The following is a 60,715-nucleotide window of genomic DNA, read 5'->3' as shown; positions in this document are numbered from 1 at the left end:
TTCCGCAAATAAACTTCAAGAATAATGTTTACCGAGTGTTCCCACTCGGTAAAAAGTAGTCAAATATTTCCGAGTGGGGACGCGGCACTCGGTAAAAAATGGCACACTCGGCAAAATTCACAGAATCAGAACCAATTTGGTTCTGTTCGCTGTTTTACCGAGTGCTACACTCGGTAAAAACTGACAGAATCTCTGTTTTACCGAGTGCTACACTCGGTAAATATGTCCACATAATTTTTTTTTTGTTTCAGTGCATATCCAGTCACAATAAGCAACAAAATCACAGGAAATTATAATAACATGACAGATAGGCAATATATATCACATATATGTCCACAAATGTCACATCCACTCACAATAACCAACATATGTCGACAAGCACCATGCAAAGTTCACAAACACCATCAACATATGTCCAAAGTCCACAAAGTTCAACCAAGTCCACAGTTCAACTTACAAAACTATCAAACAAGGTCGGATGGCCTGAAACGGAGTCAAGTCCAGGTCTTGATCACCCTGCATATCGTTGTTCGATCTAGCTGTAGAAGATCCCTAGAATGAGACATTTGTGAGAGCCAACTTATGAGAAGCTTGATCAATATCTTTATGCCTGCTTTGCTAGTATTAAATTTTTTTGAGAGCCAACTTATGAGAAGAACTGCAGTTACTTAGTGGAGAAAAATGTTAGGCCAATCCATTGCAGGAGTACTAGCAAAAGTACCTAATGTGGTTAAACTCTGTACATTCACTGTCATATACTTATAATCATGTTGTATAATTTATCATTCAGATATGAGGGTTCAATAAGATGGCACAATTACTCTGCACATAAACTCCGTTCTTATTGTGGTATTGCAATGTTTAAGAGTGCCAGTTTTTGCTTGGCAACTTAACTTGATGGCCTTTAGGAAGCAACTGTTTAAATTGGCCAGGTTGAGTGGTATGTGCTTGGTATTTGGTAACTCCACTTTTTGTGTGATATTTGCTGGAACTATGCATTTTGTGACACTCTAATAAATGAAAGGCTATTGCTAGATAAACAATGAAGTCAAATCATGTTTGAATGACAACCTAATTTACTTAAATGTATAGGCAACCATGGCATGGTATGTAGTGTATGTTGGTCACGTGCCTGGGATTTATCGAACCTGGGAAGATTGCTATGCTCAAGACAATCGCTACCCAGGTAATTTGCATAAAAAATACAACACAGAAGCTAAAGCTTTGAGGGCCTACTATAGTCATCCGACCTACCTTGCAAACCATGGGCAACCGGCCTACTATGGTCTAATGAATGCAAACCATGGCCATCCGTCGGCACCGGAGATTGAAGAGAAGCCATCCGCCGGAGATGTGAATATTAGGAGAACTGCTCCTTGGTCTTGAAAAGATGTCATGCTTTATTTATGGCTATGGTCATTGCTTTTCTTATTTGGAAGTTGATGTAAGCTTGGTCATTCAAACAATGAATTTATTCTAGGTGAACATATGCTATTATTAGACTTTGCATTAAACATATTATATATATATAATATGAACATATGCTATTAGTAGTTGTTCGCAGCCAAAACTAACCATGATCGTGTCACAGCCATGACTCGTCATCGCCTGTTACCCCATCGCCGAAGAACAGATCGGCAACAAGAAGTGGCTGATATCGCTGGGACAGGAGAGCCACATGATCTGACAAACGGTGATGGTGTCAATCAGGATGGTGAGAACGAGCAGCCATAGACCCCATCCAGCCTGCTCGAGCTGGGTCAAAATGACCAAGATGGACAGGTAACTTTGGTATCATGTGACTATGTAGCCACACACGCTAATCAATTGAGAGGGTCATAGCTTACCTAAAACAGGCGGCGGGAAACAATGAATGCGGATTTTATGTAATGTGGGCAATGCTTCGCTACATCGGCGGAAAATCGGAAGAAGCAGATAAGTTGGTGTGTACAATCCCCATTTCATTTATGTCTGTTAATAATTCCATAAAATGATTTACTGATTCCTCTTTGGATATCATCTTTTTTGAACGACAGCACAAGAAATATAACCACAAAAGACTGTTAGACATGTAGATCATCGCACTGCAATCGGAGCTAGCAAAATTCATCTTAGCCGAGGTATTAGAAAAAGATAGAATATTTTCCATTGCACAATCCGTGAAGTTCAAGAACCAGTATGGCCCAGAGCGGCTCGCTAGATTATTGTAAGAAGTCCGAGAAACATGCTTCATCTTATTGAATAATTTCTTTTTTAGTTTGAGGGATCGAAATCTTGATAAGAACATTTAAACTGTAACATTTGTAATGTTTAATATTGATGGACCTGTCGTCTACGTAGCGTATATAAAGCGAAACCCGATTTCACAAAAAAATATAAATTAAAATAAATTATAAAATAATAAAATATGAACGGGCCATTAATGCCGGTTAGCAACAAACCGGCAGTGATGGCTAAGATGGCACTGCCGGCTTGAGCCACAAACTGGTAGCATTGGCTTAGACATCACTGCCGGATCTTGTCCCAAACCGGCAGTGCTGGTTACGACAACACTACCGGCTAAAGACACAAACCGACAGTGATGTTAGATGTTACACTGCCGGGTGGTCTCATGAACCGGCAGTGTTTGTTGAACTGAACTCTGCGGGGTTGTGTAAATGACCGACAATTAAGTTAAAGAACACTGCCGGTTCAACTGCCGGTTTGTAGGAACCGGCAGTGATAGATAACCATTATCACTGCCGGTATGGTTGTGCCGGTTCAAAATCTGGCAGTGATGGGGTGTTTTGAACCGGCAGTGATGTCAAGATCTGGGGTAGTACCTAGAAGATGATTTCTTTGTTTAAATACTTGTTTTTTGTTCAACTGTGATGCGTACTTTAGTTGATTCTCTCTGTATTCTTGCTGATTATTGATATGTCCAGACCCCAGAATTAAAATAAAATACAATGCACTATTCAGAGGTGCGATTTGCAAGCTTGAATTTTTTTGCTTTCTTCTGAATAATTTTTGGATAAACAAGAGCACACATTCAGCATCTGAAAATAAAAATAGCATTATGCTTCTATTTGGTATGCAAATGCAACTGTGCAAGTGCGCGGCAAACGTGAATGTGTGCGTTTGAAGCTTTCAAATAACTCTTGTTTTCCAGGAAAGGCCATGGCTGGACTCTTTCAGTGTTTGCAAAAGGTAACTGCAGGCTGATTGGTTCCTGTCGTAAGCACAAATATCAGCAAGTTGGAATTTTTTGTTGTTTTCTGAAATGCTTACAGCATGTCTTTTATATTGCTCCGTCCAGACATATCTACTCCAATTCCCTTCTTATCATCTTCTCAAATTTCTCACTGAGTTTCGTGTTTTTTTAAGTAAAATACCAGGAGCTTTCTCTTTCAATTAAGACAGGAAAGAGAGCTTTCAGAGAAAATACAATTTACAGCCCAGGCTGCAGCAGCACAGCAAACCAGAGGACGAAGATAAGGCTTAGACAGGCCTCAAACACAACCAAAGCAAACAAAGTAGTGTTATCATCTTCATCCTAGATAACCTTGTATACAAGTTTCAGATCAAAAATTACAATGTGCATACAACATCTTATAGCATATCTATGATCAACTCTTACAGATCAATTTGAGAACAAAAGCCATTGTCTCAAGTAGGCTAAAAAAATTGTACGATAGTCTATTTGGGTCCTTTGCAACCTCTGTGAGGTATCCATCAACTAAGTTCAGAACAGGCTGATGCTTCTTCCAAATGGCATGCGAAGCTCACTCGTGCACATCTGTCCACACTTCAGCAAATTATTGTTGCCTTCAGTACCTCTGCTGGTGTTCAGTTTTTCTATCGATCTTACATCTCTGAACTGACTGCAACATAAAAGAAAAAATAAACAGTTGCATACCTAAGAACTTTCGCCGGCGTTGGTGGTGGAGGGAAGGGCGCCGGCGGAGGTTGCGGATCTGAGAGGGTCGAACCGCCCGGGCCGCGGTCGTAGTTCTTGGGGCCGGCTTCCTCGACTCCGGTGTGGAGTCCTGCTCCTCGAGGCCTTGGACGACGGTCGCCTCCGCGCCTTGGACGAGTAACAGATGCAGACTAGATGGAAGCCCAAGCCCGTGAAAGCCCGGAGCCAAGCGCTAGCGGACTCACCTGCGAGTGAGCCGAGCAAATATGAGAGTCGCCCGCCGCAGCCGATCCACTTAAGAAAATCAGCACCGCATCTGTACAAGTAAAATAAACGCCGCCTAGTATCAGACAACCCAGTGGTAGATGAGCCTTTGTGTGAACTCTATCTCCTGGGTTCGAAGCGCGCGTTTTGTTAATTTTTAATCTACTACTTTTCCAAAATCCTTTCTAACATTGTTGCTTTTTGCTACTTTGACTTTGATTGATGAAAAATATTTTTTTTTGCGGTTTTCTTACTGTTTTTTCTTCCTTATGAAACTTATGTTAAGAAACCTTTCACTATTACCTCTACTACATGTAGAATTTATTCACCATGGAACTATCTCCACTCACATGAAACATGTATCACTACTACTACTACCGGAGCTGCTGCGATTGCAAAGGCGCGTGTCCTCCCCCTCTCGCCCTCACCATCCTTCTCGCTGGAGCGGCCGCGATTCGCTGGTTGGTGGTCGGTGGTCGGTGGTCGGCACCGATTCCCTCGGGGAGGGCGTCGAGGACGACGGCGAGCTCGGCAATAGGTGTAGAGAAGAGGAATCACCGAAGTCGATGTACTGGGCGGCGTCCCACGAGAGGCAGAGCGAGGCGGGTACTAGGCGGCGTCCCATGAGAGGCAGAGCGAGGCGACGGGGAGGACGTCGAGGACAACGGCGAGCTCGGCGATAGGTGTAGAGAAGAGGAATCACCATCGGGTGTCACGAGCGGGTACTCATCAGCGCCGAGGTGCACAAACCAGTCTCAGCCCTGGTCGACCCTCAGCAGCAATGAGGCGCCGTGCCGCGGACGAGGCCGCGCGGGAGAGCGTCGCCATGGCGGAATGAGACAAGCAGGAGCTACCTTCTTGTGCGTCGGCGCCACGCTGTACTACTGCTGCTGGTGCTACTACTAAAATCTTGAAATACAAATTTTAGTATAAAGTTTGTGAATTTTTTAAAAAAGTTTGAAATTACAAAGTTTTAAATCTTATAAAGTATAAAGTTTTAAAGGTGCTAGTATAAGTTTTTTTAATTTAAAATGTGTACCAAGTTTTTTTAAATTACCAAGTTTTTTAAAAATTACCAAGTTTTTTGAAATTACCAAGTTTTTATTTAAAATTCATCTGTTGTCCGGTAACAGCATAAAAAATAGATATGTCGTAGGGTTCTTCGCGCACCTTTTTTTTTGGAACCGAGCTAACTCTTTGTTTATTGGAATCTTAGTAAAACTTGTTCAGATATCATCAAATCGTTAGTGGACCTGGACCATCAACGTGGTGAGACAACAACCAGCTTAAAAGTTTGAAAATTTGGGAAACATGGACCGCTGTCACAGATCCCACCAAATTTTCCAAATGAAACGCAGTGGCGCCATTCTTTGCAGCGAAATTTCTAGTGCCAAAACACCCGCGCCCACGACTGGTCCCACGTTTTTCCCTCCCCACATTACGTGACGTGACTATTCATCTCCATTCCTAATACACTACGGGAATCAGGATATTTGCCGAGTGCCAGGCGCACTCGGCAAAGTCTAAAAAATACTCGGCAAAGGGTTTGCCGAGTGTCGACACTCGGCAAACGACACTCGGCGAATTTTAGTCGGCAAACAGACTTTGCCGAATGTTTTTTGTCGGACACTTGGGCAAAGCCTTTGACGAGTGCCGGAAAAGCACTCGGCAAAATAAAAATGCGAAAAACCCAAAAATAATAGCAAATTTTTTTGGGAGGCCGCCACCGGCCAGCGCCCGCCCGTCTCCATCGAAGTCGCTGCAATTTTTGCGCTAAATTCGCGGCTAACGCGGTCGGCGGGATTCGAACTCACGACATCTCCCTTGCGTGTCTGCTGCTCTACCAGAGCACTACACTATCACTGGTGTCTAGATTCCATTATCTATCCTCATATATTATACTAAACCGAGAGTAAATTGCTTGTTTGAGGCCCTAAACGAATTAAAATCAAAAAGTGGTCAACTACAAAGTTTCATAACTTTTCGAGATCTACAATTTTCATTTAGGAAGTTTTTCCATCTGAGGTCGTTTGAAAAATTCTAATTTCAAATTTGAGAGATTCAAACGTAGTTTTGCATGATAAAATGATTTCAAATCAAAAAGTTGTCAACTACATAGTTTCATAACTTTTGGAGATCTACAATTTTCATTTAGGAAGTTTTTCCATCCGAGGTCTTTTGAAAAATTCAAATTTTAAAATTTTCAAATTCAAACGTCGTTTTTGCATGACAAGATGATTTCAAATCAAAATGTTGCCAACTACAAAATTTCATAACTTCTCAAGATCTACAAAGTTTATTTTAGTCATTTATTCATCTGACATAGTGATAGTAACATTGTTCACAAATCTTATATATCTCTCTTCTACTTTCATGAAACTAATGAGAGATATGAGAGATGTAGATTTTATGAACAATGTTATTGTCGCTTTGTCAAATGAAGAAATGACCAAAATAAACTTTGTAGATCTTGAGAAGTTATACAACTTTGTACTTGAAAAGTTTTTCATTTGAATTCATTTAGGGCCTCAAAAATGGCTTTGAAAAACTGATTTGGCAAGGGCAAAATGCCTCTTTGCCGAGTGCCAAAACAAAGGCACTCGGTAAAATACATCTTTGCCGAGTGCTAGAAAAAAGGCACTCGGCAAAGACGGATTTTGCAGTGTGCCGAAAAATAGCACTCGGTAAAATACATCTTTGCCGAGTGCCAGAAAAAAGGCACTTGGCAAAGACGCATTTTGTCGATTGTTTTTTTTTTGCCGAGTGTATTTTATTTGGCACTCGGCAAAGACCATCTTTGCCGAGTGCCCGATAAAATACACTCGGCAAAGCCTCCGGTACTCGGTAAAGTGCCGGTTTCCGGTAGTGATACTCACTAATCTAATCGGGTGGGAGAGCAGATAGCCGCAGCCGCCAGGCGCCAGTTAGGGTTTTGGGCCTCGACCAGGCAACAGGGACACCTTCGTCGTCGTCGATGCCCACACCTGCAGCGACGACGGCCCCTGCGTGCAACACGCCAACAGCTGCTTCGGCGGCGCACCTGCCTCCACGATGTCCAGACCCAAGGCGACGATGTCGCTTTTTCGGACACCTTCGTCCAGGACGGCGACACCTTCTGTCGATGAAGATGGAGGTGACGGCAGCCAAGGACGAGAAAGCCGCCGGCGTTCCTCTCAGACCGACGACGGGTAAGGGCACAAAATATCCCCTCCCCTCCATAAGCTCACCTGGCCGGGCGGCCACTGCGCCCCGCTCACCTGGCTAGGCAGTCGTCGCGCGCCCCTGGCCGGACGGCCGCTGCGCCGCGCGTGCCCCCTGGGCCTGCAACTGTGCGTGCCGCTGGCCGCAGGCTGCTGGCGGAGTACACCGTGGTCATCCCGGACGGCCGCTGCGCCACCCGTGCCGCCGCTGTCGATGGCTAGTAGAGGAACATCGTCCTGGAAAGCCGACTCCATCTTCCACACAGAATATTGAGATGGAATTTTCAATTTTATATGTTGCATATGACTTGACTTCAGCCAGGCTCCGTGTATCTCAGGTGAAATTAACTCTGGATATATTCATGACAAACCTCCAATACTGCTGGCTTTTCGTATTCTCTTGCTTTCAGTTGACTGTTGATTGGCAGAATATTCTTCTTTGATCTAGCAACCAGTTTAAGTTCTGAAAAATACTGATTACCTTTATGTAGCAACCAGTTTAGGAAAGGACTAGAAACCCAGGCGTGGCTTTGCCGCGCCCTACTAGATCGTCCAGTTATTGGAGTCCATCGTAATAACTTTAAGCAAAAGGTTGGGAGGTCATCACTGATAAGCTATGTTCTGCTTTGGGTGCTACATCCCGTGCTGATAGTTCGCCTTTGCTCTTCATTGTCAATAATAATAAACAACAGATATCAAATGGAAAATGCGCTCCAAATAAATACAAAATAAAAATAATTTTTATCATAAAAAATCATGGATTTAACAATAAATTGCACGATGGTGCGAAATAGCACACTGCATAAAGGTTATATATTATAATTACCAAAGTAGCTAAACAGAGCAAGATGAAGGATTAAATTTTCCAAAGCAATTCCACTGTTTTTCTAGAATTACCCACTTGACAATCAAAATGGTGGAATTGCCATACTCATTTTGGGATTACTTATGATTTTCCTGGCACTACTATATGACATTTTGCTGTACTATAGTCAGAAATTTAGACTACCACTAAGCCAGGCTTCAATCTGAATGAGAAATTAGGAAGATAGAAAAAGAACATTCCAGGCTCCTAGTACATGTACCTTCATTGGCTTCTTGGAGGCACCTACAAATTCTATTATATACAGAAACATATGTAGGTGAAACCATGAAACTCAATGGAAATTTTGTGATTTACTTTTGTCGTCGTTTCTAGCAGGGTAGTGTAGGAAGTCAATAACTCTCAATTCATTGTAAATACTACCTTTGCTTTCAACTTAATAAAACGACAGAACACCTGCCATATTCGCTCAAAAAATTGGATAGAAGTAATGCCCTTCTCAGATAAAGAGTGCTGCATAGAAGAGCACAGTACAAGTGTTTTGAGCACTATATTTTACCCATACACAGGTTTGTTCAGTTTGGATAGTACCTGCGACACCTTCTTGGAGCTAACCTGTTATCTTATGTAAGCCATGGCCTTTGCAGGTTTCCGAACCTCTATGAGATCTCCTGAGTTCAGACCACTAAACAATCTAATTGTTGGGTCTGCATGAAACATTTATTTATCAAGATTTACTTATCCAAGCAACTGAAATGACAATGGCTAGAGAACGTTTACATCAATATTTGGCCTGGGAAGTGATGCTTGTGTGCACTGTAACAACATTTCCCGATGGGAGCGTGGTACGGGACTGATCGAGGGGAGGATGAAGCCCCCCGACCCGCTCTCTCCCCTCGGCGGCGACGGTGGCGCCGCCCCCTCCCCACCGCCGATCTGCCACCACCACCCACGTCTCACCCTCCTAAGCCCAGATCCAGGATCCTTGGAGCCTGATCTACTTGCCTACGGGCTCATCGGAGGGGCCCTGCCGTGCTCTGCTGAGTCCTCAACCACCAAAGATTCAAACTCCCCCAACCATGGCTCCCACCAACGTAGCCTGCCGGCCACCACTCCGGCTCCAGCAGCCACTTCCCAGATGCCCGCCTCCTTCGACTCTAGCAAGTCTCCCTCCGCCCTCTCTCCTAAAGCGGCCCCGTTTTTCCCCTGCTCCACCGACAGATCAAAGTTGATGCGTTGGGACGAGATTTCACTCCCCCGATGACTCGGAAGAAGAACGCTCTCCTGCGCCGTACCTCGAAGCCGCTCGCCGAGCGCTGGTTGCTCCCACTGCCCCGGCCAGTCAACCCAAGGTTGCCGTGACCGAGGGGGCGGTCGATGCCGCCGCCAAATCAGTCGGTCCTGTGGGAGCGCCGAGGGACACCGCCCGCCACGTCGTCGTTCTCGTCGCAAGCGGCCAAACCCGGTAGGTGGCCGAGCACAGGCGGACTCATCGGCCGTGGCCACTGCAACGACGGCTACAACAGGCCAGCGCATCCCCACGCACGAGCGGTTGGGCCCACGTCGACGTAGCCCGCCACGTCGTCGTTCGCGGCGTAGGTTGCCGAACCCGGCGGGTGCCAGAGCACTGCTGGACCCGCCGCCCATGGCCGCTGCATCGTCGGCAACAGCAGGCCAGCGCATCCCCGCACACCAGCGGTTGGGCCTGCATCGCCGGGTCTCAGCCCCGGACGCTGAGGGTTGGCAGCCCCGGCGCATGGGACAGACCTACGGCGTCATGGACGTGGCGGGCGCGCCCCGTCGCGAGTCCGAGCGAACTGCTTCTGGCAAGCACTTGGCCTCCGTGGTGGTGCATCTAGCCCACCTGTCGACGATTCCCGATGCGGAGGGATATCATCATGTCCATGGCCGTCGCACCGCAGGATGGAGCCTCGGCTGGCTAAGCCGGTGCTGCCGGAGCTCGTCGGATTATGCTTCAACTGTCTAGCTGATGACCACGTCAAGGCTGACTATCGCTACGCTTCACGCTGCTTCGACTGTAGGCGCGAGTGGCATCGAGCTCGGAACTATCCCCTGGGGCACCTCGCCGGCACTCCTCGGGTGGTTGTCGCGCCCACGCCTCTGCTGACTCTGAGCGCTCCATCGCGCCGTGCACATTCGGCCACGGTGGGGGACCGTCGCTGGGCCCGGCAAGTTCCAGTCGGCAATCCATTCTCATTGGGGCGGTCCGTTGCTCGCTGTTCGTGGGAAACGCTGGGCCCACTGGGGTGAGCGTCGCGATTGGTGGGCCGCGCGAGATCTTGGATATCGCATCGCCGTGGCCTCGGGAGCGTGCGCCTAGAGCTCTGTCACCTGCAGACACTGTTGCTCCATGCTTTGCTGATGTCCGCCAGCTTTGCTATAGGGAGGCCACGTCTGGTGTAGTACAGCAGGTGGGAGAGGCCCCATGCTACTTGAGGCTACGGTGCTGAGTTTGGCCGGCTCGGGGATCAAGGTCGCCAAGCCACGGTTGATTCTGCTGAGCCCCTCGCCCCACTTGCTCAGGGCGGTCTCGCCTGGGAGCAGCACGTGTGGACTGGTGGGCCAGATACTTGCGTTTGACCCGAAACTTCATTGCGGTGGCCCAGGGGGACCCAAGCTTGGGGAAGCATCTGGGTGGGCACATCTGGAGGCTGTTTCCTTCGATTGGTGGGCCGACTGCGTCGAAGTGGAGCTCGCTGGCCCATCTCGCTCGGCCCCTTCTTCGGACGAGGAGCACTCGGACCACGTGAGGACGCCGTCCAAAGTTCCTTCCCCGCCTGTGGCCTTGTCGACCATGGGCGCGGCGGCGGCTGTGGCGCCAGCTCCGGTTCTACCAAGTGGCATCTCGCAGTGTCTACAGTCGCAGCTTTGCTCTACCATCACGGAGCCGATCTTGGTCAAACCTCCACGTCTTCGTGTTCCTAGGAGGCGTGGTGCGGTTGAATGCACATTCGCACCACCACATCGTAGCGGGAGGCTGGCGGCCAAGAGCAGATGCAGAGCCTCCAACCCGACCGTGCAAGCCGAGAACGTGATGATGGCACAATGGGGGGTCCGCCAGCAGGATCAGGCGCCTTAGGCCGATGCAGAGGGCGATTTCGATGAGTACATGGCCCTATTCGGCGGGCCTCTCTTGGAGTCCAAGCGCGAGGCAATCAGGACGCTCTTCCCGGCAAGCTGCGCGATTGCGGGCATCTAGCTGGTGGAGGGGGTTGACCTCGAGGTTTAGCCTACCTCTGGGTACCCGTTCTACGTCGTCCAATCGTTGCCCATGGCCTAGTTTACTAGCTCGCTGTCGCTCAGCCCGTTGTTGCTTTTAGTCCCTCTTGTGGGCTTCGTCGTAGTTTTCTTTAGTTTTTTCACTTCTGTTTTTCTTCCTTCTCCTCGCCTAGGCAACATTTGGTTATCTAGTGTTGAGCCGTTTGTTGTTTGGTTCGGTGTTATCTACTTTCTCTTAATGAAATACGTGCTACATGGCATGTTCGCGAAAAAAATATTTGGCCTGGTTCTAGAAACGAACAACCCAGTATGCAGATTAAAAATAACAAAAAAATGGTAATGAAGTACAATATGATTGAAATGCAATCAAATTATTTTCTTTAAAAAAATATAAATGAGATACAGCAGGTTAGGAGGTAATTATACATACAAAGAACTAATTTGTTTAATATACAGCAAGCAGGTGCATAACGAATTGCCTGATGCTCTGACATTTCAGTTTGAATAGTAGGGTCCTAAGAACTTGACTGAATATGAATATATGAATAGTATAGTAACAAGCAATGCTTTTTTAACACATGATGACATGTAAAGCACAAAGGGCATTAGTACCACAATAATAAGAAAATGAATTTTTTTTATTTTGCATATGGAAACTAATCTGCACCAGGTTTCTAGCCATTTGTACAACAAACTGAACTGGTGAAGGGATAATTAGCTCACTGATCTAACTGATATAACTAAATACCTAAGCTGTGTACTTAACTGTTAATGGAAATGCAGATCAAGGAACTATAAAAGGTTTTGGAAAATAGATTATTGCAGGACTCTCCAAGGAGAGGAAGCGAGAACTCTGAGGTGAAGATAACGGCACCACAGCGGGCAGCCGACGGGAGCGAGTCCGGGGACCGAGCTAGGCGGAACGTACTGGTGCCGGTCGGCAAGCGCCTGCTACCATGGTTGCCACATACCTGTTCTCGCTGGGGCTAACAGGCAGGGTGTGTCTTTGCGGCCGTAGCTGCGTACAAAGCAGAGCACGCGGAGGGTGGAGGCCGGCGAGCGAGGTCGCCGTGTCTCGCGCCGCCATTTCGCCGGCGCTGGCGCCGCTGCCCCACGCTCCATTCTGTCCGCCCGTGCCCCACTCGATTTGCCCGCTCCAAGTGCTGCCGGCGTTGCCTGCTCAACCCGTGCCTCAGTGCCTACGGGGGAGAAGGGAGGAGGTGCAGGAGACAATGGAGCAGCGGGAGGAGGGAGACGCGCCGGCGCCGTGCTCAATCCGTGCCTCAGTGCCTGCGGGGGAGAAGGGAGGAGGGGCAGGGGACGATGGAGCAGCAGGAGGAGGGAGACGCGCCGGCGCCGGGGAGGGGACGGGTCGTCCGCAGAGCGGGTTCGCGAACAATCGCGACCTTCTGGGTTCGTGACTTAATGGGTTGAAGACCCGCGACGAGCCTGATCCAACGGTCCATATCGTGTTTCCGCCGGATCCAACGGTTTATGGGTTAACGGGTGACGTGTCCCTAGCGGGTGCCCGCGGTTTGGTGCAGGATTCGTATTAAGAGATTAACTTTAGCTGCATATGTTTGCATCCATTAAACATGATATTTGGATTGGAAGCTGGGACACGTGTCTATCAACTGGGCAGTGTCACACCAGGCGCAGGTACGACACCGTCCCAGAATTTGTTTCCCATGTAGTTGAGCCGAGGGTGTTGGATTTCTAGAAATTTATGATAGTTATTTCTGAATTAAATTTCTTTTTTGCAGTGAGGCTGCATGGGTGCATGTGCACCAACTATCATATACTAAATCCGTCCCAAATTATAAGACGTCCTGAAACGGAGGGATGAATAGGTAGCTTCACCCATGACACTCCTGGTTCACAGCACCTTCGTGCAGCACGGCTCTGTTGCCGTACGTTCATTCATCCTCGTATCCTTGCATCCAACATGTTTCACGGCACACAGCATAGCCCATCAACATATCGACGGCTCCTGAGTGGTGCTGCACAGGATAGAGGTGGTGTGCGTTACGGGCGCATAGAATCCCCCCCCCCCCCCCCCCCCCCCCCCCGTTGTACCTGTTTATAATTTTATTAAGACATCAACATAGTTATGGTACAGTGGTACTAAATCCGTTCCAAATTATAGTTCGTTTGACTTTTTTTACCCTAAGTTTGACCACTCGTCTTATTCAAAATTTTGTGCTAAATATCACTTCTTTTGTTGTGGATTGCTTTATTAACAAAAGTTCTTTAAGAATGACTTAAATTTGATTATGTTTGTACAAATTTTTTAAATAAGACGAGCGGTCAAACTTGAGGTTAAAAAAAACAAACGAATTATAATTTAGAATGGAAGGAGTACTAGATATGTGTCGGAGTAGTCCCTTTGGAAAACCTCTGCCCTTTTTTGTTTATGGGCATAATTTCACAGCGATACATTTGGAAACGGGAGTTACTTTTTATCGTCAAACGAATGAACGATAGTGCCATTTGCCCCAGCCGGCCAGCCGGCAAATTGGCCATACGATCAATCTAACATTGTGCTGCACGCCGCTTGTACGAACCAAATAAAGGGGACGTACGTACAATGCCAAAAGCACGGGTTTAATTAGCAGGGTAGTTAACTCACAGCGACGCTGACAGGCTTTGTAGACATCGTTTTGGAATTAAGAAACGGATTTCATCGAGATGTAGCAAAAATTCCTTTTACTGCTGGCTAGCTATATATTTAAACGAGGGATATATACCCATGGCATTGGTGGTTCGTGCAAACTACAGCCAAATCTCATCAGCTCATTGAGCACTGAACAAGCCAAGTAATTAACCAATGTTGCCGCCGGCGAAGTCGTCGTCCCTGCTGCCTGCTCTGGTAATTCTGGCGGCAATAGCAGCCACGCCCGAGCCCGAATGCCCTACCAAATGCGGCGACGTCGACATCCCCTACCCGTTCGGCATCGGCGGCGTCTGCTCCCACGGGAAGGACTTTGAGATCTCCTGCATCAACAACGGCACCACGGCGGTGCTCCAGTCGGACTTCCATACGATGCAGGTGCTGAGCCTGTCCGTGGAGCCACCGTTGGCCAAGGTGATGCTGCCCGTGGCTTACAAGTGCTACAACCCGGAGAACGGCTACCCCGTCAGAAAGTCTGACGGGCACGTGGACCTGTGGTCACACGGCATCTTCCTCATCTCCGACACCCGGAACATGTTCGTGGTGCTCGGGTGCAACACCGGCGCCTTCACCATGAGCTTCGGCGAGAAGCGCGGCGGCCGCTACAAGCACCAGTACTACGCGGGCTGCTTCACCTACTGCAGCGAGCCCGGGAGCCCCAAGGACGGCAGGTGCGCCAGCGTCGGCTGCTGCCACGTCGACATCCCGCCCGGCCTCACCGACAACGCCGTCCACTTCGAGAGCTGGCCGCACGACGGCATGGAGCACAGCCCCTGCGACATCGCCTTCCTCGTCGGCAAGGACAGCTACGAGTTCCGGGCGTCCGACCTGCGCATGGACGTCAGCCGGAGAAGCATGCCCGTGTGGCTGGACTGGGCCATGGGCCGACGGGGAGACGCGTCGTGCGACTGGGAGTACGCCTGCGAGAATCCCAACACCGAGTGCGTCGACTCCCTCAACGGGCCTGGTTACCTCTGCAGATGCAAGCAAGGCTTCGAGGGCAATCCCTACGATGATGACATCGGATGCACCAGTAAGTAGCTTTTCCATTTAGGGCCAGTTTGGCACCGCTCCTGCGTGCTCCGGCTCCAGCACTGTTCACGCACTGTAGCCGGGAGCCGCAGGAGCTGCAAAAACGAGCTCCGCCGGCTTCGTGAACAGCGCCAGCGAACAGTGAGACGAAAAAGCAGGAGAGAGAAAAACAGCTTCAATGAACAGTGTTGCTACAGTATAGGAGAGAGAAAAACGGCTTCATGAACAGTGCCGATGTCGATGGAAGCCGGAGCCGTCGGAGCTGAAACAAACGAGTCCTTATTCTTGTGTCTGTTTAGATTTATTAGCACTAAAAATTAGCTAGCTAATAATTGCTAATTTTAGAGCTAGCTATTTTTTAGATAGGCTGATTGGACCCACGTGCTAACAGGTGGTTGGATAATGAGTTGAAGGCGCATATAAACTGGCTATTAGCATCTATTAATGACTCCAAAGCTACTAATGAAACTAATAGTTATCAGCCTAATATTTAACAGTTCTATTTAAATTTTCGGCCTGTTCGCTGGTTGGTTTCTGGGCTGGTTTAGGCTGGCTGATGCTGATTTATTGTGAGAGGAAAACGCTGTTGATTGACTGGTTTGGGCTGGCTGAAACCAATAAGCGAACAGGCTGTTTAGCTGCTAATTTTTAATGCTAATAGATCAAATAGGCCCTTTAATTTTAGGCCTGTTTCTACCCCTCAATCTTCCGCTAGGCCGACAAGCACGGTGAGATATAGCTGTTTTTTAAGCAGCCCGTTAGAGCAAGCATAATAGCAGGCTGTAAGCCGACTAAATGTTGAGGTGGAGGAGAGAGGGGAGGAGAGAGAGGAGAAGCGGACTGTAAGCTTATAGCCGGCTTGGGCACAAGAACCAAGAAAGTCTGTAAGAGAGACAAGTGAGCCATATATTAACTGTAAAGAGCCAACTACTATATGATTGGGCTGAGAAAAGGCTGCAAGGAACCTTACAGCCAATAAGCCAACTGTATTATTAGCCTTGCTCTTATAGTGCGCATAGATAGGTGGTAGCCTCATGAGAACCCAGCCGTGAAATATCTATAGCCGTCTATTTATTACTCTGTCAACGAGCAATCATACCGAATAGGCGAATAGCTCATATACCACTACCACAGAGATCAACTCTAGAGACGGGTGAAACATATGAACTGAGGCAGTTAAGCAGCCCGCCTGTTTGGATCGTTAGCAGCTAAAATTAATATTAATGGATCTAAATAAACCTGTTAATTATTAGTTCGAGGGTCGCGCCGCACACAAGGACGACGCCATGCGGACCCGGCATACACTGAGCACAGAAGATGATGATATGCGAAGATAATGGGCTTTTATTCTGGCACTCGCCTCGTCAGACCAGAGGAAGCCACTGACACCACGCCGGCGAGAGACCCGCCCGCCGCCAGCAAGACAAGGGAGGGGAGGATGACCATCCTCGACAAGTCCATCCGGACAGACTAAGAAAGCAAACTAGATCTTAACTACTAGTCGCCCTGTTCAACGGTTTAACAAAACCGAGTGTCGGCCCGTAACCAATCCCACGAAAACCACCGTCGCGGTTACAGAGCGGTCTGGTTGCAACCCGTGTACCCAGCGTTGGGATTTCTCAGCGTCTTGTTTAGATGCGCATGTATTTGTCTCGATCCACATGTATTAAAGTAGATTAGAGTAAAATTAAACTAAATTTTACTCTAATCCACTCCAACACATTTGAGTTGGAGTAAATACACATACATTCAACAGGCCTTATCCGGTCACGGTTACAGCACACCGAAACCCATCGAAACCCAGGGAAAAAAACGCGCTGGCGATGCAGCGCGAGCGTGACGGCAGCGGGCGCGAGCGCGGCTGCGGCGAGCCCGGCAGCGGTGGGCGTGAGCGCTGCACTGGTGGACGACCGGGACCGCGAGCAGGCTGAACATCTGAACATCTGGTCTGATGGAAGGACGAGCAAGAACTTGATGCAGACGTTTTCTTCCTACTAAAATCTTCATGTTGAGTTCTTGTTCTTGACGACCTGTGCTGACGTTTCTAGAGGTGACGCTCGATGTCCGGGACGACGCCGTCCCGGCCATCAAGGACGTCCTTGGCGGCCACGGCGGCGGCGCGGGCGACACCGCAGGACGCCGCGGCGCTCCTGGACCGCCCAGCCACCGCCTCGGCCTCGGGGGGCCTGTCGTCCAAGCTCAGGGCCGCGCGGGCGCACCTTGGCCGCATCGCCTCGGGGAAGCGCGCCACGGTGCCGCTCTAGGCGCTGCTCCGTCGCGACCGCGACCGGGACCGGGACCGCCCCAGGCTGGACAGGAGCGTCCCCGGCACAGCCAGCGCGCTCAGGGGCCTCCAATTCCTCAACCAGGCCGCCGTCAGCGACGGCGCCGGCCGGCGCGAGCTCGAGCGCGGCGACGGTGGGCGCGGCACCGGCTACCGCGGCAGCAGCGGCAGTGGGCGCGAGCTTGGCGCTGGCGGGGGCGGCACAGGCGACCACGGCGGGTGCGAGCTGGAGCGCGGCGACGGCGGGCGCGGCGCCGGCGAGCACGAGCTCGAGCGCGGCAGCGGCGGGCGCGAGCTCGAGCGCGGTATCCGTGGACCAGCCCAGTAATGACATCGAACCCGTTCTGTAACCGCGTAAATCAGACCAACCCACTCCGTGTGCGAAAAAATGGATTGGGTTGCAAACCCGTTCAAAGCCGCAAAAACCAAACCACGCACAGGGTTAACTACTAGAGGAAGCTAGGGGCCGGCCCACCTCCCTCGCCCGCCGGCGAGCTTACCACCGGAGGTAAGGGAGGGGGCCCAAAACTTGAGAGGCTGGAGAGCTTCAGGAGAAAGGGAAAACCGGCAGAACGTCTGCTACTCACAATGGAGACTCTCGGCGTACAAAGATCGCCATCGAATCGAATTCCAACTAGCGCTGCTAACTATTAGTTCCATTAGCAGGTTTAGAGTACTTGCTAAAAGTTGCTATAGTTCATATGCATCTTCAAATCACTATCTAACCATTTATTAGCAAGTGGATCCAAACAGCACCCCTATCAAGGGGTCTGTATTACAAAACGCTAGATACAATCCAAATGTCTGTCTCTATTAATTAATTAAGTAGCCACCGTGGAGCTCTAGACCACCGCTACCACTAGTCCTCCTCACCTTGCTTCTGCTCTTTATCATGCAGCACACCATCGGGTGGTGGGCTCACGACCAGCGGGTCCTTAGAGAGCAAGAGGATCTACTCTGGATCGAGCACCTCCAAAAAAAACCCATAGCTAAATTTGTATGAGTGAGATAGGGACAGGGAGGGGAGAGATATCGATAGGAAGCACATTCGCTTTGACTCAAACCATCTCTAGAACCTTGTGCTCATCAGCAACATCAGCGATGAACCCATGGAAGTTGTTAACAAGCACCTAGTCGACCGGGTCACACCCATCGACGCATAGGTGGTACTGAGGAAGGCGGAGAAAGATCTGATTATCCATTCAATGAACTCTAATAATTATTTATAATAATAGTCATTGCATCTATTCTATGATATATTATGAAAAACAACATAACGTAATAACCCTACCATTATGAAATACAAACTAAAGTAGCTCCTAAAATTTGCATAAATCACTGGCATTGTCATTGTGATAAATAATTTAAGTAACCCTATAAATTTGCATAAAAACCTTAGTGCTTCTACCATTACAAAAAATAAACCAAAATATCCACTCAAATCTACATATAAATTACCAACATGTACTATTATGAAAAAAGTTAAAATTGCCATATATTAGGCCTTTTGTGTTCCTGGATTATCTTGTATACGTTTTGGCTATGCCAATGTGTCATGGGATAGATCATTTTGCACCTTCCCTTGGCTTGTTGGTAGTCCACACTCCATGAAACCTGGGTCATTATATAGGGAGCCTAACAAAACTAAAATGAAAGTGATACCTTACTTAGACCTGGTTATGTCAACTCTAGAAATAAAATAAAATCGTGTTGCCTGAGACATGGATAACTTATAGAAGGAATAGGTACAAAATTGTTAGAGATCATGATGGTGATGTAATAACACAAGTAAAAGTTGTTCTACACTAGAGGTAGTAAACAAAAATTAGAACTCTATCTATTAAAAAATGAGAATAAGTGATAACAATTGTACTAAATAGATGAAAATATTATTGTGATGGGCCCCAAGATCGAGTGATGTCTACCACGGAGCATTTATAGCAACGGTAAAGACCATCTCAATGTTGAAGTAAAGCACAGTACAAAATGATTATAAATAAAGATGATAATTTAATAAATGGCACATGCACTGTTACCTTCTTGATACTAGTTGTGCAATTGCATGGATTCAAAATTGTTAAGCAATGTTATTAAGGTGCACTTGTTCCTCATATGACATTTTCATGGTTTTCTTTGGATCAATACTAACTCATTTGTCCTTTTCATATTATGATGATTAAATTATTTATGATCGATGCACAAATTCAGGCTTGTAACTTTCATACTCAAATTTACCATTCATATCCTTCAGTATATTTGTGTGGAGTAAATCTTCCATGAATATTCATCCTCATGTAGCTTTAATGCAGAAACTTCAGGTGAGGAGCAAGTCTCTAGTTACTTTCACCCTGCTGAATGAGGTGCTCGTGATGCTTACAGATACCCATACTACACTTTCCCCTATTAAGATGCAATATGGGTAAATGACCTCGGTGGTCGTTTGGTTATTTTGAGAAATGTTCTGTTGGGTTGTGTTCGTAGTTTGCTTAGCTGTTGGACCATATTAAATAATTTGTGGAGCTCCTGAATCTTGTTGTAAATAATATTTGAGCTCATACTTAAATTCAGGGTTAATATGTATCATTTATGAGAAATAGTATGATGTGATGGTGGTGACATACAATATGTGTTTTTGCCAATGCTTTTCATGAGAATTATCACAATACATATTGAGGAATCCAAAATATGATATCCATTTTGAATGAATTAACCTAGCAATCATCTCTTTATGGTTTTATTTAGCCTAAGTTACCTTTGTTGTACTGTCTAGTAGTTTTAGGTTGATAATTAAAAGGCTAGTAATTAATATCATGCTTACATAACAATAGTAAACATGCACTCACACTCATAGTGGTGGAACCAAGATTTTAATGTTGGGTATTCCCAAACCAAAACCGTTTACCATTTGTTGCACACCACCATGCCATCATACATGCACCCACTCTCGGTGTGCCTAGCAGTCAACCTTGGGCTTATGTGGGGATTGGGATTTAAAGAGACATGGGGTTAGGGGTAGGCAAGGGGTGATAGATGGATGCAAGTGATGCTGATGCACCCATGTGCGTCTGAGGACATAGGAAGGTATTAGTTGACGTGTTGGCGATTGACAATATGGACGGGCCTAAGGAAGCCTTGGTGGAGTGGAGTGGGAGGAGGCTAGTAAACTGAATTTTTTTTATAAGTGAATGACAAGTAAATGAAGTGCAACTAATATATCCATAATGTTTTGGCAAAATTGTTAGGTATTCTCAGAAATAAATTGTTAGAGGATCCTAACAACATTTAGCTATATATGCTCCCAGTTCATGTGTAGTGTATAACATATAGTAGACAGCCAAATGAGAACAACCAAATTCTTTAGCATACTATCATATTTTATTGGTGGTTATTTCATTGCTATTATGGAGACCAGGAAAAAAGACATGTCAAAGAAGATTCTTCCATGCCTCTCGGTTGGTGCAAATTTCGTTTGGCACTATATACCCCCTCTCGGAGATTTAGCGGAATTCTCATAGAAATAACAGTTAGTCATAGATTTGTTGTTGAATGTGGAAGCGCACTTTTAAAGTTTTACACACTTTAGAAAGGGATGTTTTCGACCACACACTACTCCTAGGTATGGGTACAACGGCTTTAGTGAGAAATGCAAAATGATTCAAATTTGAACTTAGTTGGTTCACTCATGATGATTTTCATGATTGTGTTACCGAAATCTGGAATAAGACAGTGGAGTGATGAAACTCGGTCCGATGTAGGAACAATAAATTGAGTGCCCTATGACAACACCACCATGTGTGGGTAGGTCATAATGGAGGTGTGTATAGACAAAAAAGGCCAAGCTCCAATCCACTTTCTTGATGTAGACATTGTCGCTAAAATTAGGGATTTGACTGATTTTGAGAGAGATCAACTTGCTCAAAAGAGAGGAGGAAATTAAAAACTATCAGTAAATTAAGGTGAATTTTTTTTATTGGGAGATTGCAATACTAAATACTTCCAAATGCTTGCCAATGGCAAGCATAGGAAAGAAAGGATTTTCTCGCTCGACCAAGAGAATGGTAAACTTGAGGGATAATAGAAGCTCAAAGAGTACATAACAAGGTTTTACAAAAGTTTTTTGGGCACCAGAAGAGAATGCCTTTACTCTAGATGAGTCAAGGAATTATGAAAATGATTTCCTTATATCCCCTTATATTGAGAATGAGGTCAAGGATGCAGTGTTTGGTATGGGACATAACAAAGCACTTGGTACAGATGGCTTTCTAGCTACTTTTTACCAACATTTTTGGGAAACTATTAAGTGGGACTTGTGAATGTTTGAGGATCTATTCAAGGATGATTTGCCACTGTTTAGTTTAAATTTTGGAGTAATTACTCCTATCCCAAAAGTCCAAGAACCAAAGCTAGCTAATCCATCAATATACCAATCTATTTGCTGAATTTGAGATTTAAAATTTTCACCAAAGTGGTAACCAACAGATTGAACATATTGATGGATCAAATTATTAAATGAACTTAGACAACTTTCATGCTAGGCGAAACATCCTAGAGAGTGTTGTACTCTTGCAAGGGACCATCCATGAATTACACTAGAGAAAAAAATGGGGTGATTTTCAAGATAGATTTTGGGAAATGGTGTGACAAAATGAAGTGACCTTTCTTATTTCAGACACTAGGAATGCAAGGTTTCTCAGTCAAACAGATAACTTGGGTGGAATCCTTCATTTCAAGTGGCAGTGTAGCTGTAATGTAAACGATAATGTTGGACATTTTTCCAAGCAAGAAAGACCTTAGACAGGGAGATCCCTTATACGCTCCTTTTTAATATTCTGGCTGATATGTTAAGAGTCATTATAAAGAGGGTGAAAGATGATGGACAAATCAAGGGTATGTAATAACACATCTAGTTGATGACAGCTTATCTATTCTATAGTATGCAGACGACACAATTCTTTTTATGAACATGATCTAGAAAAAGCTCATGACTTGAAGCTCTTGCTTTGTGCATTCGAGGAGGTGTCAGGTCTCAAGCGAGTTGTATTGCTTTGGAGATGTCCAAGAAACATTAGATCAATATAAGGATCTATTCGGCTGCAAAGCAGGTAGTTTTCCAATCAATTTTTTATTTATTTCCATTTTGAGAAACTAAGAATTTTTTAAGATCATGGAGGAGTGCTTTGAGAAGATACTTAATAGTTGGACAGGTAAATACCTCTCTATTAGAGGTTGTTTGAAACTGATTAGTTCAGTGCTCACTAGCCTTCCATTCTATATAATGTCCTTTTTTCTCAATATCAAGGTGTGTACTAAAAAATAGATTATTGGCTCTTAAATTCACTGGCAAGGGAGATCAACAAAAAAGAAATATGATCTCGCCAAGTTGAGCGTCTTGTGTGAACCCAAAAAACTTGGTGATCTAGACATATACACGACTTAGATATCAAAAACACGAACTTGCTAAGCAAATGGTTGTTCAAAGTCCTCACATCAGATGGTACATGGCAGCAATAATATTGCTCCAAAACAAGTACCTAGGTACAAGCCTTTAGCTCAGATAGAGTGGAAAATCGGAGACTCACACTTCTGGTCTGGTCTCGTGAAGGTTAAGCCGGATTTCGTTCGTATTGGATCATTCATTGTAAAAGATGGATCACAGCTGGAGGAGGACAATTGGCCGGGTAACGCAATATTGTTTAAATAGTATCTTTTTCTCTACAATATTGCTTAGGTGCCACCCAACCTTTCTTGGCGTAGGGATCTCTTAAGGTCCAAGTTAGTAGCATGGAACAATCTGTTAGCACGTATTCCTTGCATTGAATTGGGGCAAGAAATGTAATATCCTCTATTGTTTGCTTCCCTCCGCTATGATTTGGCGGCTGAACTTTATTAACTTTTCCTAACTCCAAAGAAACGAGCTGTTAAGTATATGGAATTAAAGATGGCTGCTAACGACGTGCTATGCCAGGCCACCAAAAGGGTAAAACAGCTCAATAAGCGAACATGCCAGTACTCCGGAGCATAGAGAAGGCCTCGATCTCATTGTGGCGTGGGACACGGACCGAGAGCCATATATATAGGCCGGCCCCATCAGTTGTCACCTAGCGCTCTTCCGATCCTTTCTTTGCTTTCAGGATGTTGAGCTCTCGGTTGCCGTCGCTCATTTCCAGCAAGGAGATCGGCCTGGACTGAGTCAAAGGCTCAGGTTCAGGGCTACCTCCAGAATTCGCACCGAAAGCATGCATTGTCCAGCACGTACGATGCGTAATAGTGGGTCAGGCTAGCATCCCGACGTCTGGCCCTAGCTCCGTGTCCGGACGCAGCTCCCCGCACCCTACGCTTGCTCTGTACACCACGTCCCACCCGCTTGGATTCCGCGCAGCTCGAACAACTCGCCCCACCCACGCTGCCCGCCCCCACGCGGGTCCACGTCGCCTGAACATCACCAACACAAAAAAGATGAGGAGACACCGAGGCGAGGCAACAAAAGACGATGATAGAGATGCAACACCCAATCTACTTTTGAAACATCCAAATGAAATATTTGCAACATATGTTCGAAAACAGTTGAAACATTTATAACATACGTCTGAAACACATGTAAAAACATCTGAAAAACGGTTGAAAAGCCATGGCAAAATATATACAACATCCAGATAAAACACATGCAACTTATGTGTGAAACACGTGCAACATTTAGATAAATACACTTGCAACATACGTAGGGCCGGTCCTGAGTATTTTTGGACCAGGAACGAAGCTAAAATTTTGGGCCTTAATATGTACTACTCATTGGTAGTATATACACATATATACAAAATGTTACTAATGCAAAAGCAATATTCATATGAAATAATTTGTATACATATTAAATTACCTCAAAATTATATTCTAACATTCCTTGATGCGAAGTCATCGATGATGGTTTCAATATCAATCTCATCCAACAATCGCTTCTCAATGCATAATGTTGCCGATCCATTCAACCTCTCTTGTAACATTGTAGATCTCAAATAGTTCTTTAAGAATTTTAATTTTGAGAAGCTTCTTTCGGATGATGCCACAATCACTGTCATAGTAAACAAGATGCAATAAGCAATGGAAGTACTAGGATAACAATCACCTTCTGTAACAAACTCAAAAATCTCCATAGCTGTCATTTCTCTATCTGACAAAGCGGATTGCAGAACCCTTAGCTCAGAAATTAGATCATTTAAATCAATGTCAGATGAGCCATTATGAGAGAAAGCTACTGCCAATGTTGTGCAACACAAATTTTGTTCAGGACTATCCAAGGACTTCTAGTTTGTTGAACTCATTAAAAACCCAACTATCTCATTAAATGCCTGGAGTTGTTCAAATATACTTTTCAATGATATTTTTGCCATATCAACCATAACTAGAAAGTAACAAACTTTAAAATCCTTCTCGGCTTGCAAGATGACTTCCTCACTATTATTTTCATCAAAATGTTTCTTTCTCAGAGCACGACGCTTTAAAGGAAATGATGGCAACATATACGACCATTGCAACATATGCAACATTCTGATCTACTTTTGCAACATCCACATGAAATATCTGAAACACTTGAAACATACTCTTACAACATGCGTTTTCAGCGTGCAATGTCACCTTGCTGCTTGGAAGAATCACGGAGCTAGACGTCGTCGGGGCGTATGGAGCTCGCCGGTGCACCCCTGGGTGAGGACCTGCTCGGCGGCCTGGGTGAGCACCTGCGCGAGCCGCGCGAGCACCTGCTCCACGACCTGGGCCAGCGCATCCTGGGCGTGGCGTAGGACGAGCATGGTGCGGCGGGGGACAGAGGCGCGGCGGGGGATGATGGCGGCAGCGCGCCGGAGTGGCCTGATAGGGTCGGCGCCGAGCACTGTGCCTCGGAGTTGGTCGCGTGTTGCGCCTGGCTTGGCCAGTGGCCGAGCGCCGGGGGCGGGAGGCGAGCAGATAGGATCAAGTGAACGGATAGGAACGAGTACGTAGACGAGTGGATTTTTTATTTGGAAATGGAGGAGCAGAGGGTGTTAGGCTGGTGTCGCGTAGCCCACCAACAGAGCGTCCGGGTGGACGGATGCCCGTTTCCTAGCATTAGCGTGCATAATATGCTCACAAAGCAAATAGTTAATGCCCAAGAATAATGTACACATGCATATTCTCTGTCGTGGAGAGGAGCGCGCATATCCCTATGTATTATTAGTTGTCTGATGTGTGCACGTCTCTACCGTACCGTTGTCACGTCGTGCACACAGAATACATGCATCAATGCGGTGACAAAGTTTTATTACTACTAATTTCTTTACAACGACAGAGCTAATGCATCTTGTAGTAATCAGAATATTGTACTCAGATACTACGTACATTGCCAACAACGGAAATTATACACTGTACTATTTTGTGAAGATATATACATTAATTCAAGCGGAAAAGCATGCAACAGATATTGAAACAATCACCGATATTTCACTGCAACTTGGAATTCGTTGTTCTTGGACCTAGTAGAGAGCCTACCACCACCACTGCCGTCAGCCTTTAGCAGCTCGACCGCGTGGATTAGTGCAGGGTTGTCCTTGTTACCATCAAGCGTAACCTTCTTCAAGTTCGTCAGCTGCTCCATGCCAACGATGCTCCTCTCCGTCACGTGCGTTGACCTGTAGTCAAACCTCAGTTCCAGCGTCTCCAGCGTCGACATCGATCCTCCCTCAAACCGAATAACGTTGGGTAGACAACCTCCAAGTATCACGCCCCTGAGCATCGGAAATCTGTGGCTGCTGCGTGCAACCAGCTCGTCGTCACGCTCGCCGTCGCCATGGCGTGTCCACGTCACGTACAAGCTCTTCAGGTTGGGCAGCTTACACAGGATGCCGAAGAGCTGGTCACCAGCAAGGGTTGTATCCAAGATGGTGAAAGTGACAAGATGAGTTAGTGAGCCGATCCAGCCCGGCAGCCCATCGACGTCACCTGTGATCCAGAGGGTCTGAAGGAGCCGTGGTGGCGCGGGCAGGTGGTGGAGAAAGTTCAGCACCTGCTTTTGCTTGCTGTTGTTGTTGTCGCTTCTCCGGTGCCCTATCCAGAGCCACCGGAGGGAGCACATCTTGCTTAGGGACAGAGCAAGGTTTCTTAGAACATCCTCATCTACAATGGCCTTGCGGTCATCAAGAGACACGACAAACACTTGCAGCTGCTCCAGTTCACCCACCTCTTGGGCAGCATCGGTGTCTTCGTTCCCAAGAGTTACTCTACGCAACACGCGTAGGGCCTTCATCTTGCTGATTCCCCGGGGTATAGTCCACATTGTACCCCAAAAATCATCCCTATTGGAGAATCGTATGTGCTCAAGTTTCTCCAGCTTTGTGATGGTCTCCGGTAGCTCAGTGAGGAGCGTGTAGTCCAAATCGAGCGTCTGTAGATGCTCTAGGTTCTCGATCTGCCAAGGCACCTTTGTAATGTTTGTGCCCCTCAAGCTTAGTAACCGGAGTAGGTACAGATTGCAGGCGTACCTCACGTGCTTGTTTGTTACTCCCTCGCAATCTTCTAGGTCAAGCACCCTCAAGAGGACGAAGCTACCAAGATTTTTCAGGAGCTTGTGCTGCCCACGGAGGTGGAACATGCTCAGTGATCGAATATGCTGCATATCCAAATAATCATTCTCGCCTCCATAGTCCACATCATTTCTCTTTGTACCGTCTACGTCAGCATGGATGGAGAGGCGACGGATCTTGCCACATGACATCCCCTTGTGCTGCCCTCCGTGCAGGCTGAGAAAGTTAGCCTCCAGGGACTTGGACACCATGACCTCATGAAGCATGTCATGCATTCGGTATGTCTGCTGCTTCCATGCAAGACCCTCCAAATGGCCTGCCTCTTCAATCATGTTCTTGCTCAAGAGTTTATCCAGGTAGGATTCTGCAACCTCCCACAGGGTCAGTCCCCGCTTCTCATGAACTAATCCTTCTGCCATCCATCTGTTCAGTAGCCGGTCCTTTCTAATTACGTAGTCCTCTGGAAAAATGCTAAAGTACATCATGCAACCCTTGAGCTCATACGGGAGGTGATTGTAGCTAACCGTGACTATATGCTTCATCCCCTCAAGGGTAGGGTGTCTCTCCATCTGTGAACCAAGTGATTTGCAGACTCTATCCCACTTGTCTTTGCTTCCAGGTGATTTGTACCCAACCAAAACACTAGCGATGCTGACAATGGCCAATGGCAGCCCACCACATTTTTTCAAGATGTCACCCATTACATCTTCAAATTCTTTGGGGGTAAGAGGCATCCATGGATCCAAACACTCTGCTAACAAACAACTTCTTCGAATCTTCAAGCTTGAGGGGTTCCATCTTGTGAATGTATTTGGAGTGGCTATTAATACTATCAGGGCTGCATGCATTGGCCACTGTATCTATCCGAGTGGTCACGATGATTCTACCGCCCTTGTTGTTCTCTAGCAACTTGGATTGGATTACCTCCCATGCTCGTACAGTCCAAACATCATCAATCACTATAAGGTACCTGGTTTAGGCATGCATAGTATATAGTTAGTTAAGTCATATATCCAAAACGTAATTAATTATCTCGCATGTGCAAAATGTATGAAAATGCTACTACTATTACTCAATATGCATGCATTATCATTGTTTGATATACCAATCTATCAAGTCATGCTCCTACACATATTACAAGAGTGATAAGTGTTAGAAATTCATTGATAAATTTAGGCCCGCATCTATTCAAACTGCTCACATTTGCCCTCTCTGATTGTTCATGTTCTAACATGGTACTCATACAAATATTTTCTTATCTTTTCCTAGTTAAGATAGCTTTTAGCTACCAATTACTCTATACTTTTTAATACCCATTCATTCTTTTCCACATTGCCAGGCACTTCTATGTGTATTGTGTACTTGACGTATGCTTGTCTTAAGCCTTATTTTGAACTACACTCGTGACCTACAAATTGATATGTGACCATTGTTTCCTATACAAATATATATAAGGCCATGTTTTGGCATAGCTCAAAACAGCTTTGGCTCATTGCTACAGTATGTTGAGGAGCCGAAGCTGGTGAAGCAACTCCTTACCATGGTGCAAGTCGGACCCGAGGCAGCCAGAGCTCCACCAAACGTATGGTGTGTTTGGTTGAAACCGTGAATGGTGACTCATGTCATTATTGTACTACAGTTAGTTTGTTTCTATATTCAAAGTTTGAATCCAATAATTTAGAACCACATATATATAATACTGTTATTTTTTAAATGACAGGTGCTGGTAGATGTAAGTTTAGACAATTACTTTATGTTATTTTTCATAATGACATAGCTATATGTTACTTTAGCTTATTTTCAATAGTGGAAGGGCTGATAATTTAAATGCAGATTTAAGAGGCTATACTTTCATAGTGGCACAGATGCATGGATAATTAGGGGCTTACCTTATGTTATTTTCACAATAATAGACACTACGGGAAACCGGCGATTTGCCGAGTGCCGGAGTCTTTGCCGAGTGTATTTTATCGGGCACTCGGCAAAGACCGTGTTTGCCGAGTGCCAAATAAAATACACTCGGCAAACAAAAACACACGGCAAAATACGTCTTTGCCGAGTGTTTTTTTTCTGACACTCGGCAAAGATGTATTTTGCCGAGTGCTATTTTTTGGCACACGGCAAAATACGTCTTTGCCGAGTGTTTTTTTCTGACACTCGGCAAAGATGTATTTTGCCGAGTGCCTTTGTTTTGGCACTCGGCAAACAGGCTTTTTGCCGTGTGCATTTTTTTTTGGCCCTCGGCAAATCAGTTTTTCGAAGCAATTTTTGAGGCCCTAAATGAATTCAAATGAAAAACTTTTCAACTACAAAGTTGTATAACTTCTCAAGATCTACAAAGTTTATTTTGGTCATTTCTTCATTTGACAAAGCGACAATAACGTTGTTCATAAAATCTACATCTCTCATATTAGTTTCATGAAAGTAGAAGACAGATATATAAGATTTGTGAACAATGTTACTACCACTATGTCGGATGAACAAATGACCCAAAATAAACTATGTAGATCTTGATAAGTTATGAAATTTTGTAGTTGGCAACATTTTGATTTGAAATCATCTTGTCATGCAAAAACGACGTTTGAATTTGAAAATTTTAAAATTTGAATTTTTCAAACGACCTCGGATGGAAAAACTTCCTAAATGAAAATTGTAGATCTCCAAAAGTTATGAAACTATGTAGTTGACAACTTTTTGATTTGAAATCATCTTATCATGCAAAACTACGTTTGAATCTCTCAAATTTAAAATTCAAAATTTTCAAACGACCTCGGATGGAAAAACTTACTAAATGAAAATTGTAGATCTCAAAAAGTTATGAAACTTTGTAGTTGATCACTTTTTGATTTGAATTCATTTAGGGCCTCAAACAAGTAATTTACTCTAAGTTTGCCAAGTGCCTTTTTCTGGCACTCGGCAAAGCCATATTTTGCCGAGTGCCTATGTTTTGGCACTCGGCAAAGAGGTATTTTGCCGTGTGTATTTTTTTGGCCCTCGGCAAATCAGTTTTTCGAATCAATTTTTGAGGCCCTAAATGAATTCAAATGAAAAACTTTTCAACTACAAAGTTGTATAACTTCTTAAGATCTACAAAGTTTATTTTGGTCATTTCTTCATTTGACAAAGCGACAATAACGTTGTTCATAAAATATATATGTCTCATATTAGTTTCATGAAAGTAGAAGAGAGATATATATGATTTGTGAACAATGTTACTACCACTATGTCGGATGAACAAATGACCAAAATAAACTTTGTAGATCTTGAGAAGTTATGAAATTTTGTAGTTGGCAACATTTTGATTTGAAATCATTTTATCATGCAAAAACGACGTTTGAATTTAAAAATTTTAAAATTTGAATTTTTCAAAAGACCTCGGATGGAAAAACTTTCTAAATAAAAATTGTAGATCTCCAAAAGTTATGAAACATTGTAGTTGACAACTTTTTGATTTGAAAACATCTTGTCATGCAAAACTGCGTTTGAATTTCCAAATTTTAAAATTCAAATTTTGTAAACGACCTCGAATGGAAAAACTTCCTAAACTAAAAGTGTAGATCTCGAAAAGTTAACTTTTTTATTTGAATTCGTTTAGGGTCTCAAACAAACAATTTACACTCGGTTTAGTATAATATATTAGGAACTAAAACGGAATCCAGACACAAGTGACAGTGTTGTGTAGTGGTAGAGGAGGTTTGTGCGCAGCGGAAGGTCTCGGGTTTGAATCCCGTCGGCCGTGTAGCTGTGAAATTGACGCGAAAAAAGCCGGAGATGGATGGGCGCTGACCGGTGGGGGCCTCCACCAATTAAAACAAATTTTCCATTTTTTTTGGGTAAAAATTCCCATTTTTTCGGGTTTTTTTCGGTTCCAACTTTGCTGAGTGTCGGGCACTCGGCAAAGGCTTTGCCGAGTGTCGATTTTTGGCACTCGGCAAAGAAATTTTTGCCGATAAAATCTTTGCCGAGAGACCTTTGCCGAGTGCGGCACTCGGCAAAGCCTTTGCCGAGTGCGGCACTCGGCAAAGCCTTTGCCGAGTGCTTGGCTGGCTTTGCCGAGTGCCCCCAGCACTTGGCAAAGAGGGCGTCTGCAGTTGTGAGAGGTGGGTAGTTTAGATTTAAATTTAAGGTGTAACTTCAGAGTACTTTTATAATGATACATGTGGTAGTTAGAAAAATAGAATAGATTGAATAATGGCAATTATTAGAGTCTATCAGATCCATGGCCAAATATTTATCATTTTTGTGTGAATTTTGAGTCTTTATATTTTTTCTGGCGTTCCTAAATAGAATCAATGTTGAGGTTTTAGAAGAAGACTCACTAGTAGTAGTAAATAGTGTAAATATGGTATCATTAGGACTACCATGAGAAGTGATTTTTACAATATGTGTATATTAATTGAAGGCTCCTTTAATTAAATTTTGAGGCCCACGTTTAACCCATGAGACGTGTTAGAAAAAAAACATCCTTATAAATTAGTATAAGTATTATTTAGAATATAGTAACATTGAATTCACATCGTCATTTACTACAATAACTATTAGATCTAACATATTTCTAAATTTTCTACTGCTGTATACAAAAGCAAACTCAAAGTTTCCACACACATGCTTATACATAATCAACATTTGATTATTAAAAAAAGTGGACCTCCTAGCTAGATACTCTGGTGTCTGCTTTTAAATTACCTAACTATGCATTTATGCAAAAAAAAAAAAGCTAGACAAAAGAACACAGATACCTACTTCAAACCTACATATATACCATTATAACAAAATTAATTATCATGAATGTTGATATACCATGTACCGTTTCATATGTTTCACTTAAAATATTAATTTAGCTCTCATTTTCTAAATTATACGTGTAAGTGATGAGTAGAAATTGCAAAGAGATACATATTGTGCTATCATGACCATAGAGTAAAATACATAGTTCGTCATCCAACTTGGCTCGAGGTGATTTTTTGGTAGGTTCCTACTTTTGAAACACATATCTAGGTCTTTAAACTTATTGACCATGTCACATGAGATCCAAATTACCGCAATTTGAGTTAATCTGCATGTGTGGCACGTTGATTACACGACAGTATGACACTAACATGTGGGGCCCACATGCCTGCAGGTAAGAAGGATGAGGCTATCATGTAGGCCCAATATTTTGGTACCTCTTGTTGGTGAGAACCTCCTCGAGTCTTTTGGCAAGCCCGTTGTCATCCAGGCCGTCAATTGCACCCAGTGCAGCCTCTTCCTTGATTCCCCTGTCGTCAGCCGTTTTGGGCTTCACGACCTGCCGAAGAAGGTCGCTGAGCAACGCCTTGAGGTCTCTGCTCGGCTCGAACGCCTGGGACACGGACACCATCGCCTGCCACGGGAACTCCGCTTCCAGCCGCCGGCACACCTCCATGGCCAGCGTCGTCTTGCCGAGGCCTCCGAACCCCACGATGGAGAAGACGGCCATGCGCGCGGCGGCCTCTTCGCCAACCGGCGCGTTCAGCCGTGCAGCCAGGGCGTTAGCCTGATCCTCGATGCCGACCAGCCGGCGGCGGTCGTCAGTGTTGCTAGCAGAAGTGGACGATGACGCCGCCGATATGGGGACCGCAGGTAGCAGAGGAGCGAACCCGCGCAGCGCGTCCCGGTTGACGCCGAACCGCGCCTGGCGCTCGCTGATGGCAACGGCGCGGGCGCGGAGGGCGCCGATCTCGCATGCGAGGCGGCGGCGAGACCGGAGCGTCCCGAGCAGGCGTCCCAGCCAGGCGCGCACGCCGTCGGTGCGGCGGGACTCGATGCGCAGGGTGTAGAGGTCGATGCAGTCCTCGGCGTCGTAGGCGACCTCGCGCAGCTGCTTCATGCACACCTGCAGGAAGCGGTCCACGGCGCCGTCGTCCGCCTCGGACTGCATGACGAGGAGCGCGTTCATGGCGTCCAGCTCGTCCCGCAGCTCGGCTACCTGGCCGCCGACGCCGCGGAGGTGCTGGTACTCCTTGCTCAGCAGGCGCCCGGCGTTGCTCAGAAAAGCCTGTGCCGCTGCCGCGCCCTCCATGACGCCGCTCGGAAAGAACCAGCCAGAGAGATGGGGTGGCTGTGGTTGGGCCGCGGAGATTTTTCAGACAAGACAACCGGTGGACTACCAAAGTCAAGACTGCGGGCCCGACCTTGACACCAAATTCATGTTGCTAGACTTTTTTGGCCAGCGGGACCTTGATGTGTTGAAAATGATTTATACAACTGTGCTATTTTTTTTTAGTTTCTAGACAAATTGAGTTATTTTGTGTTTGAATTACAACTATTTTTTTATCATGATAGCATTTCTTTGTAGAATAATAGGTTTTCCCTGCTTTATTTCTAAGGACTGTTTGGATTTATTAGCACTAAAAATTTTTAGCGAATTGATTTTAGCATGAGGCTGTTTGCATGCACCTGCTAATATGTGCTTGTATAATAAGTTGAAGGTGTATATGAACTATTAGGTGCTGTTTGGTTCACTCATTTTGTAGCGTCATCTGTTCACACTGCCAACAGATCATGTAAGTTATTGTTTGTTTCAAGTAGGACACGTTCGTTTCGCTGAAAAAACAAGCCGAAACACTGTTCCGGCGAATTTATTGTGAGAGAAAAACACTGTTCCGGCTGAAAAAATAAGCTGAAAAGTACGGATTAAAAGACAAGCGAACAGGGCCCTTCAAAACGCCGATTACGCCCACGATCGGGCAGTAAACGCTCGCAGCAGCGCGGAAACAAAATTGCCTTTCCATTGCCTCAAATGATTTTCAGGGATGAATAACGATTAGTGGCAAAAACAGTGTGTGAGAAAGGGAGAGAATGAGACCTGCTGCATTTCTTCATCTGGATCACTCAATGGTTTAGCCCATGCAACTGTTATATTTAGACACCTTTCCTTGAAAGCTTTATGTATGCCATCCATGCATCTCTTTCAGTCTCAAGTTCAAGAAATGCATACCCACAGTTATAGCCTGGGTTGTCACAGTCAGCCATGAGTGTTACTGTATCAATATGTTCTCAACTCCAGTTTTGTGTAGTAGCTTCATGATCTGCTTTGAACAGAATTAGGTGATATCAGCAAACAGACAACAATGGAGCCAAATATCCAAGCAGGTTATTCACAGAAATACAGAATAAAGAAAATGGTAGCTAGGGGTGCAATTGTACTCACATCTTCTTTCTTCCATTTCTTGTCAATATTTTCAACAACAATTTTATCATTCCCATCCAGAGCTTCAACTTGACAAAGCTTCCAACAGATCTTGCAATGGAGTTTCAAATAACAGTATAATAAATTAATAATCAATATGGAGAAAGAGGAGGGGAACAAAATGTGGAGGCAGTGAAACATAAGCCACACATTCGACTTAGCCAACACATATAACTATAGCCAAAGGTCACGAATTCTGAACCCACAATTTTTTTCCCTGTACTACAAAAACTAGGGCAACAAGATACTACACCATAAATTCCAACATAGTAACATTGATACACATAGCATTTAGGAACATTCATTTTTTGGAACTAATGTTATATTGATTTATGATGTTTCATTTTGTCTATAGTGTTAGCCCATAGGATCATCGGCTCAGATGAGTCGACCACTCACCAGTCTTACCGAGCACCCGTTAGTGTTGCCGAGCACCCACTAGCTATGCCGACCACGAAGAAGCGTTGTCCGACCACACACACTATGGCTAAGGTAGAAGAAGAGGAAGAACAGAGCATACACACACAATACAAGCACCAGCGTTGGCCGAAGCCCTGTATAGGAGATGGCAAAACTGAACTCTCCTTGTTGAGTTGCAGTGGCAAACTATATATATAACTCTATCCATCTAGTCCTAGTACAGCTGCCCTGCTGCAACAGTGACTAGATAACACAGTAGGACTGACTTCTATGTCTGTCCCTGCATGTGGCTACAGTACGGCATGTGAGCCGTTCGGTGCCTGCCTCTACAGCCGCTACAGACCACAGCAGGGATCCTTTTCAGCGCCGCCTTCCCTTGCTGTGTGTTCACACAAGGAAGTAGTAGATTATCTAACAATTCTTCCCCTAATCCTACTGCTATCCCCTGTACCCCCTCCATGCCGATCATCTCCTTCAGCTCCGTGAGTCGAAGACGTCTGAGCGGCTTGGTGAGGACGTCTACGAGTTGCCGACCGGTTTCGACAAACTTGATGACGATCTGCCCTTCATCGACACAGTCCCTGAGGAAGTGGAACTTCACGTCGATGTGTTTGCTCCGGTCGTGCAGAACCGGATTCTTCACGAGGGCGATGGCGGGTTGGTTGTCCACCATCAGTGCTGGTGGGTGAGCTTCCACGCCGGTCAGCTCGCCTAGCAGCCAGCGCAGCCACACAACTTGGCACGCCGCTGTGGCCGCCGCTACGTACTCTGCCTCGCACGTAGATAGCGCCACCACCTTCTGTTTCAGCGACAGCCATGAAATCGGAGCCGACCCGAGGAAGACGAGCATGCCAGAGGTGCTCCGTCGTCTGTCGATGTCCCCCGCCATGTTTGCATCGCTGAACATAGTGAGCTGCAGCCTACTCCCGCCGGTCTTTGGGAAGATGATCCCTTGATCTACCGTCCCCTTGATGTAGCGTAGTAGCCGCTTCATTGCAGCCCAGTGATCCTCTCGAGGATCCTCCATGAAGCGACTGACGTAGCCCACGGTGAACGCAATGTTCGGCCTCGTGTGGACTAGGTAGCGTAGATCGCCGATGATGCTCCGGTAGAGTGTTGCATCCACCTTCGTCGCGGTGCTAGCCTTCGTCAGCTTCAGCCGCTCCTCCATCGGAGTCACGCATGGCTTGCACTCAGCCATGCCGCTCCATTCCAATAGCTTCTAGACATACACGCTCTGATCGAGCGTGAGTTCCTCCTTCCCCTGTCTCACCTCGATGCCGAGGTAGTAGAAGAGTGCGCCGAGATCGCTCATTCAAACATGAGCCGCCATCTCACGCTTGAAGCTGTTGATGTCCACCGTGCGTGCGCCGATGACGATCAAGTCGTCCACATACACGTCGACGACGAGCTCCTCCTTCCCCATCGCCGCGTGTAGAGCACGTGCTCGGTTGCGCACCGTTGAAACCCAAGCTCGCCCAGCGTAGCGTCAAGCTTAGCGTTCCATACTCGTGGGGCCTACCATAGCTCGTAGAGCGCCTTGCGTAGTTGGAGCACCCTATGCTCCTCTCCCTTGATAGCGAAACCTAGAGGTTGCCTGACAAAGACCGTCTCCGCTAGCTCGCCGTTGAGGAAGGCTGATTTAACGTCTAAGTGATGGACGCGCCAGTCCTTTGCTGCTACCAAGGCTAATAGCAAATGAACAGACTCCCTACGCTCTACTAGCGCAAAGACTTCCTCGAAGTCGACGTGCTCGCGCTGAACAAAGCCTTGGGCGACGAGGCGCGCCTTGTGCCTGACAATGGCGCCAAGCTCATCCCGCTTGACCTTGTACACCCACTTCAGGCTGATCGGACAACATCCTAGAGGTGGATCGACGAACTGTCATGTCTCGTTTTCCTCGATCGCCTTCATCTCCTCTAGCATTGCTCATCGCCAGTTGCCATCGCGCTCTGCCAGCACGAACGTGGGTGGTTCCTCTGCACTGACGAGCAGCAGCTCTTGCTCATTGAGCAGCCGACCAGCCAGGCCTGAGGGCCCTGTGCCGCCGATGATGTCATCCAGCCTATGGAAACGCACCTCCTCACCTTCGTGGAAGGCATACACAAACTCAGTGATGTCACTTGGAGGCGAGGCAAACTCGATCGGCATCAATGGAGTTCCCTGTCCCGCCTGAGTGCTCGGCACTACACCTGGAGTGCTCGACACTACTTCTAGACAGCTCGTCACTACTCCTGCAGTACTCGGCACTACTGTAGGAGTGCTCAGCCTAAGTCTTGGAGTGGTCGGCACCACTGCAAGACCTCTTGGCTCTACTACGGGAGTGCTCGGCACCCGTCCTATAGTGGTCGCCACCACTGCAGAATCTCCTGGCATCACTCATGGAGTGCTCGGCATCCCTCCTGAAGTGCTCGGCACTGCCCCTGGAGTGCTCGGCACCTCTTCCCTAGCGTCTCCACCACCGTGGATGACCAGGTGCTCGACGACGAAAGTGCTGGTGAAGCCGCCAGCTTCCCCGTGCTCGGACTGCTCCAGTCCCAAGCCGCCTTCTCGTTGAACACGATGTCGTGCGAGACAAGTACCTTGTTTCCGCATGGGTCATAGAGCCGGTATGCCTTGGTACCCTCCACGTAGCCTAGGAACACCATCGGTGTGCTCATGTCCTCCATCTTGGTGAGGATCGGCTTCGTCTTCCTAACGTGGCCGATGTAGTCGAATGTCCGAAGGAAGGACACACTCGGCTTGCACCCATACCAAGCTTCGAACGGCGTCTTGCCCGTTAGGGCCTTGGTCGGAGGACGGTTGAGGATGAACACCGCCGTGGTCACCGCCTCACCCCAGAACCTTGTCGGCATGCCTTTGGCCTTCATCATGGATCGAGCCATGCCGACCACCGTCTGGTTCCGCCTCTCCACCACGCCATTTTGTTGTGGCGAGTATGGCGTGGTGTGGTATCGCACCACACCCTGATCCACGTAGTACGCAGCGAACTCTACTGAAGTGAATTCGTCGCCACGATCAGTCCTCAGCCCGCAAAGCTTCTTGCTGCTCTCGGCCTCCACATGCATCTTGAACTTCTTGATCATCGCCGCCACTTCATCCTTGCTCGCCAAGAGTAGCAGCCACATGTAGTGACTGCAATCATCCACGAGCAGGAGGAAGTACGGCCAACCACCGTTTGTAGTTGGTGTGATCGGCCCATAGAGGTCACCGTGGATGAGCTCGAGAGCATTCTTCGCGTGATACTTGGCCGCCTTTGGGAATGGTAGCCTCCTCTGCTTCTCAGCCAGGCAGCTGTCACATAGCTCACCTCCATGCTTGATGTGGGATAGCCCTTGGACCATCTTCTCCAGCCGACCTAGCGCGTCGAAGCTGAGATGTCCAAACCAGACATGCCACAGCCATGACTACTTGGTGTGCCTTGCCGCCAGACACACCGGCTGCTCTACCTTTAGGTTGAGCAGGTACAATCAGTTCAGGGACCTCTTCACCTTGGCGAGAAGTCGCTGCTCTCGGTCCCTAATCCTAAGGGCTCCGCCTTGATCAGTACCTTGCTACCGCGCTCATCCAGCTGACCAATGCTGATGATGCTGGAACGCTGCTGTGGGATGTAATATACATCCGTTAGCGCGCAGTGCTCCCGTTCTGGCACCTGAAGATGATGGTGTCGCGCCCTTGGATTGCCACCCGTGAGCCGTCACTAAACTTCACTGTACCGGTAACATCGTCGTTGAGCTCGGAGAAGGATGCCTTGGAGCCCGTCGTGTGGTAGCTGGCACTAGAGTCCAGATACCACCGCTTCTCCTGGTCGGCGCCCACACGTCCAAGGTGGACTTGGGTGTGTGGTTCATCGAGGTTGACAGCCAGAGCCTTCCCAGGTCCTTCCACCATCGTCACCTCTTCCTTCTCCTCGGCCTCGATGTCGTGCAGTGCACAAAACATCGCCATCAGGATAGTGGCCTTATCATCATCATTAGCTTACGCCAGATGAGCCTCAGTCTTCTTCTCCTGCCTGCGATTTGGGCACTCCCGTGCCCAATGGCCCGTCTCCCCGCAGCGCCGGCAGGCGTTGGGGTCGATCTGCTTCTTCTTCTCCGAAGAAGCCTTCCCAGAGTTCCTCCAAGTAGCCCACTCCTCTTCTGTCAGCAGCAGTTTGCCGCTGTCCGTCGTTGCTGTCGCCTTCTCCAGACGCTCGTTCACCGCCTGCAGACGGCCTGTCACATCCTCAATGGTGAGGGTGGACAAGTCTAGCATCGTCTCTATGGAGAGAACGATCTGAATGTACTTTACCAGCACGGAGTGGAGGTACTTGGAGACCGCCTCCTCTTCGTCGATGGTGACGCAGTGGCTCTTCAGCTTGCTGATGAGCGTCTGTAGGCGGAGGGAGAAATCATCCATCGTTTCACCATCCTTGAACTTGAGGTTGGCATACTTCTGCTTCAGAAACTGGGTCGTCACCTTCTTTGCACGGTCGAAACCGACGCGCATTGCTGCAATAGCCTCCCACACCTCCTTTGCAGAGCTTTTCGCCCCCAATGGCTCCCTGTACTCCGCCGATACAGCAGCGAGGATAGCCTCCAACGCTGACATGTCATCTTCCTCATTATCGGTGCCCTTGTCAACAGCATTCCAGAGTCGTCGGGCTTTGAGCTTGACCTTCATGGTCACCGACCACTCTCCATAGTTGGTGCGAGTCAGCGTCGGCCAACTGGTGCCGCTGACCTCCCGCACCGTACGAACAACGACCTCCGATCGTGGCTCGGCAGCCACAACAGTGCCACTGCTGTCGCCCATCTCCGAACCATTCGTCATCGCCAGCGGTTAGTCTGGCGACGACGCTTGGACGGCTCCGATACCACTTGTTAGCCCACAGGATCACCGCTTCAGGTAAGTCGACCACTCACCAGTCTTGTCGAGCACCCGCTAGTGTTGCCGAGCACCCACTAGCTATGCCAACCACGAAGAAGCGTTGTCCGACCACACACACTATGGCTAAGGTAGAAGAAGAGGGAGAACAGAGCATACACACAGTATAGGAGATGGTAAAACTGAACTCTTTTTGTTGAGTTGCAGTGGCAAACTATATATACAACTATATCCATCTAGTCCTAGTACAGCTGTCCTGCTGCAACATTGACTAGACAACACAACAGGACTGACTTCTGCGCATGTCCCTGCATGTGGCTACAGTATGGCATGTGAGCCATTCGGCGCCTGCCTCTATAGTAGCTACAGTACCACAGTAGGGAGCCTTTTCGGCGCCGTCTTCCCTTTCTGTGTGTTCACACAAGGAAGTAGTAGACTATCTAACATATAGCACATAAACTATGTATGGTACAGAAAGTAGAATTTTTCATCCATATCTACCTATCCTACATTTTATTTTCTACAGAAAGCAAGCTTTAGGTTACAACTTACAACCAAATGCACAATGTTCAATTGTAGAATGATCATATGTTCAGAAATTAATATATAATGAAACTTAACAGTACAGCAGTGGCATGACACAAGCATGTAATTTGGCACTAATATGATTCCAGTAAATGGTAACGAATGATTGGAACCATACCAGGCGTCCAAGCATGGCAACCAATCTAATAGAAGCTTAGATGTAATCAACAATAAGCGTACATTCTAATTCTAAGTTTTTAAAGGCGTTTTTTTAAAAAAAAAACATTGTCTGAGTCAGTCAAAATGAACATGGCGATGGATAAAGATGTAATCAGAGAAATCAAATAAAGGCAAAAGCTTCTGCTACAAGAGGTGTGTCAATCAAACCAAGGTCAAGTTGGGGTAATTAGCAATGTTGGCACATCAACTTAACTCAATAAAATCAAAAGAATAGATTTTCTAGCACCATTTGGCACAAATATGCAGCCAGCTGGAAATTTGAGTTCAAGCATGAGAAGCTGACTTTGAATTCATCCAAGTGAGTCGAAACAGCCTTCAATTTGCAGAACTCCGCAACAAGCTTCTTAGCCTGTGAGGGCTCACTGTACCGCACAAAGCAGTACCCTTTGCTCTTCGACGTCCTCGCATCCATTGCCATCCGGACCTCAGTGATCTCGCCTGCCCACCCAAACACTGACCTCACGTCTTCCTCTTTCATGTCGTTGTCGAGCCCGCAGACAAATACCTCTGTCATCCTCCTTTGCCTCTCAGCCCTGTCTGAAATCCCAAATTCCTCCTTTCCTATGCTCGTACTCGCCAATTCCTCTGCCTCGCAGGCATCAGAAATTTCAGAATCAGTATTTGCCACCGGCTTACCGATTAAGGTTCCTCCCCCCACAGCCTCCTCACCCAACAAGGTTTTTTGAGTGGATCCCAACAATGTTTCATCCACATCAACGACATTGAAGCCACTAGCTAGGCAGCTCATCGGCTTCAATTTTCCTCGCATTCTGCTCCTCGTCCGCCATTTCATCCAAAGCAGCATTTTTCCCCGCCGGTAATTCTCCGACGGCGGCTGCCGCGGCGGCCTTCCGAGCAGCTAACGTGCCCTTGGGGACAGGGTTTCTGGTAATGATGACCGTCCTCTTCATCTTGCGAGCCTCCCGTGCGAGCACCGGCCCCGCGGCGGCAGGCGGCGTCTCCGCGGCCGGAGGCGACGGCGTGGAGGGTTTCTCGTCCGCGGCCGGAGGCGGCGCCGTGGGGGAATCCACGTACGCAGGCTCCGTAGTCGTGTCCCCTTGAGGCAGCGAGTACGGGCTCAGGAACGCGGCGGCGGGAGCGGAGGTTGCGAGTGCCGGTGGGGCCGGAGGGACTGGGGTGGCCGTCTTGGGCGGGGAAGGCGAGACGCGGCGCTTCTTTGAGGGCGCCTGCGCCGACGGCAGTTGAAGAGCCCCCGGAGCTTGGTGGCGCGGCGGAGGAGAGGGCGACGGGAGCGCTGCGGAGGCCGCGGGCGGCGCGAGGCGGCGGAGCTTCATGACGATTCCGGCTTGGTCGAGAGAGCTGTCTCCCAATGAGCCATTTTTTTTTTATTTTTAACACTTTTTTCAAACTATTTTTAAAACTGACTATGTTTATTTTTTTTTCAAAACTAACACTTTTCGACGTGCCTGTTTGCACGGCGCAGCTAATTCACGCTGCCGCGCCATGCATGGCGGCGTGGCAAGGGGCAGTCAACGGCTGCGACGACCACTGACGTGGCAGGTATGACGCGCCACCCGTCACGACGCGAGGCTGCAGCGCCACGCATCACGGCGCGGCAGACCCCTTGTTCCCTTTCTCAGTGTCTCCGTCCTTAGACAAGAAAACGCGCCACCGCGCCCCGCCCAGCGCGCCCGACATGCCCCGCCCGGCACTCCCGCCCGCTGCGACCCCGCCCGCTGTGCCCCCCGCCGTGTGCCCGTCCTCCCTCACTCCATCTCCATCTCCCCCTATCTCGTTGCCTCCCTTACTGCCGCCGTCGTCCCTCCATCTCCCCACTGCCGCGCGCCGCCCGTCCTCGTCGTCACCCCTCCATCTCTCCGCATTGTCTCGAGCCGTGAAGGACATTGCTGCGCTACCCATCGTCGTCCTCCAGAGGGGGGATTGCCGCCGGCCATTGCCACCGCCCTCTAGAAGTAGGCCGCTGTCGGGCGACCATTGCCGTCGGTGGCCATCTCCTTTCCATTGGTGGATTGTGGTGACCCATAATCCTTGTCGAGGTAATGCTCTTCTGCATCTCTGTCAATTTTTTTTGCTAGGGTTTGGATTCAAATTTAGTTTGACTAGATAGAGATTTATATAATTAGTTAGCAAAGATATTTAGTGAAGTTAGTAAATATAAGTTATGTATAGTTTTGCAGTTAGCTAGATATGTATAGTTAGTAAAGTTACTTAGTATAGTAAGTATATGTATTAATATTAGTGTGTTTAGTGTAGTTAGTATAGTTAGTTAGAATTGTTGGTATATGTATTAATATTAGATTAGTTAGTATAGTTAGTTGGTATAGGTGTAGTCAGTTAGTTAGTATGCACGACGATTTTGATGACCTGATGAAGTTTCTAAAATGCTTTTGTAGATGGATTGTTGTGTTAGAATTTTCTACGGAGGAAGTGTTAGAAGAGAAGATGGTATGTTTGAGGATATGGAAGAAGAATTGGAATGGTTTAATGAACCTTCTAGCTTCAGCGATCTTTGTGGCCGTTTGAATGGAAAGTTTGGCGGTGATTATACACTGAAGGGAAGGTTTGATAGTGGAAAGACTAGGGCACACTACGTGCTGATGTCCTTGCGGGACCATGCTCACTGGTCCCACTACAATAGGGTAATCCAAGTTTCCAATGTGGCAGGTTGTTGTGGAGAATGGGTACATGATGCATGATCTCCAAGAGGGGCCGTCCTTCGATGATGATACTCAACAAGAATGTGGGGTTCATGTGGAACCAACTATGGGTACTATGGATTTGGATGGTCAGTTGACGCAGGAGCAGTTTCATTTAAGTCAAGTAGGCTGTATAAGCAATGACTTCGATGTGAACGAGTTTGAATGGGAAGAGGAGGACAGGATCGGTGATATAGTTAGCAGTAATTCAGACGATTCAAATGATGACCATGGAGGTAGACATGCTATGCCCGCACTGGTTGATGTCATGCCAGTACCTGTTCAAGGTATGCCATTACCAGTACCAACTGAGGTTTTGCATGCTATGCCGGCTCATGGTAGACTAGTCACAGATTTGCCAGCAGATGATACCCTCCTATGATTCATAGGGCAGAATTAGCGAAGCACAGCAGTATGTTCCACCACCACCTTACACAGCGACAGAGCTTGAGCAACTAAGGTCGATGAACGTACCTTTCAGGGGCGTTCCAAAATATAGGGATGTCAGCATGACGGATATGACAGTTTGTGACACCGGTCTCTAGATGTGTAGAAAATCATTATATGACCATGAGAAAGAAATACTTAGTAAGGGGATGATATTCAATACAATGTCATAGATGAAGCTCTTTCTTCAGGACTATGTTGTTTATCGCCATAGGCCGTACATCGTCACTCATTCGGACCAGGTGTTGAGGTACCATGTGATATGCAAAAATGGTTGTATGTGGAGATTAAATGCATGAAAGAGACAGAGTGATGGCAAGTGGAGGATAAGTAAAGTGGTCGAAGCCCACACTTGCCTATCAAATAGGGGGAAGGAAAATCATTAACAGCTCACTGCACGTTACCTTGCCCATCGTATATTGGGGCTCGTTGATGACAATAACGACATTTCGGTGTCTTCGTTACAACAGTCCATATCTGGATTCGTTAAGTATGATGTGAAGTACGAAAAGGCTTGGCGTGCTAAGCAAATTGCCCTGGCAATTCGTTGGGGTAGTTGGGAGAAAGCGTACAATAGGGGGCCTCGCATCTTATGTGCAATGCATTACTACAACCCAGACTTGAAATGGTTTGTGGACACCGGAGGGATGTATTTTGGGACTCGTTGAGGCATGTCCTACATCGTGTGTTCTGGTCGTTCGCGCAAATGGAACATGTATTCCAGTTTTGTTGGCCAGTCATACTTGTTGATGGCACTTTTCTGATAGGAAAGTACAGGAGCACCTTGATGATGGCTGCTGCTATTGATCTAGAGGACCAGATAGGACCCATGGCTTTTGCTTTAGCAGAGGGAGAGAACAATGGATCGTGGTCATGGTTCATGCGGCTTCTATGTGTAGAAGTGCTTGACTCATCTCGCACTATATGTTTGATCTTAGAACATCACCCAGGGCTTCTTAATGCTGCAGCTGAGCATATAGATGAGTTCCCGCCTCTAGTGCACAGATGGTGGACGAGACACTTTGCCACTAATTTTTGACGGCGTTAGAGGAAGAAGGAGGTATGTGACAATGTAAAGGCTCTATGATGTGTACGTACAGAGCACCAGTTCAAGAAGATAAAGAGAGAACTAGACAATATGCTAAATAAAGTGAGCAAGGCCTGGTTAGAGGCACTGATGGAATAGAAGGCTAAGTGGACGTTAGCATATGACGAGGGGGGTTTCAGGTATGATATCATGACCACTAACTCCTCGGAGTCTTTCAATCGTGTCTGCACCGTTGATCCACTGAAAGAAAAGGCACCTCTCATGGGCCTATACAACAAGATTCCAACAAAATATTAGCAGCCTAATTACACAAATGAAGAAAAAACATAGTTGAAATAATTACTTACATTAAAACGACTACATGTGTAGAAGCAATGCGCCGCTGTGTCTGGATGTCTCGATTGAAACACTGTCGATGTTTGACCACCGATAGCCTGCCACGGGGGTCCCTAGGGTAGTATTGTTCGGGCTTCAGCGTATGCGGAACTCGATGGTAAACGCAAGAGATAGTCGATTTATCCTGGTTCGGGCCCTTGATCTTTGATCGAGTAATAGCCCTTCGTCTAGTCAGCGTTAGCCTTTACGTTGGATTGATCGTGAAGTGTTGTGTTGCGTTATGTTCTGTCTATCTTCTCTAGGATCCCTGCCCTCCTTTATATAGTCAGGAGGTTAGAATCCTAGTCGGTTTACAATGAGAGTTCCTAGTAGGATTACAGAATAATACTACTACTAAGATTACAGGGGAAGAATCCTAGTTAGACTAGATCTTCTCCCTTCCTTGCAGGGTATCCCGTGGGTCCCGCACCGACAACCCCCGAGCACTTCATGGTTGAGTTCTAGAAACCTCGTCTTGTTCCTTCAAGTCTTGTCGAGCAGGAACAAGCGTCGTCCGAGTGCTTTCTTGAGCGAAACCGTGTAGCGCTTCGTGAGATCTTCGCGTGGTGTGTACCTTTTTGAAGAAAAAAGTACTCCCATTTGGATGTAGCCCCCGAGCCTCTTGTTGTTTGGCACAAGGAGCTTGAGGGTCTTTTCTTGAAATCGCCCTGATTCTTCGTCGAAGGGCTCCCGAGCATATACCTAGATTCTTTGTCGAAAAGAGCTCGGATATAGCTATGTCCGGGTTCTTTTTGTCGTATCGCCTTGAAGTTGTCTGTCTTGAAGAAGTGTTCTGAGTGATGTGCGCTTTTTGAAGGAAAAAGTGCACCCACTAAGTGTAGCCCCCAAGCCTTTTGCTATTTGGAACAAAAAGTTGGAGGGTCTTGAATCTGAGTTGTTCAAAAGAACTGAAAACCTCTCCTGTTGCAGCCCCCGAGCATATATCCGAGTTCTTTTGTTCAGAAAGAACTCAGATGCAGGGTCTTGGCATATTCTCTGGTAGTCTGCTGTTGTCAGATGTAGTTGTATGGTGGTGGTTGAGTGTAAATGTTGTTTGTTCATGAGTTGTATAGTGTTGGTATATCCTTTCGAATATGCTTGTCCTTGAGTACTATTCCTTCACGCCTGAGTCCTCTTTCATTGAATTATGTCTTTTCACTGTGTCCTTTGTTAGGTTTGTTCCACTAGTGCTCCTAGTCCATGTGCACCACTCCTTCGGTCTATAAATACCCTCCTGGAGTGCTACTTTGATTCATTGTGTGTTTTGTTGCTTATTCTGAAGTCTCTGTAGTCATGAATATGGTAGTTTGTGAAGTAGAGCAGCCCCTGGGCGTATTTTGCAGTTCTTGTGTGTCTTGCTGTAGCTGGAGGGAGTCTTGCAATAGGGATTAGAGGTAGGCTAATCCCGCAGTAGCAATGTACCAGGATGTACGTGGCGGTAGTTGGAGGAAGTCTTGTGATGTGGGCTTCGTTCCTTCATCTGGCAGTTCTGGGTTGATCCTCGTCGCCTGCCCTGAGACTGTCCGGTGCAGATCAATACCATATCCAGCATCACATCGGTCTTGGGTAGATAGATGCCTGCCGGCCTTCTATGCTCCATGTTGTCCTGCTGTGCTGCTGATTTCTACCTTGGATGCACTGCGTCCGTCCTTTGAAGAAAATAGTGTAGCAAAGGGCAGTTTGTTCTACCGAGTAGCAATTTGGAACACGTAGTCGTTCCAGAGCCTAGCCGTGTCCGAGTTCCTCTTTGCTACTTTGCTTTTCGTGGTACCGAGTTCGTTGGGTCTTGTAAGATGTGTAATCTTCTATTTTTTAAACCAGTTATAATGGAAAGAATCTTGTCTTCTGAGTTGTAATTCTTTATTTTCCTGATGTCCCAGTTGTTGATGAGATTTCCAAGTTCTTTCTGTAACGACCGGGTTGTTGCGCTCCTTGTGAGATAACCCTTCTTTGCTTTATTGTTGATGAGTTCTTTTTGTGGTAATATGATAACTCCGCCGTGGTGCTGGATGGATAAGTCTAAAATCTGCCCGTTGAACTGTACTGTTGTGTGGATTTGAGTCGTCCATCATTTTAGCTGCGTCGGTAAATGGACCGTTGCGTCCTCATGCCGTGCTAAAATGGGCCTGGTGGGCCGTGTTTTTACCGGTGTAAAATCTATTTAAAGGCCTTTCTCCTCCTTTTCTTTGGTACCCTACCTTTGCCTTGAAACCCTAGCCTTCGCAACTCCGCCGTCGCCATTGCCGCCATCATCTGAGCACTGCCGTTTGAGCCTTCTCTTTCCCTAGTGTCTTTTTGCTTCCGCTAGTACATGGGTAGGAAGAAAGCTGCGATCAAGTCCCAAGAAGCCTTTGTGGACGAGGAGTCATCACTTTCTGTGATCGAGAACCAAGAGTTCATGGCCATGAGGGCTGCCCAGAAGGTTTGGCCGGCTTCGACAATGACTGAAGACCAGCTTCATGAGCTTGTTGGCGATGGTCTGATCTAGAGCAAGGACATTGCTGAATGGAGGGCTCCGGGCGAGCATCGGGTCCCTGCTCCAGGTCCTGGTGAGATTATTCTTTTTGTTTCCTTTATCCGTGCTGGACTTTGCCTCCCGGCTTCTGCTTTTCTTCATCGGTTTCTCGGCTATTTTGGGATTAGCCTGAATCACCTTGCCCCTAATGTTGTCCTTCATCTTTCCATTTTCGTTCATCTTTATGAAACCTTCCTTGGAATTCCTCCTTCTCTTTCCCTCTTTCGCTACTTTTTTCCGCCTGAAGCCACAACCCCGCCGTGATGACACCAATGTTCTTGGTGGCTACGGGATCCAGTTTCGCCAGGGTCTTAAGAGCAAATTTTTTGACTATGACTTGGTTGATTTTGTAAGGGATTGGCGTGCTGACTGGTTCTATGCTGCCAACTTGATTCCTCCTCTTTCTATTCACTCCAGATCTGGTCTCTTGGTTAATGACCGATGGGAGAAGAACCCTGTGATGACTACTAAGCTCCAGATGATCCAACCTTTTCTCGAGAGGATTAGCACTCTAAAACAGCAAGGCTTGACCGGCTTCGGTATTATTTCAAGTTTTCTTCGTCGCTGAGTTCAACCTTTGAAGGAGCGCGAACATTACGGTTTTGAGTACTCTAGGGCTAAGGACCCTTCTCATATGGTCCCTGCCCTTGAGTTAACCGACAAGGAGGTGCTCGAGCATCTCTAGAAGATGTTGAAAGGAGTAAGCATCGTTTCGCTTGCTATCCTTGAGTACAGCGCTAAGAACCCACCCCCTGCTGTGAGTTGTTCTTTTCCTTATGCGAGTACTTTTGATTCTCTTTCATTGTATTCACTTTTGCTTAATCTTCCTTGTCTTGTTGTTTTACTCTTTTATAGGAATTAGGGCGTAATTTCGCTGATCTAATTCCCCTTGATGATCTCCCTGCAAATGTGGAGGTTGGGGGTAGTCTTGCTGTGGCTTCCTTGACCAGTAAGTTTCAAACTACCATGATGCTTCCTGGTGTTTCTTCCGTATTTTCTGACGTATATGAAGAGTATGTTCCTCGTCTAGTTCCTCGAGCTCCTCGCACTTTCGGAAAGAGGGGGCAAGCGGATAGTTCTTCTTCTACTCCATCTACTGCCAAGAAGTCTCACCAGTCGAGTACTCATCTAGGTACTCCAGTTGTAGCTAGCATGCTCTTAGGTGAGCATATTAATACGCTCTGTCCTTTTGTTGCTTGTTTTTATCTTTGACCGAGTACTTTTGTCCTTTTTCAGCTGGAGCTATGGTGTCCTTAGTCGAGAGTGAGGAAGAAGAGGGTGATGATGCTACCCTCGTTACTCGTCGGTGAGTTCTTTTCCCGTTTCCCTGTTGTTGAACCCTTCTTTTTGTTCTGACTTTAGTCTTGTTCTCTTGTAGTAAGCGGTCATCGGATTCGAGTTCTTCTGGGGCTCCAGCACCTATCGCGCCGCTCCTGTCGCAGGGTGGTTCGAGTTCTTCTAGGGCTCCAGTACATGCCGCGCCGCTCCTGTCGCAGGGTGGCGGTGATGTTTTTGCTGCTGTGGTTCCCCCTGCGAGGTCTGCTTTTGGCTTTATGAAGAAGAAGATAGCTGGGTGAGTGAATTCTAGTTTTATTTCTTTGCTTCTGTTCTCCTTTTTTCTTAGTCTTTTTGACGAGTTTCCTTGTCAACTTTTAGGCCTTCGTCTTCCCCGAGCCTCTAGTCGACTTTTTGTCAAACCTTTGGTGCGCCCTTGCGTACTGAGTCTCAGGACTCGGAACACATGGTCACCGAGGTGGCTGTGAGGGGGACAGAGTCCGCTGCTGTTGAATTGTCGGCTCCTGAGGTGACCGTGGCCATGGCGGCGGGTTCATCTGAGGGGTTGGCCGTTCTGGCTCCTGAGGTGACCATGGCCATGGCAGCGGGTTCATCAGAGGTATTGGTCATTGCTTCCTAGGAGATTGCCCTGGTCGTGCCTTCTTTGCCTCGGCCGTCTTCTCCCTCTCCTCTTCTTGCTTCCGGTGGTCCGCCTTCGGCTGATGATGTGGTGCAGCAGTTTGATGCCACTCATTGATTGTCGGAGCTAACCGCCGCCTGGGGAAGCTTGTCGACCCTTGCAACTTCTTTTGGGGAAAGGCTCCAGGTAAGTTTTTCTGCAATTCTTTCTTTGGGTGTTTGTTTTTCTTCTGTCCTCATGTCTTGTTTTTCTTTCTCTCTTTTTGTTCAGTCTTTTTCTCATGATCATACCAGCTTGTTTTTCTCATCTGGAAATGAGAAAAGTTGTCTTTTGAGGTGAGTACCCTGAAGGCAGAGCTTGACATCTGTCGGGCTAAGTTGGAGACTGAGCGTCAGACGCATCAGAATGAGGAGAAGGCTCTCCATGCCCGGGTAGTTGAGGCAGAACAGTAGAGGGATGCAGCTGCCCTAGAGGCCTCAAAAAATGTGGAGGTCATGAAGGAGTGCCATGGTATCGCGAGTTCTTTTTTGCTTCCCTTTGTATTCAAATTCGCTTTTCTGCTGACTTGTCTTTTCTTGCTTGGTCTAGCTCTCCGAGTTGAAAAGCAGAAGCTCTCGGAGGGTATCGAGGAGATGAAGACACTCATTTGAACTAGCCACAATAAGGCTGAGGAGGTAATTACTCAAGTTGAAGAAGAACTCGCACTTGCTAAATTGATTAGGCATGGAGCTGATAGAGATCTTGTGCGGGCCCAAAAGACCGTCGAGGACTTGACTGGCAAGTTGGCAATGGCTACTGAAAACTGGAAAGCTTTATGGAAGTCTTTTCGGTCAGTATCCGACCTTCTTCGGACTTCAGCAGACGATGGTCATTCTTGGGCTCAATTTATTCCCCAAGTGCCGACCCATTTCCAGGAGTTCGTGAAGAGGTGTGCCCATCTTTGCACCAGGAACATTCTTGCCCAGGTCCGGGTTCTTTCTCTGGATTTTCCTTTGTCCAAGGTTGCCGATGAAGTCGAGAGCCAAGAGTACATGGATGCTGTTGAGAGGTTGGAGCCTGAGGTCGATGACTTAGCCAGGAAGATTGTAGATAATCTTAACATTGATGTTTCTTCCCCTGATGACAATGCCTGATGTAATCGAGTTTTGTATTCTAGCTTCTGTAACAAAACACTATACTTGAAAACTGAATGGAGAATCTTTATTTTTTGTTGATGTCTTCTTTGTCAATATTTCTTTGTCTCGTAAACAACTCGACTTTGGTAAATCATTGTCTTGACAAACTTTCTTGATCTGTCGAGTGCTTTTCTGGCTTTCATTTGTGCCTTGTAAATAGCTCGGTATATGTAGATTGATGTCTTGATAGACTTCCTTAACTTGTCGAGTGCTTGTCTGGCTTTCGTTTGTGACTTGTAAACAACTCAGTATAGATCGTTGTCTTGACGAACTTTGTGTTCTTGTTAGTACTGAAAAGACTTAGGACATCTCCAGCTTCTTCTTTTTGGCTTAACTTGGAGTGTGGTCAGCATCTTGTCCTATCTCTAGTTGCAAAAACATCTTAGGACCGGCAAGCCCCCGAGCACTTCATGGTTGAGTTCTGGAAGCCTCATCTTGTTCTTTCAAGTTTTGTCGAGCAGGAACAAGCGTCGTCCGAGTGCTTTCTTGAGCGAAACCGTGTAGTGGTTCTTGGGATCTTCTGATTGTAGCCCTCGAGCCTCTTGCTATTTGGAACAAGGAGCTGGGAGGTCTAGTCTTGAAATTGCTTTGATTTATGTTCAGGCTTAGTTTCAGTCGTTTTCCTTTTTAGTTCGGGTGTTAGCTTATTAGCTACCCTCATCGGCGGGCTCAAGCATCTTTTCAGCTCTTTTGCTCTCGGTCGGCACGCTCAGGCGTCTTTTCAGCCATTTTGTTTTTTGTTTCGGGTGTTAGCTTGTTAGCTACCCTCATCGGCGGGCTCAAGCATGTTTTCAGCTCTTTTGCTCTCAGTCGGTATGCTCAGGCGTATTTTTAGCCATTTTGCTTTTTGTTTCGGGTGTTAGCTTGTTAGCTACCCTCATCGGCTGGCTCAAGCATATTTTCAGCTCTTTTGCTCTCGGCCAGTATGCTCAGGCGTCTTTTCAGCCATTTTGCTTTTTGTTTCGGGTGTTAGCTTGTTAGCTACCCTCATCGACGGGCTCAAGTATGTTTTCAGCTCTTTTGCTCTTGGCCGGTATGCTCAGGCGTCTTTTTAGCCATTTTGCTTTTTGTTTCAGGTGTTAGCTTGTTAGCTACCCTCATCGACGGGCTCAAGCATGTTTTTAGCTCTTTTGCTCTCGGCCGGTATGCTCAGGCGTCTTTTCAGCCATATTGCTTTTTGTTTTGGGTGTTAGCTTGTTAGCTACCCTCATCGGAGGGCTCAAGCATGTTTTCAGCTCTTTTGCTCTTGGCCGGTATGCTCATTGGAAACAACTCAGGGAAAGCCATAATAAGACATGTGTTTGTCGGGAAAGAACCATCTTTATTGATCATGAATATTGATAGTTCATAATAGTACATATGTTGTTGATGAGCGCTATCTTTGTTGATCATGAACGTTGATCTCTTGTGGCTTGTATATATATTTTCCCTTGAGTTGTTTTCATGCGTAGAATCTTCGTAGCTGGCTGATGTGCCATGTATTGTTGACTTCTTTTTCATCTTCAGTTGTCAACTTGTATATGCCCAGTCCGGTGACTTTTGTGACGATGAAAGGACCTTCCCATGGACTGAGTAGTTTATGGCGTCCGTCGGATTTTTGTATTCTTCTTAGTACTGGGTCTCCGACTTGTAATGATCGAGACTGGGTATTCTTGTTGTAGTGGCGTCTTAATCCTTGGAGGTATCATGCTGATTGAAGGGTAGCGTTTACTCTGACTTCTTCTGTACTGTCGAGTTCTAGTCTTCGGGTTTGTTCTACTTCTCCTTCGTCATATTGCTCTATCCTTGGCGACGTCTAGATCAAGTCGGCAGATAGTACAGCTTCTGATCCGTAAACTAGGAAAAAAGGTGAGTATCCGGTGGCTCTGCTTATTTGAGTCCGTAGCCCCCATATGACCTTGGGTAATTCTTCAATCCATTTTGATCCATAGTCTATTAGTACTTCATACAATCTTGGTTTTAATCTAGCTAGTATGAGTCCGTTAGCCCTTTCGACCTATTCATTGGCCTCTGGATGTGCGACTGATGCGTAGTCTATTCTGAAGCTGCAGTCATGTGCCCAACTTTGGAATTCTGTGGCTGTAAGGGGAGAACCCAAATCCGTGATGATTTGATTGGCCATGCTGAAGCACTGCATAATGTCTTGGATGAACTCGACTGCTTTGGCTGCGCTGTATTTTGTGAGTGGTTTGTATTCAATCCACTTGGTGAACTTATCAATTGCTACGAAGATGTACTTGAAACCACCTTTTGCTTTTTTGAGAGGTCCTACTTGATCCAGCCCCCAGCAGGAGAAAGACCAAGCGGGTGGGATGCAGATGAGGTTGTGAGCTGGCACATGAGCCTATCTTGCAAACATTTGACAACCTTTACATCTTCTGATGAGTTCTTCTGCGTCTTTCAAAGCGGTTGGCCAGTAGTAACCGGTGCGGAATGCTTTTCCGACTAGTGTTCTTGAAGCGACGTGATTTCCACAGCAACCTGAGTGTATTTCATCTAGGATCTCTTTGCCCTCTTCAAATGAGACGCATTTTAGGAGTACTCCTGATGATGCAGCTCTTCTGTAGAGCTTGTCTCCTACTAGGATGTAATTCTTGCTTCTGCGAACAACTCGGGTAGCTTCCTCTTTTTCCGCTGGCAACTTATTTTCTTTGATGTAATCAATAAAAACCTGGGTCCATGAAGTGGTGATTACCAAGATCTGGGTGCCTTTGGCTAAGATTTCAGGGGTTATCTCACCGGGTTGTTTGATAGAGGGAGCTGATAACTCCTCTATGAATACACTGGGTGGGACCTTCGCCCTATCTGATCCGAGCTTGGCGATGACGTCTGCCGTAATATTTGATTCGCGCAGGACGTGTAGAATTTCTAATCCTTGAAAATGTTTTTTGAGCTTTTGTATTTCAGCACAGTAAGCGCCCATGTTTTCTTTGGTGCAATCCCAATCTTTGTTGACTTGATTGATTACTACTGCCGAATCGCCGTAAACGAGTAAACACTTGATTCAGAGGGTAATTGCCACTTGTAGCCCGTGGATGAGGGCTTCGTATTCTGCTTCATTGTTTGTAGCTTGCCATAATATCTGAAGGGCGTACTTGAGTTGCTTTCCGTCTGGAGAAATTAGGAGCACACCTGCACCGGCTCCGCCTAGCTTGAGTGATCCATCAAAGTATATTTTCCAATGATCAAGGATGGTACTTGACATAGGTTGTTGAATTTCTGTCCATTCGGCAACAAAATCAGCTAGGGCTTGAGATTTAATTGCCTTTCGTGGGGTGAAATCGATATTGAGAGCACCAAGTTCAACTGCCCACTTAAATATGCGCCCTGTTGCGTCTCTGTTGTGTAAGATGTCTCCGAGTGGGAAATCTGTCACCACGGTAATCTTGTGGCTTTCAAAATAGTGGCGAAGCTTGCGTGAAGTGATCAGGAGGGTGTAGAGTAGTTTTTGCACATATGGGTACTGGATTTTTGATTCTGTCAGTACTTTGCTGATGTAGTATACGAGGCATTGTACTTTATATACGCGTCCTTCTTCTTCTCTTTCTACGACAATTGCAGTGCTGATCATAGTAGAAGTTGCCGCAATGTACAATATCATGTCTTCGTATTTCTTCGGAGGTGTGAGAACGGGTGAGGAGGTGAGATATGCCTTGAGCTTCTTGAAAGCTTTGTTGGCTTCTTCTATCCATTCGAACTTGTCTGTCTTCTTTAGCAATTTGAAAAAAGGTAACCCTTTTCCGCCCAGTCTTGATATGAAACGATTAAGGACCGCCATGCAGCCTGTTAGTTTCTGCACATCTTTGACACTTCGAGGAGGGCCCATCTCTGTTATTGCTCGAATCTGCTTGGCGCTTGCTTCGATTCCACGATGACTGACCAAGAATCCGAGTAGTTGTCCTGAAGGAACTCCGAATACACACTTATTTGGGTTCAATTTCCACCTCCACTTTTTCAGGTTTTTGAAGGTTTGCTTTAAGTCTTCAATGAGTGTATCCGGGTTCTTTGTCTTTACTACTACGTCATCCACGTATGTTTCTATGTTTTCATCGATCTGATCACCGAGGCATGTTTGGATAGCTCTTTGGTAAGTGGGACCAGCATTCTTGAGTCCAAATGATATGGTTTTGTAGCAGTAGGCACCGAATGGAGTGATGAAAGATGTCTTGCTCTGGTCTTGTTCCTTTAATGCGATCTGGTGATACCCTAAATAGCAATCAAGGAAGGATAATAGGGCAGATCCGGCTGTTGAATCAACTATCTGATCAATGCGTGGTAGTCCGAACGGATCTTTCGGGTAGTATTTGTTAAGATCTGTGTAGTCGACACACATGCGCCACTCGTCTGTATTCTTTTTCTGTACCAGAACTGGGTTTGATAGCCAATCTGGATGGATGATTTCTCTAATGAATCCGGCTGCCATTAGTTTTGTAATTTCCTTTTTAATTGCTGCCTTCTTATCGGGTGAGAATTGTCGTAGTCGTTGCTTCACAGGCTTGGAGCCTTCATTGATATCAATTCTGTGCTCAGCCAACTCTCTTGGGACCCCTAGCATGTCGGCCGGCTTCCATGCGAAGATATCTTTGTTGTCCCAAAGAAAGTTGGTGAGCACGAGTTCCGGCTTCTTTTGGTGGTGCTAAGATGCTGGGTTTTTAGCCGGTATCACTAGCTCTTCTGGGCTAATTTCTGCTGCAACAGTGGCTATTTCTTTTCTTCCATCGGCGGCCTGTGCTTTTGCTGCAATTTGGATTGCTTGAACATCGTAGTCAAAAGCGCGCTTCAAATCACTCTGAAGAGAAAGGGCACCGTTAGGCCCTGGCATCTTAAGCAACAGGTACGGATAATGCGGTATTGCCATGAATTTTGCTAGTGCTGGGCGCCCGAGGATTGCGTGATATGATGAATCGAAGTCCGCAACTTCAAACTTGATGAACTCTGTACGGTAGTTCGAGGGAGTCCCAAAAGTAATCGGTGGAGTGATTTGTCCAAGTGGCATTGCTGCCTTGCCGGGTACTATGCCATAAAAAGGCATGCTTGTTGGTGTAATCATCCCGGCGAGTTGTAGTCCCATCTTCCTTAGAGTTTCTAAAAAAATGATGTTGAGTCCGGCTCCTCCGTCGATTAGTACTTTCATAACAGTCATACCGGCAATGGTTGGATCTAGAACCAGTGGGTAATGGCCTACGTTTCCTATGCTAGTCCATTGGTCTTCTCTTGAAAATTGGATTGGATATTCTGACCAATTGAGATATCTTGGTGTAGCAGGTTCTGCTGCTATGATGGTTCATAACGCTAGCTTTTCTTGATGTTTGCTTCTGGAATTTGGAACCCCGGCAAAGATTACTGCTACTACCCCCCTGGATTTTTGGAATCCCTTGTCTTCGTGGTTGTCTTCTTCTTTTTTCTGATTGCCTTCTTTGGTATTCTCCTTACTATCTTTCCTCGTGTATCGATCTTTGAAGGTGTAGCAATCTCCGATGGTGTGATTTCCTTTGGGGTGCAAGGGGCAACGCATGTTTTCAATGTTGTCATACCTTCTGGGCTTGGAAAACTTCCTTGATTTGTCAGTCACTGCTACGGTGTTGTCGAGTCCACGTTTTCTTTCCTATTGTTTGTTGTTTCGATGATTTTGCCTGTCCGGGTTGTCTCAGTTGTTTCTATCCGAGAATCTTTCTCGTGTCTTTTCCTCTGCAGTAATCATCTTTTCCACTGTTCGTCTGAATTCTTCATTGTTTCTTGGATTTTCTTTGCAGAAGTCTTGAAATTGCCACCTAGCCATGATTCCGTGAGAGAAAGCTTCGATTACTTCTCGTTGTGTGATGTCATGTACTTGAGCTCGTAGTTCGCCAAATCATCGATAGTAATTTCTGAGACTTTCACCTCCTTTCTGCTTGAGTCCTTTTAACTCTGCGTGGGTGATTGGGTGTGTAATGATACCCGTGAAATTTTCACAGAAAGCTCTTTATAAGTCTTCCAAATTTCTGATTGATCCTGGATTCAATTTGTCAAACCCCTGAAGGGGCATGGTTTCTAGGGCCATGGGAAAGAACAGGGTCTTGATGTCATCGTCCCCTCCGGCCAATTCAATCGATTGCGAGTAAATCATGAGCCACTGCCTTCGTTCGGTCTTGCCATCATACTTGGAGTGGTTGGACGACTTGAACTTGTGAGGCAGTCGTATTGAAGCAAGTCTGTTTACAAAACAGGGGAATCTATCGTGCGTTCTGGCTTTTGTATATTCTGATTTAGTGCCCCCTTCTTGCCAACTATTGTCTTGGTGAGAGTAGTTTTGCATGGCTGTCCGAGTAGGTGCTTTGCTTCTGGCATTTCTTGGTTGTTCGACTTGGTCGTTTTGACTATGATTTCTTATACTTTCTCTGTTGTGACTTCCACTTGGTCCAAGTCTCTCGAAAGCGGACTTCCTTTGATTTTGATCTTCCTGCTCATGAGATGTTGACCTGTCAGGTAGTTTTGAGCGGGCCCTTTCATCGTGCGTCTTTAGGACTGTTGATCGGAGGAAGTCCCGGAGCTGTTCTTGTTTTTCATTAGGATGTGAAGTCGCCCTGAGTTCTTCTAGTGCTTCTCGGATCTTATCGTAGGGCGTATTCGTTGCTCATCCTTCTTCTACCTCTCACTCTAATTTTCTTCTATTGTACTCGGCTAGGTCTAACTCATATTTGATCCAAGTTTCCTTTTGCTGCTTAGCACGGCATTGACGTCCTTGTTTCAATTTGTTCTTTCTCTCTCTGGCTTGCCTCTGACTCTCAGTCTCACCATCGTGCCCCTGGATAAATGGTGATATGTTGGATTCGGATTCATCTGAAGACCTAACGCCGGGTGCTTCTGGGGGGGACCAATGGTGATCGAGGACGGCGAATCATGAATACTTCTCGAGTGTGAGTTGTTTTGTTATCGGCGTTGGTTTCCGTACTGTCAGAGTTGTTGATAACTTCAGTAGAGGCTTCAAGGTCGTAGATCGAGTCTCCTTCTTGGTAGGGTAGAATTGTTGTTGTCGCATTGTCGACTAGTTGGGTGCCGCTATCCTCAGGAACGGGACCTGGCCAGTGGACGATGCAGTCTTGAGATGTTATAGTTAAGACGAGACCTTCCTGGGCTCCTTTCAGTGGCATTCTAAGCACCAGATTGGTGGATTCTTCGGGCCATGTCTAAAAAGATGTCGCCATATTGTGGAGTCCAAACGGAAGAGAACCCGACTTCTTTAAGGTACTCTGAGTGTACTCCGAGTTGTATCCTTGATAGGTTGACGTCATGCCTCGGAGCCTTGTCGGAAAAGAACTCGGTTCTCCGAAAGAACTCGGATAAGGCTCCGTCTCGGAAACAGAACTTGAATTTGAATCGGATGCGTGAAGCCACGAAATCTGAGTCGGATCGGACATCGCGAGCTGCACGAATCTTCCAGCAAGTTGATCTGTCATTGTCGCCGAAATGGAAAGGTCTTGATGATGATCTGAATCTTTGAGGAGGCGGCTTTGGAGCTTGCCATTGTCACCTGCCTCGCAGATCCATGGACCAAAGATGAAGGTTGATCCTATCGAGAAGATTATGTTGTCGAGGTCCATCGAGCTCTCGGATGCAAAGTCGCCGAAGTCCCCTACCTGGCGCGCCAGTTGTCGATGTTTGACCACCGATAGCCTGCCACAGGGGTCCCCGGGGCAATATTGTTTGGGCTTCAGCGTATGCGGAACTCGATGGTAAACGCAAGAGACAGTCGATTTATCCTGGTTCGGGCCCTCGATCTTTGATCGAGTAATAGCCCTACGTCCAGTCTGCGTTAGCCTTTACGTTGGATTGATCGTGAAGTGTTGTGTTGCGTTATGTTCTATCTATCTTCTCTAGGATCCCTGCCCTCTTTTATATAGTCAGGAGATCAGAATCCTAGTCGATTTACAATGAGAGTTCCTAGTAGGATTACAGAATAATACTACTACTAAGATTACAGGGGAAGAATCCTAGTTAGACTAGATCTTCTCCCTTCCTTACGGGGTATCCCGTGGGTCCCGCACCGACAAACACGTCGGTCGGGAAACAACAGTCACAATTAGGGACAGGGAGGTCAGGAGGGATGGGGCATCTTTGCTAGACGGGCCGGGGTATAATTCTCTAGGACGACCTCGTTTTCGCCAAAACTCCTCCCGATACATGTCTTGCATCAAACAAAACCGTTATAATTTAACAAACAAAAATCAAAACATCATAAATTAATGTCAATGAGAACCATTTGCATTACAACAAATAAAATATAACATACACTTTGGTGCAAACTCTATCTTAGATGTAAACATGCAAACAATATATAAACTATACTTTGGTCACTAAAAAATAAAATTTGGTACATCAACGGTGTGTCTATATATTTATTCACATATAAAAAGTTGAGATGCAAACTCAAACAAGCAAAATTCGTATAAAAATTGACCTTAGAATACATGCTAATCATAATTCTAACTAACCAATTAACCTTAACATTGGCAATCCTAATCCTAATCCTAATCCTTCAATCCAACGTTCTAACGAACTCATATTTTTTTCCATACCCTAACTACTCATTTAAAACCTTTGATCCACCGTGGAGGCCGAGAAGGAGCTTCGTTACCTTGACAAGGCCGAGGAGGAGCTTCGGGGAAGGTAGGGAGGGGGCCGGCAAGGGAGGGAAAGTCGGCGGCCGGCCGTGGGGGAGCCAGGAGGCAATGGCGCGGGCGCCGCGAGCGGCCTCACCTCGAGTCGGGCAGACAGACAGAGAGAGGGAGTCAGCGCCGCAACGGGTAAGTAAAGCCTCGCCGCACCATGATGCACGACGCGTCGGCCACGCCACGTCAGCGGTCATCGCGGCCGTTGACCGCCCCATGCCGCGCCGTCATGCATGGCGCGGCAGCGTGAATTTGCCGCGCCATACAAACAGGCGCGTCCAAAAGTGTTACTTAAAAAAACAGTGTTAGAATTAAAAAATAGTTTAAAAAATGTTAAAAGTAAAAAAAAAAATCCCCACTGAACACCAGCACTGCATAATGAAGAGTCGAGTCAAAGCGGAGAGTGCTTATCCAGAAGACAGAAAGGTGAAATAGGTGTCGTACGAATCCCATCGAATTATATGAATCCGGATAAAAAGGAATCACAAACAATTTTATTACATTTTAAAATTCTAAAAATCTAAGTTAAAAATCTTTCTAAAATCTAGGCCATTTGATTAAGATACTAGGTTTCTAGGTTTTTTCTATCTGGATTCTCAGAATCCAATGGATTCAAACGGGTAACTCATGACAATTCCTGCATGTTCGTTTCTCTTTAGAGTGGTTGTGGCTACGCCTGTTCTGTAACAGTGTTTAACATTCATATTGCAGCCACAGCTACAACTAAGGCCCCGTTTAGATCCGGAAATTTTTGGGTTTTGGGTACTGTAGCACTTTCGTTTGTATTTGGTAATTAGTGTCTAATTATGGACTAATTAGGTTCGAAAGTTTCGTCTTGCGATTTCTCACCTAACTGTGCAATTAGTTTTTTTTTTTGTCTACATTTAGTACTCCATACATGTGCCGCAAGATTCGATGTAACGGGTACTGCGCAAAAATTTTTGGCTTTTGGGAGAAACTAAACGAGGCCTAAGCAATCATGCCTAATAGAATGTGTATTATTCTGACGTGTGTCATTTAGTACACTGACCAAGTCTTTTATTCCAACTTTCAAGTTTATATACTAGGTGGTGTTTAAATCGAGGGGGTAAAGTTTAGGATTGTCATATCAGGTGTTACATGGAGGTATCACATGGGATATTTGGATACTAATAAAAAAATAAATTACAGAATCCGTCAATAATCTGCGAGACGAATTTATTAAGCCTAATTAATCCGTCATTAGCACATGTTTACTGTAGCACAACATTGTCAAATCATGGACTAATTAGGTTTAAAAAATTCATCTCGCAAATTAGTCATAATTTGTGCAATTAGTTATTTTTTAGTCTATATTTAATACTTCATGTATGTGTCCAAACATCCGATGTGATAGGAAGTAAACTTTAGGGTGAGGAACTAAACAAGATCTTAGTAGTTATTGTAACACATGAATTTTAAAGTACTCCGTCTGTCTTATATTACATAACATTCTAAAATCTCTTACGGAAACCAACACAAAAGGCAAAAGACTGAAATACCTTTCAAGGAGTAGAGATAGAGATGTATTCGTAAAAAAAATAAAAGTGTATTAGGAAAACAGAAAGATGTATTAGAAATTTAGAAGTGAGAAGATTAAGTATTTTAGAACAAAGTTTAAATCCTATAAGGTTACCTGTTTTAGGATGGAAGGGGTATTTAATTCAAATTACCA

The 60,715-nt window shown here is 46.3% G+C and overlaps 3 protein-coding genes and 1 pseudogene across 3 annotated transcripts; 1 reads left to right on the top strand and 3 right to left on the bottom strand.

Moving 5' to 3' along the window:
- The first annotated feature begins 14,252 nt into the window (after positions 1–14,252).
- Positions 14,253–19,885, top strand: LOC136542945 (wall-associated receptor kinase 2-like). Its single transcript, XM_066535553.1, has 2 exons — positions 14,253–15,129; positions 19,722–19,885. Exons 1-2 carry the CDS (start codon positions 14,253–14,255, stop codon positions 19,769–19,771), a joined length of 927 nt encoding a protein of 308 aa, XP_066391650.1. The 3' UTR covers positions 19,772–19,885.
- A 5,985-nt stretch (positions 19,886–25,870) lies between these two features.
- LOC136542944 (disease resistance protein Pik-2-like) lies at positions 25,871–27,661 on the bottom strand. Its single transcript, XM_066535552.1, has one exon. The coding sequence runs from the start codon at positions 27,659–27,661 to the stop codon at positions 25,871–25,873; it is 1,791 nt and encodes a 596-aa protein (XP_066391649.1).
- A 7-nt stretch (positions 27,662–27,668) lies between these two features.
- LOC136542943 (disease resistance protein Pik-2-like) lies at positions 27,669–33,300 on the bottom strand. The gene is made up of 2 exons (XM_066535551.1): positions 32,126–33,300; positions 27,669–27,930 (listed from the first exon to the last, which is right to left on the bottom strand). Exons 1-2 carry the CDS (start codon positions 32,998–33,000, stop codon positions 27,669–27,671), a joined length of 1,137 nt encoding a protein of 378 aa, XP_066391648.1. The 5' UTR covers positions 33,001–33,300.
- Positions 33,301–33,439: 139 nt separating this feature from the next.
- On the bottom strand, positions 33,440–41,516 carry LOC136542942 (uncharacterized; annotated as a pseudogene).
- Between the last annotated feature and the right edge of the window lie 19,199 nt (positions 41,517–60,715).

The sequence above is a fragment of the Miscanthus floridulus genome, chromosome 3 (genome assembly GCF_019320115.1).
Source record: "Miscanthus floridulus cultivar M001 chromosome 3, ASM1932011v1, whole genome shotgun sequence".
NCBI classification, from domain to species: Eukaryota; Viridiplantae; Streptophyta; class Magnoliopsida; order Poales; family Poaceae; genus Miscanthus; species Miscanthus floridulus.
The sequence above is the reverse complement of the archived record's forward strand: the minus strand, read 5'-3'. Positions and strand labels throughout refer to the sequence as shown.

Bases quoted from the DNA above. Each gene is read 5' to 3' on its own strand.
- LOC136542945 (XM_066535553.1), top strand. From the start codon at position 14,253: ATGTTGCCGCCGGCGAAGTCGTCGTCCCTGCTGCCTGCTCTGGTAATT. The intron at 15,130-19,721 runs GTAAGTAGCTTT...GCTTTAATGCAG, and splicing joins TGATGACATCGGATGCACCA to AAACTTCAGGTGAGGAGCAA.
- LOC136542944 (XM_066535552.1), bottom strand. From the start codon at position 27,661: ATGGGTGACATCTTGAAAAAATGTGGTGGGCTGCCATTGGCCATTGTC.
- LOC136542943 (XM_066535551.1), bottom strand. From the start codon at position 33,000: ATGGAGGGCGCGGCAGCGGCACAGGCTTTTCTGAGCAACGCCGGGCGC. The intron at 27,931-32,125 runs GTACCAAAATAT...TGCCTAAACCAG, and splicing joins GAGGTTCTCACCAACAAGAG to GTACCTTATAGTGATTGATG.